Source organism: Gilbertella persicaria (genome assembly GCF_025201335.1).
Source record: "Gilbertella persicaria strain CBS 190.32 chromosome Unknown B0P05scaffold_29, whole genome shotgun sequence".
NCBI classification, from domain to species: Eukaryota; Fungi; Mucoromycota; class Mucoromycetes; order Mucorales; family Choanephoraceae; genus Gilbertella; species Gilbertella persicaria.
Window position 1 is genome coordinate 1 of NW_026251990.1, and position 64472 is coordinate 64472.

Sequence of the window (64472 nt, forward strand, 5' to 3'; positions counted from 1 at the left end):
ATCTAGTCCTTGGTCTTTATATCGTTCTATTTTTGAATTTAGAGACTATTTGTCGCTGATGAGTTACATGTATAGACTAAATAAAAAGGAGTTACCTGATCACATCGATTGCGCACAAATAGAACCGGAATGTGATGTTCTTGTGCTTTTACCGCAATATCCAAATCAATGGATTGTAATCTATGCCCAAATCAGTACAACTGGGTGATACATCGGATTTACTGCATTTATACCTTTCTGCCGTTACAATAATGAGAGAATCAAATGCTTGTAAATAATGATCTTGAAAATAAGTAGCTGTAGGATGTGTGGTTGTACCTGCACCGGGCATATCCCATAATATCATTTTTCGTAGTTCAGGGTGCCGATAACCTCGAGGCTCATCTATATAATTTTTGCCTGTTTCATGAATAGAGGCTGCATAGCGATCTGTATCAGGATAGCCTAATATCCCATTTACAACTGAACTCTATAAATGGTAATTCAGTAAACAAAAAAAAAGTTTTTATCTCAATTTTACCTTGCCTGTGCCTGCTGCTCCTACAACAGCAACATTATAAAAATTATCACAATCAAGCCCAATAGCCTTTCGAACGAGTTGTTTTGTTTCTTCAGACACTTCCGTAGATGTGTTGGGTCCCTCTGTAAAGATGTGTTGATAGGCTGACCAAAAAGCAACAAAAGGAGATATTGGCCCTATTGTTTGTTATGACTAAGTTGATTTATAGTTTGACCTTACATCCAACCACACCAAGAAGCCCCCCAATAGTGCTATCCACTACTTTGACACCTGTAAATTCATTTGCGCTAAACTTGTAGGCATTTAAAATAGGAAACGCAACAATCACCATAGGCACTGCTATAGTGGCCTTATAAAACCGATTTGAGAAATCGTCTTTATCATAAATAATATCAGATTTGTTTCCAAGTGTAATTGAAGCTGCTTGTCCCATCGCAAAGTAAGTAAAGAAAAAAGAAAAAAGAAAAAAAAAGGGATAAGTTTATTATTCAGAAAGGTCACATTGAACCATATGATAGACATATGAAAATTTAAATATCCTTTTTATCCTCTCTAATCGCCAATTTGTAAACAAGTTTTCCATCTCTTTCCTCGTCATCTTCATCTTCTTCTACATCATCAATACGGAAAATACGTCTTGACAATAGTTTCTGGTCATGGGGTGATGTAATAACGAGTTCTGGTATAGGCTGCTTTTGCGGTAAACTCGTCATGCCTTCTATCTTAAACACTTCACTGCTAATACTATTGGTTCGACTTCGGCTTCTGCTGTCTGATTCACTCACAGATCCACTTCGACTACGACCACTGATGTTGAAGTAAAACTTGTCTAAAAAGCCATCATCTTCTTCTGAACGAACCCAGTTGAAAATGTTCTTGTCATCAAGCCAGTTCATACGAGTTGCTTGTTGGAAAAATCCACTGGCAATCTTGGGGAGTTTGCTCGGTGCAGAAGTCCATGAAAGACTAGCATTGCTTGTTGTACGACTTGGTTCGGTGGTTCTAGAGATATAATTGGCTTATAGAGATTTAATATCTGTCATAAAGTATATGCTGCTTTACCATCAAAATCTGGGAATACTTTGGGTCCATATTCATTAATGAGTTCAGTAATATTGCTGGAAAGCTTTTCTCTGTTTTGACGGAGTGTTTCAGCAGCTTGAGGATCCAATAAAGCCAAAAAAGTAGGCTGGATAGATCTATAACGTCCTTTTTTAAACAAGATACTCAAACCATACTTACTTACTTGAAAATGTCTAGACCAATTTCACCAAACCGTAAACTAGCATAAGACGCAAAAGGTAACAATGCCCAAGTAGCCAAGGGTAACATCAATTTCCATTTAAACTCAAGATTTGTTTGTAACAAGACAACAAAGACAATCAAGCTATAAAAAGCATATAAAGTAGGTAAAAGGACTAATCCCACTAATAATTTCCATGTAGCCAATACATCCCGACCTGCAATTTTGACAGTCGATCCTTTCAAAGCAGCTAATACACAAATTTAGAAACAGAGACAATGTTCAGAGTTTTTTTTTTTTTTTTTTTTTTTTTTTTACCTTGTGCTTTTTTTTGACTAATTACTTTAGCCACAATGACGACTGGAAGATTCAGAATACCACCAGGAAATGCCCATAAACCCAAAATAATCAAGACAAACACACGCTTGATTAACAGCCATAACAGCCTTCCTTTGTCACGATTACTTAGTTTTGATACTTGGTGGTCTTTGATACCATGGTATTTTAAAAGTTGATTATAAGCCATCACTCTTTGTTGTAATTCAATCACTTTAGGATCATCTTTAAACAAATTATAGCCAATAAGAAATCGTCTGTTAAGATCCACTACTTGGGACAAATGCAGTTTTGTATGTGCAGGCTTATACAACCTTCTAGCAGCTTGAATCAACTAAGAAGGATATAAGTATGCAATAAAACAAGGTTAAGATGGTTACCATCAGTGTCTCATAACTACCCGCATTGATCGTCACTGTCTTGAGAGCATTGTAGATACTGTCCAACAAAGTAGAACAAGCCTCACGTTTCTCTGTACCGCCCGCTTTAAATTTCTCCACGAGTTCGGGAGATACTGAAATGGGATTGCCGAATTCAATCACTGCACGAGATCTAAACCGGTGAGCGTGAAAGTAATTCAGGCCTGTTGAGTGAGTACGAGATAACTTTTTAAGAGCATAGCTTACCACAAGGCACAATCTTGACATTGAGTCCTTCATATTTAGCCATGGCACCCAATGCCATCACAGTGACGCCAGCTACCATCGTATGAATGGACACGCTTAGGCTGGGTTATTGGACTTACCTTTTAATGGTAACATTTCGGCTCTATCATGGCTTCCACCTTCTGGAAAGATAGTAATACATCTTCCGTTATTAAGTTCATCATGAACAGATCTATAGACTGACTCCTGTTCTACGTGAGGCACGCATTTATAAGCAGTACCTTCAGACTGTGTCAATAGTTCTAGAGCCTTGAGTTCCTTGAATTCCTTTTTGATAATCAATTCTGTATCCGAAATAATCTGGACCACTTCTGATTGTCCACACCCTTTAGGTAATACAATCGAATCCCTGGGCTTGAGTTGTTTTAGGAACTGGGTATGTGTACCAATGATACGTAAGGGGTCTGTTTTTCTATTCAAAAGCTGAATACGACCTTCGCCTGCCTTTGCTAAATCTTGAGGGCGTATAACAGGAACTATGGAGAAATAAGTCATTGGTTTCTATGGTGGACATACTTTACTTGCACTGAGTAATCTTGCAAAAAACCCTATACCCCTTTGATGCATGGATATTTCTGCAATAAGAAATGATACTCTTCTTCCACATTCTCTCATAAGCACAATAGGGTCTACAAACTACATCATGTTTATATTATACGTATATGAAAATGGGACTTACTTGATTTGCGTGTGGAGCTACAACAAATATCACTGGTCCATCTTTGGGTATCTTATGCGCGCCTCTTGGCCTAACTTCTCGAAAGAAAATATTGATCATCAAATTAAACAGCCATAACGCAATGTCATAGGCCACTTGCTGTGCCAGTGTCTGCATCCCAAGTTCAATAAGAGAAAAGAGAGAGAAGAGAGAAAAGAAAACAACAGCTTTTTTCTATACTCAGTTTAAAACTTTAAAATCAAGGGGCGTGACACACGTGTGTCTATCATTGTTCTTGTTTGCCCCAAATGAAAATCCGTTTTTGTCCGTACGCAGGTGATGCATTTTATTTTGGGTTACACTATGTCTCTTTCTTGATATCCATTTCCTGTAAGACACGAAGCCATTCTGTACCTGCTTCTCTTCGCATGGCCTCGATTTTCTTTCGAAATGCCTCGCTAGATTTCTTGAGTTCTTCACTATTTGCAGTAGCAGCAGCTAAAGCAGCCGCTTTCTCTTCTGCGGCTGTTGCTTTCTTACTACGTCGTGACCGGACAGAAGCTGCTCTACGTGCACTCTTGGCTTCTTGTTGGACTGCTTCCTCTAAATCAGCCAGTCGATGTCTGTGCTTCTTGGATTCATCGTCTGAAAGATAGGCTTCAGGCACAGGTATCGTTTCCTCATCTTCTATAGGTCTTCCTAGTCGAATTTGGCGTTTGTTGCTTTTGGATTTTGTACGTGCCAGTTTCTTTTTTGTCTTGACGATAGGTACTTGTTCTGTTTCTGGTACAGCAGCAGTTGGCCATTTTGTAGGTGCAGTAGGTACCTGCATCTCATTTGGTATACTGACATGTCGACGTTCTGTAAAACTAGGCTTTGTGCCGTCCAATTCAATCTCGAGTTGGTTCTTGCTAAACTGGTTAAAGATATCGATACGGTAATCAGGCTAGAAATAAAGATAAGAACAAGATATGTATACATCTTCACTTGCCTTCATTTTAGTAAAAGGGTTTCCTTCAACCCAGATATCACGTATGTTGGGTAAAGCTGTCAATCTGCCTATCTCAGCACTATCCTCAATACGATTATCACGTACATCTAGCCTTTCTAATGCCCATAACCGATCTAAACCAGCCAACAAAGTCAATCGATTGCCTCTCAAGTCTAATTCTTGAATGTTTCCTAGCACTGTATTGATGCCTGTCGTAAATGAAATCATATTGTACGATAAGTTCAGACTAGACAGATTATAGAGTAAGGAGAGTGCAGCAGGAATATCGATCAACAGATTACTGGCCAAGTTCAGATGTGTGATGGATCTCAATAACCCGGCTGGCTCTTGTTCAAATGTGGTTAAGGCATTATCTTGCAAGGACAACATCTTGAGGTCAGGCCAGACCTGTGTGCCTACAATATCAACCACATTATCCACATTGCCTGCCTTCACTACCAAACTCGTCAGGGATTGTAATTCGGACCAGTTTTGAATACAGCATGGGCTGATCTGATTTAACTCTAAACATTTTAAATGCTTAAACGCATGCAGTGATAACTGAATTGAACCGTCTTGAGGAAATGGTGATTCGTAGCCTCGAATGGTGCGTTGTCCACTTTTTGTGACGCCGTGCTCTGTCAGGAGATGCATGTGTAATTTGAGAGCTGATACTCGCGACAGATACTTGTGAATATAGACAATGTCTTCATGTAAAGGACGATCCTGTGTTTGTTTGGCAGACCAGAATTGCCAGCCTGTGGTGAGCGAAAGTGTGGACATGACAGAGCCTACAGATGTCATGGAAGGTGCTTTGCCTGCTGTGGATGTGGTTTCTGTCTCCACAAGACCATGCTCTGGTACAGGCAGCTGGGTTTCTTCTAACCCTAAATATTCAAATTGAACCAGTAAAAAGTACAAGTGATGAATATCCAGTGTTAGACAAGAACGAGGTGGCATATACGATATGTTTGAAAGTGAGCTGGCGTCGGGTGAAGTGGCTGCTAACAAAGACATGTAAGGGACAGGTATACCGTACAAAGAGTTGGGTCGAGAGTGTGTGTCTGGTATGTCTGTTGTATTGGACCATAACGAAGAGACTGTCTTGAAGAAATTGGTTTCTTTAGGTGCTTCTTCTTTAATATGTGCTGGTTTGTTTGTAGTGGGAATAAAACGATGTTCGTTAGCTTCCAGATAATGTCTTAAAGTGCGAATAAACTGTTCTCCAGCAACAGAGCTAGTCATCTTGTTGAAAGAAAAAAGAGAGAAAAAAAGGAAAAAGGGAAAAAGGGTGAAAACAGCGTTTTACAAGTTATTTAAATAGGCGAAAATCGAATGAAATCATCATGTTATGCTGATAAAGAAGACGCGTACATATATGTACATACATTGTATATGTTTATTTATAAATGGGGGAAACTATTTACTCTTCATCGTCAGCAGCAGCCTTCTTTTCATCACCAGTGGCACGAGCTATAGAATAGTTTAGTTACACTGAAATGGTAATCTTATGATATACTTACTGTAGATGATTTGAGCATGGTGGCGAGAGATAGGCTTGATCAAACCTTGAGCTTCGAGTTCACGGATAGCAATACGAGCCAAAGAACCGTTCAACTTGAGACGGTCAACCAAGACAGATTGAGAAATGAGCTTGTAGGTAGGAACTTCCTTGAACAAACGTTCGTAGGTGGGCTTGTCGAGGATGACCAAGTTGTTGGCCTTATCCTTGACCTTCTTGGCAGACCACTTCTTCTTGGCCTTCTTTCCGCCAGAGGATGAGCTAGGCTTAGCAGCAACGTCTTTCTTAGCCTATAATGAGATGTACATGTTAGCTTTATGGTGATCTACAACTATTTCCATCCATTGCGTATTTCTATCCATCCATACTGCTTTTGTTGTCATTGATGTCCATCTCCCCCCTTTTTTCCTATCACGCACACCCCTTTTCTTCTGTCTTCTTCAATGGATTGATGCTACTTTACCATTTGGATTTATTGAGGAAGATTTAAAATAGGTCTTGAGGAAATCCCACTGATATACTCACTCACAGCCTAAATTCAACTACCGCATACCTCCCGCACCGAAAACCAAGTGACATCTTTTTTACTTATTTATTTTATGATGAAAATAAGTGAGGAGGAATACAAGTTGGCTAAAGAAGCCCATGTATCCAACTGTACAGGTGGTAATATACATGAGATAAGCACAGTTTGTGGCTCGCTTGTGGTAAGTGTACTTTCTAAAACAACCATTTGTTTGCCTCATATGCTTCAATTAGAGCTCTCACTTGTTGTGGGCAAGTCTTGTTCAAACAAACAGTGTTTCTCAAGATAAATTTTTACCTCAATTTGTTATTTACGTGCTACCTGTATTATTGAATATGACACTGGCATCTGATTATGCTTATGCTGTCACTATCGGCATGGCAACGGTTGCTATGGCTATCTTTTTGACAGGTCGCGTTACTGAAACCAAGGAAACCAAGCCAGCCAATGATAATTACAAACCCTTTTTGACTGTCTATCGTGCAGGCACCATGATATCGACGTGCATTGCTATTCTTGCTGTTGATTTTCAATTCTTCCCTCGTCGTTTTGCTAAAGTAGAAACATTTGGCACTTCATTGGTAACGAAAAGTTTATCCTTATGCAGCCACAGTGTGTTGATTTATAGATAAGATGGATGTGGGTGTAGGTTCTTTTGTGTTTTCTTCAGGCATTGTTGCTTCTCGAGCCTATCTTGATCCAGTTCAAAAGCGATTCACAACCACCATGCTTCAATCGATGCGCACTGCATTGCCCATTTTAGTATTAGGATTTGCTCGATTTTTCTTGACCAAAAGTGTGAATTATCAAGAACATAATTCAGAATATGGACTTCATTGGAACTTTTTTTTTACTTTGGGATTTTTACCTCCCTTTGTGACAGCATTCGCCTATACACAACAATTTGCTTTGTTTGGAGCCATGATAGCCGGTGTCTATCAATTCGTACTCTGTCAGGGATTACAGGAGTGGGTCTTAAATGCACCTCGTGTTGATCTATTAAGTGCAAACAAGGAAGGAATTTGCAGTTTTGCAGGATATTTGTCTATCTTTTTATTTGGTTTGCAGGTTGGAGTTTGGATCTTTTCTTCAAAACCAATGAAATTGATTCTCTTTAGTGGGATCATGTGGGGTGCATTGGCTGCTTGGACTTGGTTTTTTCCTGATTATTATGTGTCTCGTCGAATGGTAAACTATCCCCTCAAAGACAGACTGATAAACCCTATCTAGGCTAATTTACCTTATGTTGTATGGGTCATTGCATTTAATGTCTCCCTTTTAACCTTGCTTATCCTTGTTGATGACTATGCTAAACCAAGAGGACGTGGTCCACCCATGTTGGATGCTATGAATATGAATGGTCTATTCACATTCTTATTGGTAAATAAGAAACAGTCTCTATTCTTATATAAACTCATTACTTTGTATATAAATATAGGCTAATGTCTTGACAGGCACGATCAATTTAACTATGTACACACTTTATGCAAGTGATTTGATCTCTTTGGTTGTTAATGTAGTCTATATGTTTATTGTTTGTCTTATACCATGGATCTTTTGGCAACACTATCATTTAAGAATAAAATTCTGAATTTCAAATCGAATATGAAATTTTTTTCTCTTTCTTTCTTTTCTTTAAACAAGTTCCTTAAATATAGAAGAGAGAAATAATTCATATTAATAAGCAGATTCTCTTTCTTTTCTGCTATATTCTTTCTCTCTCTTCAATATCATTCTATAAGAAAACAAAAGAGAAAAGTATTGTAAGTACAGTAGACGCGTTTTTATGAACACAAGAGATTAACAATAAAAGCAATAGTATGAGTTTTCATAAAAACAATAATATATTTACAGACTCAGAGTCAGAAGAAGACTATTCTGATAACTATCATTTAAGCTTAAAAAGTAAAGCGACTGTTGCTCCAATGGCATCAGATCTTGATCAGACTCTGGAGCAAATAACCACAGACGACGAAAACATGTTATCTCTACAAAGTTCACCTTCACCTTATGCTTCTGAAGAGCAAGAAGAACCCATGGACGACGAAGAACAAGACAACTATTTAGACCCAGACTTATACTGCTTAAGACGTTCAGACCGACATAAAAAGACTGTAAATGTGTAACATATACACTGTTGTCTTCTATCTTTCTCACCTTTTTTTCTTTCTTCTAGACAGGAGTAGAATCAGAAGAAATGACATTTACAACAGATGAAGAGATACAAGACAATAGTTCAGATGATGATTATGGTAGTCCTAAGCAAACAAAAACAAGACGAAATACTCGTCCATCCAAAACTCAACGAGGTATGTTCTCGTATTTTCATGCATGTTATTAATGCCAATGACAGTGTCCTATGAAACTGAAGAAGAAGAAGAGAGTATGAGCTCTGAAGAAGATTGGGGATCCACAAAGAGAAAGACGAGAACAAAGCGTCTTAAACAGAAATCTCAACGTAAGTGTGTGTGTGTGTGTGTGTTTGTAGGTGGTATGTATGACTATAGGATCATTTATCTTGGGTTTAGGTGCTATTTCTCCAAGTGATTTCGCTCGTCATTCAACTCGTGCTCGTAAAGTGACAAACTACAACGAAGATAATGCTGAGCTTTGGGGCCTTTCAGAAGAAGAGATTGTCGAGACTTATACCCCTGTTCCCGCTGAAGAAGACGAAGGAGATGTGATTGAACAAGTGCTGGATCACCGAAGAAAAGAAGGCGATGGTAAGCATGCACCATGATCTATTTCTCTTTACTTATTTGGAGTAGAAGGAGGCCCCGATATACCAGAAAAAAACCTTGAATTTCTGATCAAATGGAAATCTTGGTCTCATCTACACGACACTTGGGATACATATGAATATCTTAAAACCTGTAAAAGCTTTCGTAAACTCGAAAACTACATCCGTAGCTATTTTGACGAACAAAACTTTCGGGCCAATATCGAGACCACGCGGGAAGAAATTGAACAACGCGATATCAAACTTTCGCGTCGTCGAGACGAAATTCAAGATTGGCGGACAGTCGATCGTGTTTTAGCCTCGCGTGGCCAACCACCTAACATTGAATACTTTGTTAAATGGAAACGACTTCACTACGATGAATGCACTTGGGAGAGCGCTGATTTAATTGCTGCTGATCATCAGCCAGAGATTGACGATTATCTCATTCGAGAACAGAACACCCATATTCCTCATCGGTCCACGACTTATCCTCGAGGCAATCGACCCGATTTTAGTGCGTTCAAGACACAGCCTTCGTTTATTTCTGGTGGCGAATTGCGTGACTATCAACTACATGGTGTCAATTGGATGTATTATTTATGGTGTCGAAATGAGAACGGTATTTTGGCAGATGAAATGGGATTAGGAAAGACAGTTCAGACCATTAGTTTCTTGAACACCTTGTTTCATCATAGTCGATTGTATGGGCCATTTTTGATTGTGGTACCCTTGTCCACGTCTGATAATTGGATGCAAGAATTTAAGCAGTGGGCACCTGAAATGAATGTGATTTGTTATCTAGGCAACAGAGCTTCGCGTGAAGTGATTCGAAACACTGAATTTTATCTCTCAGGCACAAAGCGACTCAAGTTTAATGCATTAATCACTACTTATGAAATTGTTTTGAAAGACAAGGATATTTTGGGCAACATTCGCTGGCAATATCTCGCTGTAGATGAAGCACATCGGCTCAAAAATGCTGATTCTCAGTTGTATGAAGCACTTTTTGTGTTCCAGACAACCAACCGTCTGTTGATCACAGGTACACCTTTACAGAACAATGTGACTGAACTATTAGCTCTTGTTCGGTTCTTGATGCCCAGCATTGATCTCAGTGCTTACAATTTTGATTTGGATGTGGAAGATATTAACCAAGAAGAAAAGATCAAAGCACTCCACAACAGGATTAAGCGTCTGATGCTGCGTCGATTGAAAAAAGATGTCGAAAAGTCACTTCCCAACAAATCAGAACGTATCTTGCGTGTGGAAATGAGCGAACTCCAAAAGACATACTACAAGCACATTTTGGCTAAAAACTTTGACTTATTGTCATCTGGTACAGAAAGCAAGAAGCAATGGCTTAATATTGCTATCGAACTAAAGAAAGCAAGTAACCATCCTTTCTTGTTTCCCGATGTTGAAACACCTTCTACCAGTCGCATCACACAACTCAAAGGTCTGATTGAAAACAGTGGTAAAATGGTTTTGTTGGATAAACTCTTGAGTCGCCTTAAAGAAAACGGTCACCGTGTATTGATTTTCTCTCAGTTGGTCATGATGCTTGATATTTTGTCGGATTACATGACATTGCGTGGACATCCTTTTCAACGTTTGGACGGCTCCATGAAGCCTGAAGACCGTAACAAGGCCATTGAGCACTTTAATGCACCGGAAAGTCCTGATTTCGTCTTTTTGTTATCGACACGCGCAGGTGGTATGGGTATCAACCTAGTGACAGCAGACACAGTGATTATTTTCGACAGTGATTGGAACCCACAAAACGACTTACAGGCCATGTCACGTGCCCATCGTATTGGTCAAACAAAATCAGTCAATGTCTATCGATTTGTGACGAAAGGCACGATGGAAGAAGACATTATTGAACGTGCTAAGCGAAAGATGGTGTTAGAATATTGCATTATCAAACAAATGGATACATCGGGTCATTCGTTTTTAGCAGAGCAACAGACACTCACTAACACAAAGAACCGAGATATTCCATTCAACCGTGCAGAAATGTCTGCTGTACTCAAGTTTGGTGCTAAAAACATGTTCCAATCCACAGAAAATACGCAGCCTGTGAATGACATTGATCTGGATGAAATCCTGGAGCGTGCAGAGACCACAGAGACATTAGAAGGTCAAGACAGTGCATTGGGCTCAGATGACTTTTTGGCTCAGTTCAAGATTACAGACTATGGAGGTACAGCAGAAGATCTTAGTTGGGATGATATCATTCCTCAATCTGAACGTGACAAATTGGAACAAGAGCAAGATAAGGAAGATCAGGCTGCCTTGTATGACCGTGCAGCTAAAAAGAACCGTGTCAAGTACAACATGGAAGAAGAGGAAGAAGAAGAAATAGACACCAAGAAACGAAAAAGAGCCAGCAATGGTACGTCGAGTCGTAAGCGACATCATAACGGAAAAGCAGATGAATTATCTGAACGTGATCGACGAGCCATTGTTCGTGCTGTACTCAAATATGGCGATCTTGAGGCACGTTACACTGAAGCCGTCAGTGATTTCGACTTAGAGCAGAAAGACAAGGAACTCATTCTATCCCTTTACAAGGATTTAATTGCTGAATGTAAAGCTCAAGTGCGTGAACAAGCTGAAGCCAATCATACTATTGAAAAAAACCAAGAACCTACAGAAGATCAATTATTGGCAGAACTTCGTCATACAAAACAAAAGGCCATCTTGTTTACATGGCATGATATTGCTAGTGTCAATGCTGGGCAGATCTTTCAACGCCATCATGATATGAAGGTGCTAGCTCGTCGTCTTAGTGCGGTACCTGATCGAACCAAATTCCGTATCTCGTTGGGTGCTAAGCGTGTTCAGGGTTGGTCGTGTGCTTGGGGTCCTAAAGAAGATGCTATGCTCCTTGTGGGTGTGCATCATCATGGATTTGGTTCATGGCCTGCTATTCAAGCAGATACACCACTTGGTCTTTCAGACAAGTTCTTTATTGGCAGTCAAGATGACGATAAAAAGACACCTAAAGCTATTCATCTAGTACGTCGTGCAGAACAAATGATGAAGATTTTAGCAGAAGAAGACAAGCTACGAAATGAACGATCCTCTAGTACAAAAAAGGGGCCTAAATTAAAGCAACAACAAAAGCAACAGCAACTACAACAACTACAGCAACAACAACAACAACAACTACAACTACAACAACAACAACAACAACAACAACAACAACAACAACTGCTGCAGCAACAACAGCAAGAGGAAGAAACGATCAAGAAACGTAAATCACGCACAACAGATTTGCCTCGACCATCTAAGCGTACTGAAAAAGAAAACAAAGTGCCAGACGATAGTTATGACGAAGATGCCGCTTATTCTTCTATGCGGCCCGTTAAACATGTCTTGTGTCGATTACGCGATGATGCTAATAAGGCAGACGGTACAGAAAAGGCGCAAATGATTAAAGAATGCATGCTTAAGATTGGTAAGCACATTGATCGTCAAGTCCATGACTATCCTCGCGATGAACATCTAAAGCGTCATTTGTGGATGTTTACTTGTCAATATTGGCCCGGCATGAAGCTTTCTTGGAAGAACCTGATTGATGTTTATGAGAAGATTGTCGCTGCTACTCAAAAAGAAGAAAAGAATAACAGCAGTAGAGAACACAGGCACCGACATCGATCTCCTGAACATCGTCGAAGAGACAGTACTTCTTCGTCAAGAAAAAGTAGTCATCATCACCACCACCATCATCATAGTAGTAGTGAGCATGACAGTAGACGTAGACGATCTTCTTCTTCTCATCGTGATGATCATCATAGAAAGTATGATAGATATGAAAGAAGCTCAAAAGATAGACGTCGATAAAGAGTGGAAGGAGAGGGGAAAAGTTCTTTATACCATCATTGTACAGTTACCCCCTCTTCTTTTTTTTATAGTCTTCTTTTTTTGTATAATAAACTCTTGTCTTTCTTGTTCTTTTATATTTGTCAAGTTTATTGGGAAAGTACTTTTTTTCGGGGCAAAGAGTGATTCATCTTAAACTTTTATGCAAAAGACATATCAAACTCTGCGTAAGGCCTTTTGATGTACTGTTGGAATCGATAATGTAATTTTTGATTTTGAATTTTGTCGCACAAGGCTACTGCTTACGAATTTCTTGAAGAAAAATAAATTGCAGAGAATTTTAGCTAAATAATGCGCTTCAATCCTATGCAGATTTTCTAAATACATTATAACATTGTTAATTATCAAGAAAATCTATTTTTTTCTATGGGCATTGGCAACATAAATCATACAAAAAGAGGTCAAAGTGTACGCATAAATTAATAAAATGCTTTATTTGCGAAGTGTAAGAAAGAAACATGTTACACAGTTCCAAAAATCTGTTTACTATAAACCAAAGATACAAAATATCAATTACGGTTTATAAAAGTTTTCTTTGTCAAACTCAAATCATTCAATTATATAACACCAAGGGAAAGAACAATTAGCAAAAAAGACAGCATGATCCTTGAGTATAATGAATTGAGGTTGTTTTGTTTGCTTTGATAAACCTTCTTTCTCAAAATTGATTGACAGGCTATCTTTCTCAAAAGAGAAAAAGACGTGTCTTTACCCTTTTAGTCTCGATTGAGTATGTTCGATCGATATCGTGTATTATGGCGCAAGCGGATAGACGCCTAAGCGACTCCTCGTTTCAGGGATTGAATGTTTTTGTCGGACAAAATCATGAATTAGCAAATAATCGATTTGCAATCGGCAATGTTTATTCAAACTATAATCTTGCCAAGTCGAAAAACTAATAAGTACATCACTGACCTTAAGATCAACTATTTGCATTATAGGAGTACGCCACCGTGTGATCCAGTAATACCATCCCAATAATAAAAAAGGGGATGAATAGGAGGCTATGTAAGAAAACTGTTTCAAGAAGAAAAAGAGGGAAATTTTCTAAAGTATATAAATAGCTTGTTTACCTTTTTTTCTTGTGTTCTTTCATTTTCTTATTTTATTTATCATTATGCAAGTTGAACAAAAGCCTGTGAAAAGACAAAGCCTGTATACTTGTATACGTTATGCTTCCAAATTGATAAAGATGCGTACTGACATTCGTAAGCATCGAACATTACCCAATGATTACTGCGACCTACTTTACACCAAAGATGAAAAGAGTTCACCTGCTTGTTTTTATCGCCCAGAACTTTCTTTACCTCCTAAAATCACGTTTCTCTCTGCTGGTCATGAAGAGTTTGACGAAAAACAGGAATTAAAGCAGGCTATCAATCAAGACTTGTTTGATGAAGAAGACGAAGACAAGGAATCAAGTGAAGTAGATTATGATAGTGAAGAAGCCGAAATTGATCGCTATTATACAGATGAATATGACTTGACATTACAAAAGCTTACAGGCAAAGTCGATAATGCTACAAAGAGAAATACAGCTGTTCGTATCAAAATGTCGCCAAATGCTTTAGCCGCTGCAAATGCTGCTCGTCAAAGAAGACAAAAAACAAAAACCGCTCATTAATTTACTGTACACCACTAGAACTATATTTTTTTCTCTTATACTTATGCATTTACTTATACATATACCATTGCTTAATAATTCATCATAATAAATATGACAACAGTTTTTTTTTTTTTGGCAATTCTCTTATCTGCTGTGGCGCTTTTGTGTCTCGAGTTACCTCAGTTGACTTGTCTTTAAATAGGACTTGCTCAGCCAAACATAAAAAAGAAAAATCTTGCTTTGCTCCTTAATCTCCTCCTACACTTTATTCCATGTGCCATTGGCGGCTTGTGCTAATAGAGTATATTGAGCATATGAATTCTTAGGCGTTTTAATTATTCAATTTATCCTATTTCTACAATCTCCTTACGGTCTTAAATAGTACATCTGTACTACCTACATTAAAGTCTTATTATACATATTTATATTACATGATTGAAATGGCATCATTTCTATGTCGTTGATGGTCCATTGAACTTCTTTGAGCAGACAAGGCTGTTGTCAAACTAATCACTTGATTTTCTTCATCACTATCTTCAAAATAAATATCAATACTTTCTTCATCACTCTCTTCTTCGTGTTGTTCTTGCTTCTTCTTTTCTTGTTGAAGTATCAAGTCTTTATATTTCTTGGTCTTGATAAACTTGGGGACTGAGTCTTCGGCCATCATGCGACATACATGATCATTGACCTTGGAAAATATAAAAAGTAATTTGCTTAAGCATTTTTCAGGTACCATGCCTCGAATGACCACAATACGCTTCTTGCTTGTACCTGAAACAACTTGAGGCGGTAATAATAAAAGACGAGTGGACGCCTTGGAGGACTTAGCAGAAGGAGCGACAGTGGTATGATTGGGCGTAGGGAAAGACATAGTAAAATGAGGGACATGGGACGGAGGTGTTTGATTGACAGTATAGAAATAGGTAGAGCAATAACGAATGATGTCTTGATTCAGTGTATGGTCAATATTTAAATCGGCTGTTGCTTGTGGTCCAAGGTAGTTTTCGTAAATTGCATAAGCGTCTGAAAGTTGGTCAATCACATTCTTGTTGCTGCTAGCTATCAGCTTATTGTGATCAACCCAGAAATTGATGTTCTCAACACAATAATTGGAACGTAAAAAGTCTCGGAAATACATACGCATTAATGGCGTTTCCAAGATTTGCATCAAACGTGTCCATTGTGAATTATCTTTAATGGGAGAAGTCTCAATCATGCTTGGTGGGCGTTCAGGAGGGGTTATACCAGCAGTAGCGGAATCATGGCGTATCATTTCAGCAGGTTTGGCTTCTGTAGACTCATAACTGACGTTACTGTTGGCTGATGGATTGCGTCTACGAGGTGCTTGCTTCATGATAACATGGCTATCGTTTGTTGTTACAGAATCAGCCGAGATGCTGCTTGTTTGCTCTTCGCCTGTAAAGGCTTTTGCTCCGAGAATCAAGCAACCACGCTCAGTGATATAATAGATTGCATTCCTTGCTGTCTTGAATGCCATGGCATCATCTTTACTATTTAGCACGCGATCTGATCGGTCCAAGACAAGTGCAATCCAGCCAAACAAGACAAATTGAGCAGCAACCATTTCAGCTTCTTCTCGGGAATTGACAGTCAAACGATCACACAACCATTCAACACAATGTGTGCCTACAATCGTGTGTTCATACTGGCCGGTAAAGCTACGTTTCTCAACACCAACAATTTCTTCCATAAACAGAGCATCTCTTGGTAAACTTGACATCATGGCTTTGAAGGCTATGGTCATATTTGGCCGAGCAAATGTGATTTGGTCATCGTTATCACTGAGGCGCTCTAAGGTAATCAAGCGGCCAGTGGATCCAGGAGACATGTAAGGTGCATTCAGGGCAGCAATGAGTGTGTTAGGCATCTCTACTTGAGTGGAATCAGTAAATTCTTCGAGTACATATTTGCCCTTTAATGTAGGAGACCAAAGACCTTTGTCTTTGATAGACCAATTGGTGGGATCAGTAGCACTCATGATGAGACGAGCAGCTAAGAATTGTTGTAGCAAGTGCTTTGCTGTACCATAGTCCATGCTGAATGTGGTTGTGGTCCGAGTCGCAATTTGACGTGAGGGATCTGCAGGATCGGGTTTTCGGTGAACATGAATGAATGTGAGCGAGGACATGACTTGAGCGGCTTCGGCTGTGGTGAATGTGTAAGGATAAGTACGAAACATGATTCGGTGATCCGTCAGTTCAATCTGAAGCAATACAGCAGCAAACATGTCATATAGATCCTGCTCCAATTAGCTTATTTACTTCCTTTTTGGGTTTCTTACTTTAGTATATGGTCTTCCTTTGCTTGTCACCCGCATCATGGAAGTGTAAGTAGAAAAACTTGTGTCTGTTTTTGGCATTGTTTAGTCAATAAGAAAATAAAAGAAAAGAATTGAATAAAACAAGACAATAAATAATAAAATGAAAATCAAGGAGAACATTGTCAACAATAACATGAAAAAAGATCACCTCATTTTTTCTCTCTTAACACACTGACATTGACAAACATAATTGTAATACAAAAAAACAAGTTTGATCTTTGCTTTTTTTTTTACAGTCATTTGACCTATCGTATGATTTAAAATTTTTTTTCCTAGTTTTATACACATATTAAAATGCCTTTAGGTGATGAACGAGAACACACGCTTCGAGAAGTAGCTGCCCTTGGAAATATTAAAGCTACACTTTATTTGGCTCACTCGGGAGTCAATGTGAATTCACAAAATGCCATGAACGGCTGGTATGTTTATTGTGGTATTTTCATTGTCTGATTCCATGTAGGACCGCTTTGCATTGGGCAGCCCATCGTGGTCATGTTCATGTGGCTACTGCTTTATTAAGAAGTGGTGCAGATCCTTCTATTAAGACACAAAAGGGACAAACAGCACTTGATTTATCTGCTCATCATCCACAAGTTACTGATGTGTTAAAATCTGCCATGGGTGATCAATCCATCTCAGTAGGTCCTGAACCTGCTTTACCTATTGTGCCTACCTACATGAAAAACCCTGATCTAGAAAAGACATGGCTGATGCCTGATGAATTCTCAGAAAACAAGATTGAAAATGTGATTAGAAAACAAACAGCTGCCAACGCTGTTCATCAGCCACCTACAAACACGTCTGAAAACAGGGAAGAAGGTAAAAAGATAAAAAAAAAAAAAACGACATGTCTGTATTAAAGCAATGTAAGGATAGAAAGAGAAGTTTTAGTGTATTTGTCTAAAAGAGAAGATGAGAATTTACTTGGATCTGTATTTTTGAAGAATGAATCTATTGAAAAAGCAGTAGAGATCATGAAAGAGGCAAGTGAATAAAAAAAAACGAATAACGTATTGATGCCTTTTTATAGGAATTGGATGTGCCTCAGACTTTCCAAGTAGCTCGACACAATGGCAAAGTGAGCGTTCCTATCAGCACGAAGCAAATGAACAAACAACTATTAGACATCTTTAGAGGAGAAGAAGATGTCTTGATTATTATCCCTCAATTATAGAAAGTAAATATCATCATCAATAGAATACAAACTCACTTTTTTCTATAGTTTAAATAAACTGTACATGTTAGATTATACATCAAATTGTCTTTGGTGGTTTCTTGCTTACAGAATCAAATTGTTCATTGTTACTTTGATTTTATTGCTCATAGAAACCTAGATCAAAAAACAAGCTCATTACTAATACCCTTTCACCGTAAGGAACTCGGTTTCCAGGGATAGAACAAATGTTGCTACATAACTTGTGAAATCGACCTGCGATTTTATAGACTCTTTATTTTATTTTATTCTTTATTTGTATGAGAGGGGGGTATTAGGATGATCCAGATGAAACAAGCGTAGGCCGCTGCATGTTTCTCATGACAAGATCCTCAATCTGATCTTGTTGTTGTTGAACTGTGTCTACAGCTGCAGCTGCAGCAACTTGGACACTATCTGTCCAATCGCGTAGCACTTTCTCTTGAGTGGGCTGATGATAAGGACGTAATAAAGAAGATCCGCTGGTACTTCGTTCTCTAGTAAGAGACGAACTACTGTTGGATCGAATGAAATTTGTAAATCGTTTGGTTACTGAAGTGGCTGAAGATGCACGGGGGCGGTTTCCCCTGATGTTGGTGGCCAAAGGGGGAGGCGTGAGTAATGACGAGGACGAAGATGGGGATGAGGCCATATTCGTGTTTTCTAAAGGAAGTGCAGGTAGATCAGGCTGACTTTTGAGTAAAGAGATAGGGAAATAGTCTGTGGTGGGTGGATACTCCGAAGCATTCGAATTGGATCTTCTTGAAGAAAAAGAAGGTTGCGAGATCAAAGGAGGAGCTGGAGGTGTGAGGAATACATTACTGCTACCCACACTGGTATTACTAGCATCGCTATGAGCACGATGTCGATGGACAACTTCATTCAATCCCTCCATGTCGACTGTGGTGCCCTGTGTCGTATGTTGTTGTTCAGAAAACATGCACAATAGTCGGTCTTCGTCTGTACTCCAATGGGCACGGCAAAGTGTGTATTCTAATGCCATAGGCTGCCTAAATCTTCGTTCAATGAACCGTACACGGGATACAAAACTGTCAAAAAAGGGTCCTTTGCAGTACGAACAAGTATCGGCACGAGCTAAATAATCTTTGATGTGTTCAGACAGTTGATGAGGGATAGAGAGTTGCGAGCGTACAGCAATGCGTGCACATGTTTCGAATAAAGAAGGTGGGTCGTGTTTGAGAGAATAGCTGTATTCTTCCTCAAAAGAACAATCTTCGGTCAAAAGTTTGCGAAGGTTGCTTAATGTAGCTATTTCTGCAGGTAACGATTTCAATGGGTTGTTGGAAACATTGAGAGAAATAAGGTTTGTGAGATGAGCAAATTCGCGAGGTAAACTGGTGAGCTTATTATCGTTTGCAATGATGATAACCAATTTTGGTAAGTTTCCAATGGAGCTTGGAAGTTGTACAAGCTTATTATAGCTCACATTTAATGCTTTTAGTTTAGTAAGAAAAGTAATTGTGTTCGGTATGTCTTCAATTGCATTGTTGGATATGTTCAAGACACGCAAGTTTTTGAGGTAACCTATTTCTCTAGGTAAACTCATCATTTGATTGTTGGATCTTGAGCACATGATAATTAGTACAATAAAGAAAATATAAATGAAGTTAATATCCTTACAGGTTTAATTTGGTTAAACTGCTAAGATAGCCAATACTTGGACCCAACTTCACAAGTGAACGATGGGATAAATCAACTGCCATAGATGAAGAGGGCCCAGTCAGTCGTCGAGGTCTTCTTCGAGAAGCAATGCTGCCACTTGGCGAGGTTGCTTCACCAATCGTTAGTCTCGACCAATTGTTTGTGTCATCTTCCTGGTTGTTTTCCAGCTGAATCAGCTCTTGTTCCATTTGATCATCTTCTTCTGTGTAATGAACCACATCTGGATAATATGTCTGATCAATGTATTCAAGATCTTCTGCCAAACCCTTTCGAACCAATGATAATCGTTTCTGCCTTTTACATTTCGCACACGATTCGTTAACAAGCGAAACCACCATTTCCTCGGTACGATTGACAGTATTTTCTTTGCTGCATTGATCGCAAATGGTCTGTAATTGATATAAATGAGGATTGTCTAGCACAAAATCTCGTTGTGCTTGGTCGAGTTCTTGCCGGTCTTCTTCTTTTGAGATATTCGGGATAGTTCGATTGACATAACCGAATGTAAGAGGGGCATGTTCTCGGCTTGTTTGCTGTCCCATTTGTTTACTATAAGAGAAACAAGAAGGAAAAGAAAAAAGAGGGTAAAAAGAGAGAGACAAGGGAAAAAAAGTTATTTTTAACCTTTTGGTGTTGAACAAATAGAAAAACAGAAAAGAAAAAGGAGTTTAAACAAGAAGGGCCTTTTCTTTTCTTAAAAAGATTTAAGTGGTACAAATTCAAAAGATGAAAAGGAATTCACTCCAAAAGAAGACTTCTCTTCTGATATACAAGCGTAGATTTACGCTAAATAATTAAACAGGCTATCATAAAGATTACATATATATGAAATAGGTGCTTGTCCATAACTGGAAAGGCCAGAAATTAAAATATGATGGGATGTAAAAAAAAAAAAAAAAAACTATTGTTTGCCAGACATATTTTGCTTACAAATAAGATAGGCTGTTTACACATAGATCAGTTGGAGATCTTTATAGTAGACTGTTTTAGTGAACATTGCATTTGTTGTCCTTTAAAGGGCCTGAAAGCTTAGCCACTGTTAGCCAGATTGAGCTATGCGTTAGCCAAAACGTTTTTTTTTATTGCCATCAAAACAACATACTGACAAGATTTATGTATATGAGTATTACTTATGTAACAGAGATACCAAGAAAATGGATGCTTCAAGGCTAAAGAAGAGAACATTCCATACAGATCTTTTTTTTTTTGGGGGAAACGGAGGTACTGTAGAGCCCATTTGTAAAAGCATGAATGCTTAATAACATCTATGGTACCTTTGAAGTCGATTTGAACCCAAAAAGGCAACTTGTAAAAAAAGGCCAAAGACCTCTCAAATCATAGGGTGCTATTCATGAAAATCTTTGTTTTGACAACTTTTGATCTTCTTTTTGTCTTACGGGTTACTCCTTTGACGCTTGCTGATTTCCGACAGTTAATGTCTTTGGTCATTCACTTTTTGCGCAAAAATATATTCCCTGTTATTCCTTGGAAAGTATGGAGTTTGTCAAAAGAAAAAGGTAGACTCGGTGTAATGGACATTCAAGTTCAAGCTTCGGCTCTGTATTTTTGGTGGCTGCATCCTTTGCTAGCTTATGATCAAGATGTTATTGATTCTCATCCTGTCTCGTATCTGCTTAGCTTCCATATTTGTAATGTCAATAGCTGTAACTATTTGCTAATGCTCGCCTTAATACTGTTACCGCTATGGTCCTGCCTTTGCAAGCTGTGCTTTACGTTCCTCCTTCTTCGTCTTTTGTGGTTCCCCTCCGTGTCAAAAAAATGATGGTAGTAGATGTCTTTCAATATGATACTCGCCTTTATTTTTTTCACTGGAAAGATACTCGTGGTCCTGCCTTACTTAACTGGAAGCGCACACCCACAACAGTGTTTAGAGGTCTTGATTCTGGGAGTTTGAAACTTCAGCCATTTTTAGTTCTGCTTGTAGTCCTGCTCCACTTGTAGACTTGACGGTCTCATTTGCGCCCTTGATCAACCAATTTCGGTTCCAAGATAATCAATTGCTCGGCAATATTAAGGCTTCGCTAAGACATTTCGTCAGTCAGTTCTCTCGTCTGTGATTCCTCCGTTGGCCTTGAGAACTATTACAGAGGTACAGTGGAAATTCTTTTGGTCCCTGCCATTTACCTCTATTCAACGTAATGTGACATACCGGTATATCTTGGGATGTATTCCTCATCGTCGATTCTTACATTTTATTATGCCTCGTGTGTTTGACTCTCCCTTCTGTCCGGTGTGCTTAACTACCACTGACTCTATTAGCCATATGCTCTTTCATTGTCCAACTAAAGAGAAGGTATAGCAGGAAATCATCTTTGAGTTTCTTTGGCCTACCACCTTAATATCTGATATCAAAGAGGCTCTTCTGTCCCTGGACTTCTCGTACATCTGGTACTGCCAATAGAAAGGAATCAAACCATACCGAATCCTCATAATAACTCTTTCACAAATTTGGCTTGCTTATATGAGACTTATCTTTGACAAGACCTCCATTATATCCACAGCAATATTGGCAAGCATCCGATCCAATGTTCGTCAGACCATTGAAGAGGATCAATGCCATTCATTCCCATAACCTCTACATTGTTTATTTTATTTTAAATTTTTTTTCTTTTATCGTATTTCTATTTAGTTATTATATTTTATATCAGTTCTTAGCATTATCTCAATTGCACCCGCCTCTTCACTTTGACCATTACTCTTAGTGTACGCGGTTCAATCAATAAACACAACTTAAAAAAAAATAAATAAAAAAAGGATCTTCTTTTTGACGCTACAAGACGAAAATTAAAGCTATCTACCAGCATGAATACTCAAAATGACCGCCAAAGACTTTAGTTTTTGAACAAAGTGTTTGCTTACCAATTGTACTACAAAAATGATATGATATGAGCATTCCTGCACATTTTCTCAATATTTTAGCAGTAAATCTAATATCTCCTTTACATCAACAGAATTATAAATTTAAGGTCTTTAACTTTTGTCACTAAACTAAAGCCAAATAGCTGCGTTTTTATGTAGTTCTAAGCAAAGGCTTGATTTTTGATCGACTTGAAGAAATCTGGTCGATCCGTTTTCAATCTCCGATATACTGCCTATTTGTGTATGCATGATACCTTAGTGCTATTCAAGACACACAAAGTCAAAGAGACTGTGTCTATGCACATTCAAGAAAGTCATTCAGAAGATAAATTCGAATCACCTAGAATAGAAACATTAGTGCATTTACTATTGAAATAAGGACTACATGAAATCGACTCGTATGCGGTAACCGAATTTCATGTGACATCACTTTATAAATGTCGCGTTATATGTTTTCAAACTTTTTTTTCTTTTTTTTTTTTTTTTTTTTTTTTCTTACAACGCTATGTCTGACAACAACAATAAAGAAGAGGACACATCAAAACAAGAGCAACAAAAAGACTTGAACTTTTCAATCCAAGATATTCTCGAAAATAACCATCAAAACGCGTTTTCTGTTGCTCAGCCTACTTTTCGTAACCAAAATACACATTCTGTTTCATACAATAACCTGCCTGCTGAGATCCAACACTTGTTTGATATGCCTTCCGCAGATAACAATTATCCCAGCAATCAATGGTCCGGTAGATCTTCGCCTCTTACTCGTGTACAGTCCAATCCAACACCACAGAGTTCACCTCAGACCTCCCCTATGACGACCCATTCATCACCTATTATGGCAACAGCACCTTCATCTTCTGTCCATTCTTCCCCATCACAACAGCCTATTCCAATTGCGCCACAACAGACACAGCAAGTACAACCAGCACAACCAGCCAGTGCAGGTAATGTATCTATAAAAAGATGAGGATGGGGGGTTTTTTTTTCTAATAGGATCCATAGCTGCCTCTATGACATTGTTAGACAATCTCACTGCTCAACTTTCTTCCGATCGGAAAGAACGATTCATTGAGCTCTTTAGACAACTACAAAGCAATTCAGTTACTGCTAATCAATTTTTGGCACAAGCAAAGCAATTGCTGGATCAGCAACAATATCAGCAATTAGAGAATCTCAAAAGTAAACCAGTTCAGCGCCCATCTCCTAATAGACCCTCGCCTCATATACCACACAAGACTATATCGAGTTCGCAATTACGCGCTGAAGATGCCCAGCGTGCTATGTCTGGTTTGATCAGAACACCCCAAGCTAAAAGAACAAGAGCATCTGATATACCCGCACAACCATTGCCTCCACTCTATAGATCCAATACAGCACCACAATCTCCACAATCAGTGCAACAGCAAATGAAGCAACATTTAATGCAACAACAACCAATGCAATCATTACCAGTACAACCGTCACCTCCTCCACAACCATCATCATCATCATCGACTTTACCAGCAACAACACCGGTAGCAACAGCACCGTCACCAGTACCAGTAACAGTACCAACAGCAGCACCAGTAACAGCACCACCTCCACCATCAGCACCAGCACCAGCAACTATAGAGGAAGTAGCAGAAGCAGAAACATTGACCCAAGATTTCATGAACACAGACATGTTGGCAGACATATTAACCAAAATAAGTAAGCTATGATATATTTTGGTCTTTGCATTCACACTGTTTATAGCTTCGACCAATCACCTTAAATTAAGCACTGATGTAGTTGCATTAATAGCACTTGCTACAGAAAAGCGTCTTCATCAACTCTTGGTCCATATGACAATGGCTTCAAAACATCGTGTTGATTCACAAACATTTACTCAACCACCTATGAATCCAGATGGCCATCATCCATTTAAAATCATGGATATTCAAGATATCAAAAAACAATTGTTAGCAATCGAACGTGTTGAGCGTGAAGAAGAACGAAAGCGTAAAGAAATTTTGATGGAAAGAGAACGAAAAGCTATGTTGGGTGATGAAGCTGAGGATGATGATCGACCTATGAAAAAGAAGAAAAAGAAAGATATGGGACCTGGTGTCACTGCAAGGTACATGAGTGATGATGTGCGCAACAAGACCACAAATGAAACTGCATTGATGATTGCAGGTGGTGTAATGAAGAGTTGGATGTTGACGGGTATGAACACATCTGTACCAAAAGAAAAGAAAGAGACTGTCACATCACCGCCCCAATTACCACCAGCACCACAACCTCCTCAACAACAGCAACAGCAACACCAACAGCAACACCAACAGCAACAACAACAACAACAACAACAACAACAACAACAACAACAACAACAACAACAACAACAACAACAGCAGCAACAGCAACAACATTTTGAAACAGATGAACAACCAAGAGGAAGAGGTAGACCAAGGAGACGTAAGTCAGGGAGTGGAGCTGAACTTGGCAAAAAGACAAAGCAGTTTACGAATAGACAACCACAATCTGAGGCAGGATTGTTTTTGCCTCCTTCGACCATCGGCCGTCCTCATCGATTAGAACAAGGTACACGTAAAGTCACGATGCGCGATGCTTTATTTGTATTGGAAGACGAATACGAAAATAAGACAAATTCTGTTCGACGTACTTTGTTAAAAGCCTATGCTCATTATTTGAAATAAAAAAGAAAGAAAAAAGCTACTCTAATTCTTTACGTATGGATTGAAGGAAATCCGTCACACTTGCTTCATCGACTGTTGGCTGAACTGTGGGTACTTTGTCTGGTGTCAATGGGTGCTTCTTGGCTTGTAAAGCAGCTTTTCGAGCACGAATCTTGGCTGCATTCTGTGTCATCATTTGCTTGCGTTTATTGGCAGCAGAGACAGTAGATTGACGTGCCTGTTCTGTTTCTTGCCTAAGTTTATTAAGTTTGTCCATTTGGGCCTGACGTTCTTGTTCATCTTTCGAAAACTGATAAAAACCAACACCTTTGGTTCTGATTTCTCGATCTGCTTCATAATGATTCAAGTTGGATCTATCTGCCTTTTCATAATCCAGTAAAGGTCGTAGTTTCTCTCTCTTTTCTTCTTCTTCTTTTTCAGGATTCATTGTCGAACCCACTTGACTTTGACGTACAATACGTGTACGTCCAAACTCGTCTTCAATCTCTACCCATGGATCGCTATCTTCTTGGCTATCGGTACGTCTCTTTTTGTTCTTTGTATGTTCTTTTTCTAGTTCGCGCTCTTGCATGTACTTTTTATCAAAGTCAATCAATGGCATCTTTTCTTCGTCTTCTTCATCAAACTCAATTTCGCCTGCTTGCATAGCTTCGTAATATCTAGCTTTTTTCTCTAGTTGTTCTCGACTGCGAACAAGAACATCGGTCTCGACAGCAGGTAATGCCAGTGTGTCATTCTTGCTGCGATCTTGAATGCCCTTGTTTTGTCTTGACCAAACAGTAGGTTTTTTGTCTGGTCGACGCGCTGTTACTTGTTTGCCTTGACTTGATCGTGTCTTTTCGAATTGATCCAAGTGTTGAGCCAGTTCGGCTTTGAGATCAATCGCTGAAGTTGCACTCACGTTCTTGATAGGATTACCCTTTTGCATGATAAATGGATGTAGAGAAAAAAAATGACTTTTGTTTTCAGTTCATCTAGAAAGCAATTTTATCTAAAATTACAAAGCTGATATTCTAATAATGATACACAAGGCGTTTACTGTAGTGAAGCATAATAAAAAAAAAACTTTATAGAATGTATTAAAATACATATCAGGTATTTATATTGCAAAAGATGTATGTTACAAAAAAGAACCGAAATCGAATTCTTGAATTTTTCTCAACATCCCAGTAGTAGACCTACCACTTTTTATGTATCAATGGATACGCCTTGATCATATCTGCAAATCATACACGTATGTTTCTGTGGTAACTTTTTTGTTTTATATACTTTACATCAAATTTATATCTTTGAGCCTCTTACTGACCACATCTTTGCCAAAACAAATTTCTTATGCATTATTGCCTTTCTTTCTTAGGGACTATTGTCGATTAGACATGTTTCCAGAGTACCGGATAGTATTATTTTCTACTTTAATTCATTGTATTTCAGTAACAACCTCGGATCTCTTATTCAAATCGCACTAACACACGTTGTCCGACAAAATCACATGACATTTTATCAACTGTAAGCATATATATGATTTTGTTTGTTACAACATGATACGTTTGTGGTGCTGGAGTGTGAAATACGGCTTAGTAGTTTAAGCAGTAGTTCTGAATAGATCAATGTATTTCCAGTTAGTATGTTGTTCTTTCAATTAAATTAAGTCGAATATTTTATATTCCAGTTTGTTGTTAACATATATGAATTCATATGCATAGATCAATAAATGATGATCATGGCAAAAGACCAGATCACATCTATGGCAATTGCAATGGATCTATAGTCACTGACATTCACTCATTCTACTAGAAGTACTACATCATCCTCATAGACAGAGACTATAAACCTATTGACTCTGTTATTATCAATGGCCCTCATAAAGTGACAGTTAGAGCTGACAAATACATTAGCATTTGTTGTGAACATATAGAATCTATATGCATATGATGACCTGACATTAAATAAGTCTTCATTTACATACTAAAAATATATCATAATCCATTTACATCAGAAATAGACATAAAAGAACCTCTTGTACTGAATAAGACAAAGTATCTTTTAATAGATCAAGACGTATAACCGAAGTCCATAATTTACATTATTTAATTAATTTAAAGTAGTCTATGATAATAGAGACTCAGTCATTTGCATGAACTCTACTACTACTTACTCCGACATCTCTTCATATATAAATACCTAGAGAATGAAGAGCTAGAAAATGACAGATATATATTTTGGGATAATAAAACCTATACAAGTTCTAATCGACTTCTTTGTTTTTATCTTCTCTCTTACATCACAACAACAACATATAGCAATTGTGTGATATAATCACTAATAAAATGGTCAAATCAATAAGTCGATTAGAACCAAAACGGCCCAAAAGAAGTCTTCTTTATTAAAGGTTATATTTTGTATTGTATTTATACTGTTTGTATGATAATTGATTATCCTTAATTTGGGACTGAGTGTGTATACACTAGCTAATCGGTTGAGTGGATTAAGGTACACAAGAACTGGGTACATGATCAGGGCACAGACCTCGTCTACCATTGGTATTGATGCAGATGTCAATTTGTGATTATGTGATGGTCTGATCTTTAACATGTTTAAACTAAGATAGAAGACATCCATCGAAGCTGCGGATAAAACTGTGATTGAAAGATATATTTATACATGATATTAATACTTGCTCTTTTAAGGCATAACTAGTGTAAGAAGGGATGAATAATGCTGTGTATACAACAAATTGAAAGATAACATTTTCTTGGAGAAATAAAAACCTATACAAGTTCTAACGGATTTTCTCTGTGTTCTTACCTTTTCTCTTATTTAATATCTACTCTCTCTTTATCTCACAACAGTTAGCATGATAAAACTACCATAAAAACTGCGAAAGAAAATAAAAAATGATTTAAGTAATTATGCACACATGACAAAGCATCTGAAGTCGCTTTGTCCGAGTGGTTAAGGAGTATGACTAGAAATCATATAGGCTCTGCCTGCGCAGGTTCAAATCCTGCAGGCGACGATATCTTTTGCCATTATTTCTTTTTATCGGAGCTTCAATCATGAAAAGTATGAAAATTTCAAGAGTATGTTATGGACAAGGATAGACTTTTTTTGTTTTAAGACATAGAATCGAGCAATTGAAGTGGTTGATTCAGTCTAAGGAAAGCCTGTATATAACTAGTATTAAATCTTAAATTGCTCGGTTATAAATGTTCTTTTGTAATGAAAGATATAAAATAAAACACTGAAAAGAAATGATAAAGTAAACATTATCATTCAGTTAATAAGAAAGGTTTGGTTATTAACCAAAAGCATAATTCAAGCTAAGAAACATTACCAGAATCTTTATTGATTGATGGTTTGTGTATTTGTCTATAAGTATAGTAACTAGTGATTTGGTGAAATCAATTTGAAATTTACTTTCATCATTAGAATTGTAAAGTAAAAAAGACTATTCAAAAACATCCAAGTCATTTGAATCAGAAGCGTTTTGTCCAAAGAAGGGCTTAAATAAAGAGCAAAATCTATACATCATGCTTTCAGGTACGATGTAAGATAGCTATAGTGCTAATAATGAAATAAGCTGTAGTAAGGTAAAAAGATTGCTTCAGTATGAATTTAGTAAAAATGGTAACCACACACTAATAAGAAACTTGAGAAATAAGGTTCGAATCATTAGCTATGAGTAGATAATCTCCTTTCTAGTAGTTAAACTTAAAGAAATCAATCGAGTCTTTACTACATAATCAAAGGAAAAAGTGATAGGCAAGCCGAATTGTTCGGTTACTGACTGTTTACTATTCGTAAAGACTAATAGATGAACTATACATCGGCTTATTTAAAAAAGAGGGGATAATTATGAATATGTATACATGGATAGAAGCGATAGAATATATAAATTATGTAAAGAGACAAAGGAAGGGAAAGGATTATAGTAGAGCATCAAAGATTAAAAAGGCAGATCCCACCAATGCTTGCTAGTTGTTGTAGCGGCTTCTGTTTTTTCTGGAGAAGTGATTGTTGCATCCGTAGTTTTTGTTGGCTCAGAGGTGGTAGTCGTCTTCGTTGTTGTTGTTGTTATTGTTGTCGTCGCTTCAACTGTTGTTATCTCTGTTTTTTCAGAAGTAGTATTTGTAACAGTTGCTGAGTTGTCAGTAGCTGTAGTCGTGACCTCAGTGACGCTTTCTGTAGTAGTCTTAGTAGATACATTAGAAGTTGTTGTTTGAGTCAAAGAAATTGACGATAATGGAACAGAAGAAGCAACACTACTTGTGGGCGATTTACCAGACAAAATATCCTTAAGCACCTGCTCAAATGTATTAGGATCAGTAATTGATGTAAGGTTGGAGGGAAGCTTCAATGAAGAAAGCGAATTGGGACTAATACCAATAGGAGGAAGACCATCGATTGAGATACTAAAGGGAACCTTGTCTTGATAATAAAACAAGTTTGTCGTATAGCCATCACCAACAACTACTGTCACATTTTGTTGCACGTCAAAGTACTTATTAGGGTCAAGCAGCAAACCTAGCATTTGACCAAGATGTTCAATGCCACCACTGACAATCTTAACGGGCCAATCATCGGTTGTTATGGAGCCACCTGCAGGAACGGTCGCAGCACTAGGAGGAGTGTAGTCAATAGTACCTACAGTAAATGGTGCAGCACCAGAGGAAGGTTTAAAGACAACAGAGGCTTGTACTCTTGTAATAGAGTAAGAAGTCTTCAAAGGATTTCTAAGAGTGATGGCAGAAGAAGCCTGGTTTAAAAGAATGAGGCCAATAATGCTTCCCTTGACAGCAATTTGTGAAATTAGATTGGCATTCATACCAGTCATTTCTGTCGCAAGCTTGACAGAAGATAGAGCAGGAACAAGCGGAGCAATCTTGGTGGATTCAGTAGAGCCTTGAATAGTTAAAGGGACTTTGGCGCCAGTCAAGTAGTCACTAAAGATCTTCTCAATAGCCTTGGTATTAGTAGACTTTTCTCCCAAATGCAATTCACCACTAAAAGTCTTTGTGCCCGGAGGAATAATAACAGCCTTGAGATAAGAGCGACCAATCACTGAATTGAACTCATTCATGACAATATCGAAATTGATATCGCCAGCTGTAATCGTGATGTTGGAAGGATTCGTGAGATCAAAACTAAAGTTAAGGATAGTATATCCAGAAGTGCCACCAACAACATAGGGTGTAGGAAGAGTGATTTTGCCACCAAAATTATTGAAACCTACAGATAGATATAAATATGTAACCTATTTTGATATTATCAATGAAAAAAAAAAAAAAAGCTTACCGTTCAACATAGTATCCACATTAAATTCAATGTTATTAAGACTAAGAGCACCGACAGCTGTTTCTGCTACTGCATTGGAAAATCCTTGTAGATCAAAGGTGACGCTGTTTGTCATTGTTAGCAATTGAACAAAACCAGTAAAGACTGTCTTGTCAATAACCTTAAATGGTACATTGTTGAACTGTGTTGTAACCAAGCCAGTAGAACTAGTAGTGGCCTTCTCATCAGGAATAGCGAGCGATGCAACCTCAGTACCATGATAGTTAGCAACCACCTTCATGTTAAGCTTGCTGACGCCAAGAGGGAAACCAAATGGGCTCTTCAGTTGAGCTTGAACATTATTAGAACTGGTAGGAGGGGCCCAAGCATCTTTGGTAAAATCGAGCTGCATGTCTTTCAAAGTAATGGCAGGAATCAGTTTGGGCTTTGTCTTTGGGCCAGGTAATACAACGTTTTCAATAGTCAATGTCTTGAAAGCAGTTGTAAGCCAGCCGACTTGACCATTAGGACCAGATCCGGAAACACCCTTGACATCAAGAATAGAATTGTTTGCGTCGAGATAGTTTTCAAACACTTCTGTAATAGCAGCAATGCCAGAAGAAGAATCTTGAGGAATTAAACGGCCTTTCATAGAAATACTAGCTGTTCCTTGAGGAGGAAAAATAGCTGCGCCGTTAGATGCAAGTGGGCCGAGATCAACACCTTTGTAGAACGATTCAAATGCAACACCAGAAAGATTAAAGCCGACTTGACTTGGGTTTTTGATGGTTGTTTGTGCTGTAAGAGTGATACCATCAGCAGGATCATTTGAGGGTAAATCAAATGAATTGATAGTCACTGCGTCTTTGAATCCTTGAGCACCAGCAAGAGTGACAAACTTCTCCATAGTAATCTTTGTGAAAGTGAAACCTAAAGCAGTGGCACTTACGTCTTTTGTAGTGATGTCCCACACAAAGTCCTTGTTATTGATCAAATAAGAAGAGAAAGTAGCCATGTCTTCTGTGTTGGCAATCGTGAATCTACCAGTGACATCAAAGGAGGCACCCACGTCTGCCTTGGCTTGAATGTCTGGCATAGATACAGTACCAAGTGTCTTTCCTTGCCATGAAACAGTAAGAGGTGATGGGAAACTAATAGTAGCATCCATAGGACCAGACTTAGTAATACTACCTTTCATTTGAACAGTGAAATCATTTTCAGTAGGTGCTGACAAAATAATACTTTCAAACCCAAGAACAGCTCCATCCACAATTTGTTGGACAATAGGCTGACCAACAATAGGAATCAAAGAAGTGATGGAATTGTCTGTTGCAATTGCAACGCTGGATTGAGAGAATGCCAAATCATCAGTGTATTGGCCAATTGTCAAACCAGAAGAGAGAGTCAAGTCAACCTTCAAAGCTTTCATAGCCTCCATGACATAAGAAGAGATATTAAAATCCTTAAAAAGACTTGAGTCCACTTGAACATTTTCTTGACCAGCAATATTAAAGCCTCCTAAACCAAGTAGCCCATCAAGAGCACGAGTATCCAAATTTGCTTGAACAGCCAATGTACGTAACAACAAAGCAATGGAAGCAGGTTCAATGTTCATCGTCATACTAAGCTGTTGAGACTGAGCTACTGATTTACCAGAAACAATAAATGGGTTACTGCTAATGTCTTGGTCGATATTTCCAACAGGCATACCGTTGTATGTAGCAGCAGCAGTGACTTTAGTGATAGATAAACCGGCACTGAATGGATTTGCAAGAAATACTTTAACACCCACAACGCCATTTTGTGTAGTTTCTGACAAAATAGACAAAGCACCACCTTGAATCAAAGCTGTCTTAAGGCCCGGAAGAGTTGAACTAAGGCTAACGGCGCTTAAAGGCTCAATAAGTGATTCGATTGTGGTTGATTTGCTGTATCCAGTGATGTCAACGCCATTATCTTGACCCATTACAAATGTACTTAGTAAATTTTGACCAACATCAGACGACTTCGGATTAAACATAGCAGACGCCATAACAGTGTTTTCGCCACGAGCCAGAGAGAGACCTTTTAATGTAACCAAACCAAGTTCTTCACCACTGGCACCCATAATAAAACTGACGTCTCCAGTAGAGATACTGAAATCAGAAGGGTTGGTCATGGAAACGTTGATAGATAACAAGAGATTATCAGAGGTCCCACCAATAACATCAATAGAATGGATGACAGTAGCGGTGCTGTTCAAGAATTGGAGGCCTCGAAGAGAAGTAGGAACGCTGAAGCTAATTCCGCCTAGAGTGATAGGACCAATAGGTGTATTTGTTTTGGTAGAAGCATTACCAGAAACCATAAAAGTATATTTGTCCGATGCTGTCAAAGCATATGTATATTTATCAAAGACACTTTCTTCTCCAGGAATACCAGCAATGACGTTGTTGTTTAATGCAAATTGAAGAGTACCAGACTTTTGATCACTAACAGCTGGAACCATGGGGACCTGAATGACTGCAAAATCAGTCGATACTGTTTTGGAGGAGTTGACAGCAAGAGAAATATTTTGAGTGACTTGAGTAATATTCAAGCTAAATCCAAATGGTATTTGAAAGTTTGCAACAACGTTGGGTGCAGTGACAATAGGAGCATATGGACTAGCAGCATCAAATTTCAAGTCTAATTTGCCCATATCAACAGCATTGATAATCCTGAGTGGCTTGGAAGCACTTAATGCAACATTCAGCTTCACTGTTTTGAAACCTTCAGATAGCCAAGTGATAGGACTCACACCATCAGGAGCAGCAGAAATGCCTGTAGCGGATGTGTTGGATAACTTGCCAGATACATAGTTAGAGAACAGTGTACCGACTTTCTGAAGCGAAGTAGAGTCATTTTGAGGAACCAGTGTCCCTTTTAATAAAATATTGTTGTCACCCTTTTGCAAGTTGATGTTTTCAGCTTTGACAGTACCGAGAGCAACACCATCGTAACCTATAGCAAGATTGACTGTGCCTAATTGAACACCAATAGGTGAAGGGCTATTCAAGACAGTGCCTAGTTCAACAAGAATACCACCGTGGGGGTCATCACCTGGAAGTTGGAATGAATTAATTCGAACATTAGGGAAACCATTCATGCCTTTTGTTTTCAGAAATAGTTAGTTTCAAAAGCCTAATTTTTTCTATCGAATTTGCATAACATACCGCTCAAAGTAATTTCCTTGTCAAGATTTACAGTCGCAGTTCTATAGAGAAGAAGTCAGATCTATGTAACTTTGAAGGTTTTTTTTTTTTTCTCAATTACCTTGTTAGGGCAGTAATATCTAGTTTTCCTCTGAGTGTCCATTTGAATGTTTCTACAGCCAACATGTCTTGTGCAAAAGAAGCAAAAGCAGTTTGATCTTTGATCAAGAAAGGAGTGATAGCATTTAAGGAGCCATGACCAGCAGCAATACTTGTGCCATTAAACAGATAGATGGAGCCTAACGTTTGATCCTTGTAGAGAACTTCAATGGGATTATGAAACTTGATATCAGCAGAAAATGGACCTGTGTCGCTTAAGCTGCTTTCTATATTCATATAAAAAGTTGAATTCATGTCATCACCATCTCTTTTACTATAAGTAAGACCATTGAGAGCATCTGGTTTGGTAAAAGTGATTTGAGCCGCATTGACATCAATCTTAGCTTTGTTCATCAAGGACTGAGCAATCATAGGGAAGAATACATATAAGGCTAAAATAACAACGACAATAATAACAATCACAGTGATAATAGAACAAATAATCCAATATTTCTTTCTTTTGTAGATTGGTCTTTTTCTCGGGGCTGTTGGTTTTTCAGAGTATTCTTCCATCAAGTCATGATTGTCAATACTTTTGTTTTCATTAGGATGGTATTCTCCATCATTACTTTGCTGATCTGAAACGACAGCATAGTCATGCGTATGATACGTATGATCAGCCATCAATGATTATTGATTAAAAAAAAAAAAAGAGTGGAGACAATTAGAGAAAAAAAAGGAATGTATCTTGAAGTATAAAAGAAGCTCTCTTTTTCTCACTTGTTCCGATGCTCTTTATAAGCAATATTTTTTTTTTGGATGATTCATGTCAACGGTAACATTTTGTTAAACACTGAATTATCTGAGCTATTCTTTTAGGGAATACAGAACACGATGGTGACTAGAAAGAGAAAATGAATTGAGGCATGTGAATTACCCACAGAATATTAATTTTAAATGACAAGCAGGACAGTGTGTACAATGAGAGAAATGCATTGTTCTGTGATGAGTAGATGAACTGCTATACCTGTTTATTCTAAAAAATATACATGCACCCAGCAAAAAAAAAAAAGCGTATGGGGAAGATGTTTATTACCCATTTACGAATGAACTTGTGAAATATATTGATTTTCGTTTTGGTTTAGCATAAATTTAGATTTATTTATAAATTGTATGTTACAATGAAAAAAGAGAGAGAGAGAAAGAGAAAGAATGTCGTTAAAGTACTCTGTACGTTATGACATGTCAACACAATCTCTGTGCGTCTGTGTTTCATGCTCTTTTGTTGGGTATTTTAAAGCATACTGCATAAAGAAAGCAAACCAATATATAAGAATAATGGCTTCTAGCAACCAAGTGATCTACTCTATTTGTTCATAAGAAAGCTCTACCAAAAAAGTGTTAGTAACTGTAGCACAGATTTTCACAAAGCACGACTCCGAAATGAACAGTGAGAAAAAAAACAAAGAACAAACAATCAGCTTTATTTTATATGTAAATCAAGCTATGTAATCATGAGAAAATTATAATATAAAAACGAAACAAAGTGACATATTTTCTCTATTTAATTATGTTGACAGATTAGTCACAACTGTAATAGTAACATCTCACAATAATCAGAAGATGCGGTGTCTAACTCATGTCAAGAGTTCTTGTACTTGTATGAATAGTACAATGTACTATTTCTCATACAAATTTGTTGTTTTCTATCTCTTAGTGTAGCCTGTCAATTTTCTATACGTTTTCTTTTTCAATTCTCTTTTAAGCAGACATATCTAAGGCAATAAAATCAAAACATTTGGTTGCTTTTTAGGCACCTGTGTTACATTTTATACATTTACAAATCAAGAATAAATTACACAAAGGGAGAAATTTTTCTGCATCTGTAATTAAATCCATGAATGCATGAAAACATTTAAAGAGACAAGGAAGCAATGGGCCATTCAGACAAGTACGAAAAAATAAGAAAAAGTAGAAACCTCCGGAAAAGCACAATTAAGACTTTCACTAATACATTTTTACAATAAAGCGCATATTTTTTCTTATCAGAACCTGTTTCAAAACTTCTTGTAAAACATCAAGTGCCACAATACTACGCTATCAACACAATCAAACAGATTTGCATTTATGTGTTCAAAGAATATTTATCTCTTTTCATTTAGCCATAGATCATCTTCATTCTTCTACTAAGCTATTTTTGCCTACTCAAATAAATATTAAAGCAATACAAAGCATAAAATCATGAGTCTTTACACGTACTTTTAAACAGACTTTTGTTTCAATTCAATTTTCCTAAAATGGGTAACACTCGTATATGTTACATCCTTATTACCTTGTACCTTGAATGATGTCGTAAAACTATACGCTAACCTATCAAAGTCATCGAGCGAGTGCTTTGTTTAACTCTGACAAAGCAGTATTATGTAATTTGCCTGTACGAAACCTTATCATCCTACTTTTTAGAGCATACCTTATTGTTTCTTTGTGATTTCAATACATTATGCAAACCTCAAGATGAAAAAAACTAAAATTGGACGTTGGCTTGTTTCCATCGTGATTTTTCATGAAAAAACTTAAAAAAGTTGCATTCACTCTTTTAAATTATAACAAACTCAAAAGTTTCAGTTCCCTACATTACAGAACTCTATTTGTATACAGTTCTCTACAATTGATACTAAATCAAAGGGGCTGAAATCATCTGATCTCAATTTCATTGTTCAGTAATAAACAGATTCAATCAGTGCATACAAAGAAGTTTGAGTACGCTGTTTCTTTCATTCTAGTTTTTATGTGCTTTTACATCATATTATACTCTTTTATTCAGTTGGATGAAGGGTAAGTCTGACGACATTTGATGTACTGGAATTGACTTTGGCATATAACTTCTAAAAGAGAAAGCATTAGTCTAATGATGTTTCTACCTAAAAACTAAGAAAGCCACATATTACATAAAAAACAACCAACACTTAAAAAGCTTGTAGTACGTAGTTGAACCACCTATCCATTGAAGCTATATCTCTAGTGTTTAGTGGATAGAGAGATAGAGTTGACTGGTAAGTTATGCTTTTTTATCCCTATGCTAATGTATCCATTTTGTAGCATTGAAGCAAATCTAATTTCAAATGCTCTGTATTGTCTAAAAGGCACATTGACCAAAAATTATAGAAAAGATCTATCAAGCGAGTCTTTGTACTTCTCAGTAAGTATCAGGAATAACAGTCTCATTCTAACATTTTTATTGGATGAAATAAATGGGTACAATGCATGATACTACCGGAGCTTTTCACAGGGCCTGTCAATTCGTTATTTTTTTTCTAAACATGCTATCTAGGTCTATTAGAAAAACTGTCCAATTATCAAAAAACGTAAAACACAACCGAGAAAGGCAAATAAACACTAATTCTGTTTAGTATCGATACTCTTCTACACTTGCCCTGAAAGAAGCTTTCGAGAATATTGATCGTCATAACCCATACGTCAACGCGTTTATTTCACTTCATAACCAACAGACACTCGAGGAAAAGGCCAAAGCAGCAGACCAAAGGCGATCTCAAGGTAAGAATTGAATCCAAGTCAAAAACAATACAATTCATTTTTTTTCTGTAGGCGAGTCTCGTAGTTTAATTGATGGCATGACAGTTGCTGTCAAAGACAATATCTGCACAAGTTTTTTGCCCACCACATGTGCCTCTAATATGCTAAAAGGTCATTCATACTAAAAGAGGCAATGTTGCTTATGCCCTTACATATAGATTTTACATCTCCTTATGATGCGACTGTTGTAGAATTGCTAGATAATGCAGGCGCCTTAATTGTAGGAAAGACAAATTTGGATGAATTTGGCATGGGGTGAGCATAAAAAGCCTTTTTTTATATGTCATGTTGATTTGCAATGTAGATCAGCCAATGTTCATAGTGCTTTTGGACCAGTTTTAAATCCAATGTATAAAGGCGAACAACGATCTGCTGGAGGTAGTTCAGGAGGAAGTGCTGCTAGTGTTGCAATGAAGATGTGTACAGCGTAAATAACATGATTCATGCAACACAACTCATTAACAATCATGCTATAGTGCTCTTGGATCAGATACGGGCGGATCAGTTAGAATGCCAGCATCCTATTGTGGACTAGTTGGGTTTAAACCTAGTTATGGCCGTTGTTCTCGACATGGTTTAATAGCTTATGCCAACTCATTAGATACAGTTGGCATCCTGACAAGAAATGTATCTGATTGTGCTAATGTATACGACATTATTTCTTGTTATGACCACCGAGATCCAACCTCCATACCAGAACGACTTAGAACAGAACTCGACTTTAACGATGCACAATTCTTATCAAGGTTTCAAGACAATTTAGAAGGATTAGTAGTGGGTGTTCCACAAGAATTCTATGTGGATTCTCTTTCACCACAAGTGATTGAAGTGTGGCGTAGTGGAATAAAACAACTCGAGAAATTGGGTGCTGAAATTGTTTCTGTCTCTATACCACACTTATCACTCGCCTTACCTGCCTACTATATTATCGCATTAGCAGAAGCAAGTTCAAACCTAGCAAGATATGATGGAATACGTTTTGGTAAATTATAATTAATTAATATTGTTCTAGGCCTTGTAATTTATTGCTTTTCTGTACAGGTCATCGGAGTCCTGATCGTGCAGATCAATTGTTATATCAGGACACACGCTCCAATGGTTTTGGGGATGAAGTGCAGAAGCGTATACTGCTAGGAACGCATGTTTTGACTGCTGGGTATATGTTTAAGAGAAAAAAAAAAGCCAAGAAGTCTAATTCTATTTCTAGAACATATGAAACCTTATTTCTACCAGCTCAAAGTGCCCGAAGCTTAATTCGAAATGAATTTAATAAGGTCTTTAGACATCAAAATCTGCTCCACAAGACAGATACTGGGCAAGTGGACATCTTATTGGCGCCTGGTGCAACATCAATAGCACCCGCATTAAACTCCAAAGAAGGTGTACAACAGTATATTGACGATGTGATGACTTTGCCGGCCAATTTAGTCGGTATTCCTGCACTTACAGTGCCTTTTAGCCAGTCCATTGGTCTTCAATTGTTAGGACAATACGGTTATGACAAATCTATTTTACGTGTAGCAGAACTGATGATGAATCATAATTAAATGGGGTTTCAATATACACGATTTCATTTTCCTCACCAAGAATTAATTATTATCTTGAGCCACGATTTTACTTATATTCCAGCCTCTCTCTCTCTCTCTGCTTTTGTGCTTGTGAAAAGGGGAATTTTTTCTTTCTTTCTTTCTTAACTTTCTTTTTCTTTTCTTTCTATATTCACAAATGGACTCTTACTATGATAACCCAGAAAACTTAACAGGGGAAGAGTGTGAAGATCCCCACTGTCATGGTTGCCAAAAGCCTATTGAAGATGGGTCAGTTGTTCAGTTTGGTGATGGCATTTGGCACTTTGAGTGGTAAAGTACAATAAAAAGAAAAAGAGACAGACTATAACCTATTTTCTATAGTTTCCGTTGTGCCAAGTGTCAAAAACTTGTTGAGTGTTATAGTAACCTGTTGTTGCTAAGAGACGGTAGTCCTATTTGTGAAGACTGTTCCTATAGTTGCAGTGCTTGTCACAAGACAATTAAAGACGAAGCTATCATGACAGGTAAGTAAATAATCATTTCATTGGAATTATGACTTACTTTTGATTGAATAGGCGACGAAGCGTATCATGCAGGCTGTTTCCGCTGTATTCAATGTAGCAAAAAGATCGATGACTTGGTCTTTACACAGACAAGCAAGGTAGGCCATTTGCTTAATTACTCAAATCAACTCATAAACAATGTAAGGGTATTTATTGTACCAAATGCCACGAGACAAGGAAACAACTTAAACTAAAAAGACGAGACGAACGAAACAATGTAAGGAATACAATTTACTCTATGCATTTATATTTAGACGAATCCATAGAGTAAGAACATCACTGCCGAAAATGGAAAATTAGCACCTAATGCTCCTGCTCGACCAACATTTTCTGGATTTCGAAGTTCTTCTACTACGTCCATTGTCAATGCTTATATTGAAGATACATTCAAACCACCCGTTGTTGAATCAAACGATATTTCTGCACTTAATGATATGTTAATGACTCAAAGAAACAGTGAAGAAACATATCGTACCTCAATGGATGGCAATATTGATATTGAAGGCTTGGACGATTCAGCTCAAGTGCGTGAAATTAAAAGAGAACTAAATGAGACAAAGAACCGCCTTAAAGAAGTAGCCGGAAAATTCAACAAGATCAAGGTAAATAAAAAAAGAGCATGAATAATAATCTCATTGATTCATGTTCTCTTTTTTTATTTGGCTAGACTATCAGTAGAAACGCACTTGATGAGTTTCATATGGTGAAAGACTTGTATGCTACAGAAGTACAGGCAAGACGTGATGCAGAAACACAAATTATCCGATTAAAGAGCGAACTCAGTTTTTACCAACAAGCTTCTATCTTTAATGGACACGATTTCATTCATTACAGCAAAGAAGAAATTGAAGAATTAAACACAACACGAACTGATTTAGAACAAATTTGTCATGATCTCAGAATGGAACGAGACAGCCTTATGAGTGAACTTGAGAAGCACTCCAAGAACATTGAAAAGTTATTCGCTAGTCAAAAGCCCCAAGACTTGCATTGGGAAAGACTTCAACATGCTTACCAGCAGCAGTTGGACTCAATGCAAAAAGATATGGCATTAGCAAAGACCAGTTATGCCAAATTAATCAAGGGCAGAGATGACATTATTTCTGATATGATTTTACTCAATTCCAAGAATGCGGAATTGACACAGCTCAATAATGACTTATCGCGCCGTGTCATGGAAAAAGAGCAAGAAGCCAAGGCTGTCTTTGCTGGCATGAGTTTCCTTACAACACCTGAAGACAACAAAACGACAGAAGCAGCACATATTAAACATAGACGCAACCTGTCTACTGGATCTATTGGGATCATCAATCACACCAATACCATACCAGACCTCAAGTCCCCTGAAACAGCCAAATTAGCACAACGTGATAGTTTTAACGGTTCAGCGGCGCCCAAATTATTCAAATTTAGAAGAAACAAGACTGGTTCCATCAAGCATAAGACGAACAACAAAAACGATGAGAAGATCATATCGATACCTTATGACTCCAAATCTCTCGAGCAGGCCTCAGAGAAGAAAGAGTCTGAACAAAGACATGCTGGAAAGCATTATTTTGTTCAACAAAAGTTCCTTAGACCTGGTAAATGTGAATCTTGCGGAGAGAAAATGTGGCGAGTGAATGAATTAAAGTGCGCAGGTAAGAAACAATGTTGTATTAATTATTCTGTGTTCATTTCTATTTTCATAGAATGTGGCATCTTTTGTCATTCCAAGTGCGCTTATAGTGTTCCACAAGCATGTTACAGAAAGTCAAGTTCTGACACTAAATCAGACAGTGATACAGCTCGACTCATGTTTGGTAATGATTTAGTCAAACAAGTACAGGCTGAAAAGGGCAAAATTCCTTTGATTGTTGAGAAATGTATCGAGTCTGTGGAAGCAAGAGGGATGGACTATGAAGGCATCTATCGTAAATCAGGTGGAGTGGGACAAATGAGACAAATTCAGCAAGCATTCGAGAAGGGTGAAATGCCTAATTTAAGCGACGAAGAGAAATGGAATGATATTTGTGCTGTCACTAGTGTTCTCAAGCAGTACTTTAGAGAGCTACCTAATCCTCTCTTTACTTATGAATTACACTCTAAATTTATGGATGCTATGAGTAAGATGTTGAATGGCTAATGACAATGTCATACTAATTATAAAATAGTGATTTCAGATAGCAAGAATCAATTGCAAACAATGACTCAATTGATTCAAACATTACCTATTGAAAACTTCAATACACTCAAGTATCTTATGGAGCATTTGGACAGGTAAAGTTGTTTCTGTTTTCTTTTTTCTTATGTTTTCTACATAGAGTTCAACAAAGAAACAAGGAAAACTTGATGACTTCTAAAAACTTGGCTGTTATTTTTGGTCCTACCCTTTTGCGTGACAAGGATGAAAACCGTGATTTACTGGAAATGAATCACAAGATTAATACGATTGAATACATCCTAAACCATATGAATACTGTCTTTGTGATTGAGACTATGATGGGCAATGCTAATACAGCCATTGGAGCATTGACAGGTTCAGCAAATGCAGATCATCGTCGTGTTCATTTACCTCCTTTTCAACGAGGTGAAGACTTGACTGCCTTGTTAAACAACTACCAGAGCAAAACAGAAGATAATGGAGCACAAAAACCATGTTCTGGAAACATGGACGATAGCATCATAACCTTGCCAGCAGTTCCGCCAAGACAAAATGCAGGCTACATATAGTTGTATATATCATTAGCTTCATTACACATATAGATATTATTGTAATCATCTTTCATTATATATATATATATAAATTATACATGCACCTTCAGGAAAAGGATTTGTGCAGTTGAAAAAGGTTGTGATTTGCATGTACGTAATTGCTACAATTTATTTATAGAAAGTGGTATCTATCGTGCTTCTTTTTGACCCAAAACATTGCCTTCACCACCACCTCTTTCTGTAGTTCCTTTGAGTCCAATTTCAGCAACAGATTCAAATGCCTTGTCTTTTGTAGAAGACTTATCAAGGCTCTCTTGGTCTTTGTTTTCACCTCTTTTGGCGCTCATCAATGACTCAATTGCTCTTTTGAATGCGACATCAAAATTGGTTGGTAAATGATCAAGCACAATGGACATGCGAATAATAAGTTCAGTTGACACTTTTTCAGGCGTTGTTCTTTCAATCACAATACGGGAATCATTGTTGGGTGTAGGATCCTATTAAAATTATCAATGGACAACAGTCAAATGTCAAACAATAAATATTACCAGCCAGAATTGATAAACTGTTCCTGCTACATAAAGCTACAATGAAACATGAATACTAGCATTTCAAGGTAATACTTACTCTTGGATTAGACATAGTTTCTAAGCATCGCTTACGACATTCAGATATTCTTTCAAAAGCCTTTTTCCATGCCTCGTTGTCTACCTCAGTCGACCAAATCAACTGTCCAAAACCTAAGTCTTTTGCAGCTTCAGCTCCTGCAATAATCAATTCTTTAACGTCCATCATAGATCCATAGCTCAATTTACTGACAAAATCATCGGCAAACACAATTGACTGAATTTGATCCTATTTCAGTGTCAACACAAGTTTTGCTGTCATGGTTCAACTTTACTTTGTATTTGTTTGCTAGGTTCAAACTTAATCCACATGCAGGTGCATAGCCAAAACTATGGATACTGAATTCTTTGTCTGTTCCTTTTCTGAACTCTTTGATATAGTCTTGTAACATGATGGTCAGAATGGCTGCAGTAGATGCACCCAGACTATGACCCACAATGTAAAGCGAAGTTGTTGAGTGCTTGTTTATATAGACAATCAGTTTAGGCGCTACGTTTCGAAAGAACCAGTTTGCTGAAGACTGTTTTGAAGTTAAATATATAGCGTTTCATTTGTTTCATCATACCTTCATTCCTTTATGCACTAATCCGCCTTTCCAGGGCTCATATTCACAAACAAGATCTGTCATTGTATCAAACGTACTCTTTGTTACAAGTAAGTTTACCGTTGATCATCGTTTTCTTACCATTGTTCCTCGGATACTCAAAACAATAGCGTTCAGTTTTCTATCTCTTGCGATATAGTAACTAGGCCGAAAAGCAGCCCCTGTTCTAAGCTCATAAGCCAACAAATCTTCTTTTGGGATCTGAAGGTGTTCGCAGATAGAGAGGGCATCTGATTGAGATCTGACTGCATCAGAAATATATCCATTGCCTTTACCAATAAAATTGAGTCCTTTCCAGCCATAAGATGCAATTGCATATCTCCACATATATGATGCCATTTCAACTTCTGACATATCTTCTACCAAATCCCAGGTACGTTCTCGAGGCAGGTCACTGTAAAACTTTTCCACAACATTGAATCCCGCTAAAATCTGAAGGTTCGAGAGTTCAAACCCTTGTCCCTATGTATATGGCGTTAACACAATAGTCTCTGAAATGCCACTTACGAAGGCAATAAGTAGCTTCCCAATTGCGCGAAACACTTGGTTTGTTTCCTTTGCCATTGTCCATGATCCAATTGTATCCAAGAGTGGAAATGATTTAAGTGTATCATCATCTGGTACGAGCAACTCTTTTCGAGACGTCTTGGTCTGGTTCTCTTTTGTATAGCCAAAAAAGGATGAAACAGTATCTAATATACCACCCGTATTTATATTTTCTGATGGTGGTAGATCGTCTATTTTGACTGTGCTACTACTGGCGCGTGACACAGAATACGTCAGAGGTCGCTTTATGTTTTCTGTTGTCAATTCTTCTTGCTCTTCTTCTGTACTATCATCTGGGTAATCTTGGTCTGTGTCAGTATAATTGCCATGCTGTTCTATTTTTCTAAATTGAATGTGTTCGTTGTCTCTCTGACTTTTTAAATGTCGGTTGAACTCTGCAATCATCTCTGAGTCCGAAGCATTCTGGTTCTGGTTTGTGTCTACATTGTCTAGTGAAGAGGAAGACAAAGCTCGCTTGTGTTGATCTATAAGCCAATTCATTTCTGAGAAATCCATCGCAGGCGATGAACGATCGACATCCGTTGGACTTAATTTAGTACTAGTCCGATAATGATATGCAATCTCAGCTTGAATCGCACCAACGCCTGATGTCATTTTTCGACTCACTTGAGATGTGGCACCTAAAGACAATCGTTTTTCAAACACTTCGTAATAGCTGGTAAATATATCGGGCATGCCTTCAAGGTTTCGTAGACGGATTTCGGCTCTTCCAATATGTTTGTCAAGAAAGAATGTATTACTGTCATAAAGGTCGAGTTGAATTGTGTCAAACAATTGGTTGTGGTAGGTGACTTTGAGTTCAAATCCTTCATTCCATGCACCTTCTGAATATTCAGATATAGAAGTTTTATGATATTGATCTATGTATTGCAATATCAATATGACAGTAGAGTGGCCTCTAGTTTTCTTTACCTCCTAAAGTGATAGTAATATAAGGTTTTTTTACAGGTACATTAAGAAAACAATTCTTTATGGTTATCTATTGAACTTATAAGTTTAGTTGCATATTATCAAATACATACTCTTAGCCTTCCTGGAGATAAAGGGGGCGTATTTTTTCTAACTAGTGTAGGTTGAGGAGGGATGGTGCTCATTGAAGCAGTGAAAAGGAAAAAGAAGTAAGTTTAATTGTCAGAGGTGGAACTTATTGTTTGGCAAACAATGCGCAACAAATACAGTCACGAATGACCAACCGCATCTCTTTTTAATGCAAGACTTTAGTTGGTCTTTTGAATACGAGCAACTACACTCTTCTTCAATAAGCAGTGGAACTTGGCTTTTGATTAACTGGAAGCTTATAAAAAAAAAGGTATTTGCATAGTCCTCTAACAAAAAAAAAAAAGACATATTGACGCAAACAAATGATATAAAAAGCAATGTGTTTCAAATTCATTAAATGTTACGTATAATGATTTTTTTAGAAGTCTATATGTATAGCATTTTCTTATTCAGTCTTCTTTAAGAATTTAATAAGGTGAGCCTTGTTCATGTATATTCAAAATGCACAAGTTAAAAAAAATAGTCTTTATTCTTTTTCTTCTTTTTTATAAAGTCCTTTGATCAATTTACGCAAAAAGTAAGCTTTGATTTTTCGTGATTAAATGTGCTACGGATGAGCTACATAATTTCAAAATAATAGGTGCCGGCATATGCAAATGGATGTCCTTCCTCAAAAAGGTTTGAGTAAGATGAGAAAAACTAAGAGCTACAATATCTCTACTGATGATGATAAAACTATAATATATAACGAAATTGTTTGTACCATGTTTGATTGAGATCATACAGATCAGTGCTGGCACAATGAAACTATCATAAGGGGGCCGAGTTGCTTGATAAAAAGAAGACAAAATGGTCTTCAAAGCAGAGAATATCTACTATAAGGCCTTCATTATTTGTCGTGACCGAAGCTGTTCATTTGAGCTTAAAAGTGCAACGTTTTATGGTATAACTTGCTCGTCTGTATTCTACGCATTGAACAATGTATAAATAAGTATCTATTTATTAAGCAATATCAACTGAAAAGGGTTTTTCTTGTATCCTTCACAGTGTATTACAAACTTTGATTGCAGATTTGAAGGCAATGCTCAAATTAAGTCGACATTTTCATCTTAATAAACTCGCTTTCTTTTCATCAGAAGTACTTGAAGATGGGCTTACTTGATTTCAGTTGGATCAATTTTTTTTTATTCAAGCTATGTTTTTTTTAGTTACACATCACAGAGGGGTGTAACGTGGACAGACTGAAAAAAAAAGGAGCGTATAAGTAATCATTGAACGATTTAGAAAGTGTTTACGAATAAAGAATGCTGGTGTACTGAGATCAAAGTCTGACTAATAATGTTCGAAATAATCCACTCAAGGTTAAAAGGTTGATTGTCCAATGCGAAACGCCAGTAAGCGGACCATATTTGCCATTGGCAGACAGATAGAACAGTAAGGAGACGCCTGTCAGATGGTAGAAAAGGAGGACAGGATTTGAGACAGAGTAGGTGGTAAGCCATATCAGCTGAAAAATACATCTGTGGATAGAAGCAGATGAGGACTTCAATCAAAATGGTTCATTTCCAAGGACAATAAGGAATGAGATTTTCAAAAGAGTCGAAGGTTGGATCAGACCTACATCGTGCCATTCTAAAGATTTCTGATTGAGTTTTGTTTTTTATTCATCTTCACGAAAAAAAAAAAAAACAAATTTCATCCAAGTGCTAAACCAATAATACCTTTCGATTCCTGGGCTCAAAAGAACATATTTTAAATGAAAAAAAAAACAGACTGATTTGATAATGTAGCTGTCAAGTAAGAAGGCGTCAAAGATTAGTGCATTTAAGCTGTGTTTTGAGTATTTTTGAGCATTTTTGCTCTACATGTCATACAAAATGATTATAAATTAGCTTCTAAAAACATTTATATGCTATGTTTAGTGCCAAAGAACATAGTGAAATAGAAAGGTAGGTATTGTATAATGCAAAGGCGAGGTAAATGGATATAGGACATGCAGAATGGCTGTGCGTTGGAAATTAAAATAAATCGATTCTAATTCATCCAGCCGCATGAAAAATCGAGTTTTCATGGTTCTTTCACCTAACAACCCAACCCACAACATGACATCCTCTAAAGGGCGTCGTAACAACGAAAATGCACCTAAAGCCTGGTTGCAAGTAGCGGCTAGAATTATTGTGTCTGCTAATCAGTCGTTATCATTGGCTTCTACTTCTTCATCTGCACGCACTTCTGGTTTTTCCCAGTCAAAGTATGCTAGTAACAACACCCTTTCTTCAGGCACCATTACGCCTTATATTTGTCGGTTTAGAAAAAGATAGCGTTTTGATTGATATCACTAATATTCGTTATATGAATGGCCTTAAACAGTTTTTTGGGTCACTCAATACAAATGAAAAGTGTTATTTCTTTGGCACTTTACTTGTTGAGCGCAAGTATTTGCAGAGATGCTTTATTGAAGCATGCTGGGATATCAACTCAGAAGTGTACAATAAATTGGTCAACTCCGGTTTGCAGATGGAAGATAATACGGCTATCAAAGGCTACCGCAGCTTGCCTCAAAACGCCAAAATTGCTCGAGTTAAGGTTGAGCAAATGAAAAAGCGTTTTTCCATTTTGGTGAAATCCTGGATCTGGCATTTCATATGGACGGTGCTGTATTTTTTGGCCAGGGATATATCGTTGTTGATCTGAACAATCCTCACAAGACTGAGCCTGAGCAACTTGGTCGAGTAGTGGATTGGTCTGAATTTGATCGAGAACTTCTGTTTACGTGGGATGAAATGCCCCAATTTTGTCGTTTTTGCCAGAAATCCGACCATTGTAGAGCAGACTGCGTGAAACTCATCAATACTCGTCGTTGTTATAACTGTAATGAGCGTGATCATATCAGCCATGATTATCCTTGTCGTAATCATAGATCAGGTCACCCTCCTAACAAGCGTATTGGAATCACAAAAGACAAGACTAGTAGAACAGGCCCCAATCCACCTAATGAGAAACTGTTACAAAGTGTGAAGCCTAAGCAAACCGTCTCTCCTGCCGCATTGACTACCGCTTCTCTTAATCAAATAGCAACAGAGGCTACTCAAACTCTCTTCAATGGCACTCCATTAGTCGAACCTGAATTGATAGACCATGAAATGAAAGAGCAAGGGGTAGTGAAGTAGAAATCATTGAATCAGACGGAGAGGATGATGAATATCTCCCAAATATTCTAAGCAATAATCCTACCCAAGAGTCATAGGATTTAGAAAAGCTTATGCAGGATTGTAAAAAGATTAAATTTAACCATTAAGATGAGACAAAGAGTGGTACCTAATTTTCAATAAGTTAATCCATGCTCAAAGACTCTATGCGAATTGCCACACTTAATTGTCATGGCCTCACCAAAACTACAGATCCTTACAACAGTCCTTGTTCATCCGTTTTCTATGTTCAACTAAATATGACATTCTAAGCTTACAAGAAACACACGCATCTACACTTGAAATACAGAAACAGCTCAATCTCAAGTTCCAGATTAAATCCAGCCTTTGGACAGAACATTGTGGCATTATTTCCTTAAAATCTCATTACCAAATCACAGCACATCCCACCATCAATTCTATGGATGGCTGCTTTCTCTTAGCGTCCATCGCTCATGCCACTGAAACCTCCGCTCCTTTTATGTACATCCTCAATATCTATGCTCCTGCTCAGCGTAATAGTCGTTCCTCATTCTTTCGCACGTTATTCACCAATCATTCCTTAATATCACATTCACAGTCGATGTTCTTGCCTATCATTATTGCTGGCGATTTCAACTATGACATTTATTGTAAATTCAATATTGATCCGTGCTGAAATAATCTACTATTTACTTCATTTCAAGGTTGCTTTCAAAGTGATCCTCTTCCCACATTTGTTAGTACTACTGGTAGTCGCACACATATTGATTGTATATTTTGCATCCAATCTTATGCTAAAAATGTAATTTCTATGACTCAAAGTTTCGTCAACTACAGTTGGACTGACCATGCCTTGCTTTCCATCAACTATCAACTGGTACACACCCCATCTGGACGTGGCCCTTGGAAAGGTAGCCCTAACCTTGCCCAACTATCCACATACAGAAGCGGTTTGACAGCACACATTGAACAATACATGGAAAATACCAACCTTTTAGATCCTGATTGCTCCTCAGTACAATTTCTCTGAGATGATTTGAAAAAACAAGTAAAAATTTTACTCGATCCTTCCAAATTGAGCGTAACAACTGGCAATCCAAATCTCTGAAAAAGCCTCAATCCAAACGCAACATAATCTTACGAGATCATAAAAATACATCCATTTTATCATTTCTTTTGCCGAAGGTTGAAAAAATGATTACTATTTTGCAGGATGAATGTGCCGAAATAGAACATCTCAAAGCAGGGAAATTCTGGAGAGAAGATAGATCAATTCAGCAGACAATACCGAAGCTTCTTGATCCCAATTCTAGTGTTAGAAAATAATTTCAAGCAGTAAATCAAAACCATCGTCAACTGGAACCATTTTTTTGTCAATGCCTTGTTCGTACTTCATTAGACCTATACAAACCTGTGCATGTTCCTGCAATACAGCGGTCTCTTGTTTTCTCTTTCTTTGTGCGTACGCTAAAACTGCCATTTGACAACGCAAATCTTGTTGCTCTCAAAAATGATGACCATACTTTCCGTAAGGTCATTACACTATCTTCCTTGTCTGATTTTGTTGCCCGGCAAGAGGTTTCTTCTGCGGCTTGGAAGTACTTTTGGCGCACGCCAATTACAACCGTGCAAAGAAACGCGATGTATCGATTTCTGGCACAAGATTCCCACTCGCTTGCTTCTATCCAAGGTTTTTCCTGCTCGCTTTCCCGCTGCTGCCTGCATTTTGTGTAGTGATCAGGAAACGGTGTATCATTTCTTCTTTCACTGCCCCAAAAAATTTCTGTTCTGGGATACCTTGATCAGAGAGTTTTTGTGGCCAGGCACCTCTCTGGATCTAGTTTCAGATGCACTTGCATCCTTCAATTTTTCTCGGATTCGGTCTCAAACCAACTGTCCTCTTTTAGTATCCATGGTAACCTTGATCGGTGTCTCTGAGATCTGGGAGGCCCATTGGGCTCATATCATGCAGAATCATCAGTTCCACTACCTCTCTGTCCTTCATAGCACTCGATATCAAATTAAGCGAATAGCCGCTGAGAATGACCTTTCACCTTGAGATGCTTCTCCTCGCAACAGCTGCTCCTTTTTTCCCTTGATTTCTTTGTACTTTCAAAATTGTAGTACCCTTTTTGTTTCTATCAACCCTCTTATAATAAATAATTGTTGAGCACCTCTTTTAGTGGGTCCCTCTCAAGACCACTAATACGTGCGGCAAATAAAATCATTAAAAAAAGTCGAGTCTTTGCTGAGAACTACATGAAGACGCACTTATTGGGCTTTGGTACAGTGACAAAAGTTGTATAGCTTTGATTATTAAATCTATCAATATAAAGAAATTATTTAACTTACTGCTAAAATAATGAGCAAATAGACAAAAATGATCACAAGGTTTTTTGTTTCTATCATACCACTTTGATAGTACATTTGGCAATTAAACATATTGATCAAAAACTACAGCCTTTGGCGGTCATTTTGAGTACTTGATTTGTCAATAGCTCTATTTTTCATCTTGTAGCGTCAAAAAGAAAATCCAAAGTTGTCAAATGAGTCATTTTCATGACTAGTACTCTTTGGTCAAAGGCTATTTTTGGTCAATTTTTACAAGTCGTTTTTTTTGGTCGAAATCAACGTCAAAAGTTCCTCATAAATTAGCATTTATGTGTGCATAAACAGGTTTCAAGCTCCCTTCATTTGCTTAAGAAAAAGACAAAATTCTGTATGTATGGTTGCTTGGTTCCATATTATACGCTGATCTGAAATAAAAATTAGCCAAGTTTTTTGTCATTCAAACTTAGGTATCATGATTCAAAAGCCATTTAGTGTAAGTAACGATATATATATTATTTATGTATTTCATATTCTGCTTAATTTCTAGAATTTAATTTTTTCCACAATAAAGTGTACTAAATGGCTTATGCAAACAAAGCAGTTATTTTGATTCCTCGTCGATCAGAGTATAGAATACTGTATTTCCCAAACATAAGACAGTAAAAGAGACGTATTACTATGCCAATTCATCACACACGTACTTTGAAGAGAGTTTTATTAAAGTATCTTACAGAAACAATATGTATAAATAAAGGTATATTATTAACTGATAATAATAAATGAGGAAGGGGGGGGAGGGGGTTATAAGCAAGAACAAAAACTTCCAAGGCATCTGGATAAAAATCCTCTTTTTTGATCCTCTAATAAATCACCTTGCTGTTGTTGCTGTTGTTGTAACAATGTATGTGTTGAATCCATAGTACGGTAGTTAGCCATGGCGGCATCACTCAGCATTGCCTGAGCAGAACGATAAGGTTGTTGGCCATTCGCGTATCGTTTGTTAGATAGTCGACGTTGTTGCTTTTGCTGTCTTGATGGGCGATCACTTGAGACTGCATTATTTAGTGCTGTAACAGCATTCTGGCGATATCCACTTCGGTGAGTGTTGAATCGATGCTATATATATATATATATATATATATAGAGAGAGAGAGAGAGAGAGAATAGATAAGTAATTGCAACATAGACTTGGCTTGATTTACCTCCCATCCTTTGCCATCATTCAACAACATCCAGTCATAAACACCATCGTCTGTTTCACCTAGTGCGTTTAAGACCTTGTCAAACAGATCTTTCAAGTATTCGTAATTTGGAGTTTCTTCAAAATCAAGTCGACGAGCATATTGCAAGTAAAGACCAAACTCCTCTATATATATATATATACAAATAAATAAAAATGAGTTCCCTTTTTGTGTGTCTAGGAACACATTACCAGGGAAGCCTTCACATAAATCTTTAATATCCGTCGTCTGTTTCCTTTCACCAATTCTCTCATATTTCTGCTTATTGGTAGCAGCCTTAAGTCCTTGCCAAGGTAAGAAACCTCTCAAGAAGTACATAAAGACATGACCTAGGGACTCTAAATCATCACGTCTGGATTGTTCTAAAGAAATATGAGCAACGCTATCATGAATCTTGGTTGCTTTACCGCGTCCTAAATGTGTATTGATACTCATATAACGAGCAGTACCAGACAGACTTTTTCTTTCACGGTAAGGAATATGTTGCTTTGTCTTTGGATCACGGTATAGTTTGGCCATACCAAAATCAATAAGGTAAATGGTATTCGCATGCTTTGTATTAGGTCGACCAATAAGAAAATTATCGGGCTTGATGTCACGGTAAATCAGATTACGTTCATGAATCGATTGAACACGGGTAATCTACAAACAAATAAGTAGACATTATCAAATCATCTGTATACCATTTGTTTTGCAAGCATAGCTACTGTCTTTATACTAAATTTGCGAGAACACATATCAAACAAGTCTTCTAGACTAGGTCCTAGGATATCAATCACCAGAATACTATGTAGACCTTCTTGACCAAAATAATATGCACTTGGAATACCACCTAACCCATTTAGCATTAAGTTAAAAAAAAAAACCAAAACAAACACGCTTTTCTATTACTTATGCCAGCCAACACTTTATATGTTCGATATTCATCTCTCAGTTGAGGTGCGTCTGATTTTCGAGACTCAAATTTGATAGCCACTTGTTGGTTATTCATCAGGTTGATACCTATAAAAAACAGATAAGTAAAGTCAAAAGGATAATTCAAACTTACCTTCATAAATAATACCAAAACTTCCTTCACCTATTTTTCTTCCAACTTTATAGTGAACACCCACTACGTTAGAAGAAGAAACAGAACTTGAAGAGTTGGTGCGTGCTGGGCGGTGGTGGCCTGCCATTTTTTTTTTTTTTTTTGAAGAAAGAAAGAGATATGAGAAAAGAAAAAAAGAGCTCTTTTGTCTCGTCCTATCAACGATTATCTTATGCGGTCATTTAAAAACCTTAGTTGTTTTGATTGTGTTTTTTTTTTCTTTTTAGGCATATGTTCTCCGTTTAAATATCAGTTTTATTTTGTTCTATTGTTATTTTTTGTAGAATTGAAATCAGCCTTGACTGGCTCCTTTCGATTGTTTTGAGCCTTGTATTTCATTTCTGCCATGATAGCAATATGACTACAAAACTGCGTTAATTTGATTTAGCATGAAGCATACTTACTCTGAGGGAAAGTGTGCATTAGGAAACCCAACCACTTTGGATAGATAATCACTATCAATAGGGCCTAAAAGAGAAATGATATCTAATGTGTTCATTGTATACCAAGCATAATCTAAAACACCTTTAAATCCAGGCGTATAGTTTGTAAAGGGCAATTCACCTATATGGCTGTATGAACTCTTGAGTGAAAGAGGATGTGATAATCCTTCAGTGGTATATGTGCCATACGAATGATCACCAAAATCATCATGATCCTGTTGGATATTGCCTTTACTAAAGAACTCATATACGCCTGATTCAGGAACCGAGTTGAAATCACCACAGATTAAGGTGGGTAACTGGGCAACAGAGGCATAGGTAGGTCCAGTGCCTTTGACGGGAGATAAATGTTTGGAACCGAGTTTTTGCATTTCGTCCATCAAGACACCGACCTGGACTAGTTTGACATCAGCATCAGAAGGATCCCAATGAATGTGTGTGTTGGCCACAAGGATACGTTGAAGTGTGTTCTTGTCTTGAAAGACAGTCAATGTAGCTACATTGTCCTTGTTCATCACACGGTTATAAATATCAACTGTTTGCTTAAAATCAGGTCGTTGTAGTGCTTTTTGATTGTATTCAACCAATTCATGATCTATCAATTGGAACCTATAGATGATAGGGTTAACACACCAGAAGCTGAGTGGATTCTATACCTAGTCGATTTATAAAAAGTAGCACAACCATCAACAACACGGCGTTCTTTTTCTGACATGGTCTTTGCGCGAGTCTTTGCAATAAAGACACTTTCATAATCACCCATCTTTTTGAAATGATCTTTAAAGTAATCCTCATAAGAACCCATTTCCATTTCCTATGCTCGCTTGTCAGTAGTGATAAACTGATAAATGTTCAGTTTTTACCTGAAGACAGATGATATCTGCATTATAACCCAAAACTTCTGCTACAAGTAATTCTTTTCGATAATCCCAGTTTAATGCCCATGATGGCGTGTAACCATACGCTTGAGGTGTTGCATATTTCTGACAAAGTGTGTTGTAGCACAACACAGTGAACTTGTCTATAAGGGAAGGAGGAGAGGATGAGAGAAACGTCAATAGATGACTATGGACTATACCTGGATCTTCCATAGTATCGCCTTCTACCAATAACCATTCTCGGTGAGGAGGTGGCATACCCACTATATTCAAAATCTAGGTTAAGCCATTTACAATCTCCCTAAAACTCTATTTATACCTGGTGCATTTTCGCGAAGAGACATGATCAATGCCTGTGTACCATCTTTGATCAAGATATTCTTGAGATCTGCCTGAAGTGGATTTCCTTCTAATCCGAGTGTCTCCAACTGGTACAAGTTACCAAGCTCTGTAGGCAAAGAGACCAAATGATTATCAAACAAAAGCAATTCTCTTAGGTTACAAAGGAGACCTAGTTCAGGAGGCAACATACTGAGTTTGTTACCAGAGACATCGAGAATTTTAAGGTTGGTGAGTTGAGACAAAGAAGGCATCAAGTAGGTCAGATTGTTATGGTTGATATAGAGTGCCGTCAAGAAATGGTAGCTACAGATAGTAGGTGCAATGTTCTTGAGTCCCATACCACCCATATCAAGAGAAGTCCATACATGTTCTGATTCCTCCTTTTTTCGATAGCCACCGCGACTTTGGTTATTGAATGACTTATTGGGATCATTGGGGTCTGTGATAGTCACAGTGGAGGCAACAGGTGTATTGCGTGCCATGGCTGCTGCTGCACGCGCGTGGTGGTGAGGAGAGGAGGACTGTCGAGAAATTTGAGCGTACGTGAGTTGACGAGCTAAATGGGGTGTAGCGTTAGGAGAAACCGACACGTCAGTAGGTGTGTGTGTACCCATCAAGTTTGGATTCTGCTGTTGCTGTTGCTGTTGCTGTTGCTGCTGCTGTTGTTGTTGTTGTTGTTGTTGTTGTTGTTGTTGTTGTTGCTGCTGCTGTTGTTGTTGTTGTTGTTGTTGTTGTTGTTGCTGTTGTAAATTAAGAGAATAACGACTTCCAAATGATCCGTTATTAGCTGAAGCAGTAGTAGTAGTATTATTATACAATGGCATAATGTAATTGCCTACAGATGGAGAAGATGCTGGTGACGTATTATAAGGCGAATTATTAGAACTGTACATGGGATGCAAAGCATGATTATATAAACTAGTACTATTTATTGCACCATTTTCTTTATCTTTATCAAACGACATATTGTTACAACAGAAAGAAGAAAGTCATCCCAAAAAATAGTAAAAAAAAATAAAGCGGACTTTACCATTTAATACGACTGAAAATGGTAGGAGGGGTATTGGCATCAGGTTCGTATTCTCGGGCTTTGGCTTTAATGCCTTCCATGATATCCTTAAGCGCTGATTTATCGAGATCATCACGCTTTGACAAGATATTCTCAACAAATGCTAAGGGTACATCAGGATACGCTTGTCTGAGGTTGTAATAGTCCACAAAGATCATACGTCGATTGGATTCCAATAACTTATGGACCTTTTCAATCACATCAAAGCGTTCTTCCATTTCTTTGACAGACGTGTACTCCACAAAGAACTGGAAAGACAGACGCACATCATTCTCGACTTTTTCAAGACAAGCAGGCATATGGAACTTGGCTGATTTGTGTCGCATGGCTTCGAGATACAGCATCAAAAACCGATCCAGCATATCACGAATCAATTTCTCAAAAATAAACGCATTCAAATGACCAAAATCATTGCAGTAATCGCGCAGTGTTTCAATCACAGAGGGAATCAAAGGCTGAGCATACCAGCGTGTCGTAAACAAATCACTAAAGACGGGTTTGATATCACCAAACGTGACTTCTAAAAGGGCTTCTCTTGCACTCGCAGCAATCTGGAGATAGCCATCAATCGCAGTCGACAGTTTATCTTCCACTTGCGTCTTGTAATTGGCATCTACAATGGGAGGTACACGCATCAAGATATCATTGGCAAAATCGGAGCATTTGATTTGATCGTTGGCTAAGGCCATTACGTATTCCACAAATCCTTCAGGTGCATCTTCAGGTTGCTCGAGTTGTTTTTGGAGTTCTGTTTGTAGCAATCGCTTCCAGAAACTCTGTGCGTCTTTCATGACTTTATGGCATTCATGAATCACAAGATAAAGCAGTTTGCCTTGATTGGCATCGGCTGCCACATCAATTTGCTGGTTGATGATCTGGAATAGATCCACAGCCCCTGAAAGACCAAATTGACCATCTTGAGCCATTTCAGGCGGCTCTTTTCGGTTCACAAACTTTTGGGATTCAGATTGCATCAAATTCGATGTCCATTCGACTAATTTGCGTCGAACAAGTTTAAGGTATTCGTCAACCAAGGATTGTTCCTGTCCATCAAGTAATTGGGGTTCAAGCAGTTCTTCCGTCACGCCCAATCGTGTGCTCATGGTAGTATAATAGTCTCGTACAAACCGCAGTAGACGCAACATGGTGCCTGCATCTAAATCTTGCTGTACCATTTGATTCAAGAGATCATAGGTATGTCGATGATACTCAAGTACAAAATACGGGAATATCTTGTATTTCTTGGGGAATTTCGGTACAATTTCATCATAGACTAATTCGAGTTCATCAAAGATAAATTCAGTGGCATCTAATGCACTTGACCAATCTTCTTGTTCTTTATAGGGCAGAAACACTTGTTCAAAACGGTCTTGTAAGGACTGATGAAGCTGTTCAAAGAACTCGACACGATAGGATTTGATTGTACGTGGATTACCTTCTGCAAGACGCCATTTCTTGTGTCCCTGTAAGTCCTGGTGATTGAATTGGGCTTGTTTGGCTGCTAATGCTTTTTCGTCTGCTGCTTCTTCACATTCGATGATCTTGATGAGTTTAATAATGGTAGCACCACAGTCATGGTCAATCAAATCAACCAAATGGCGTGTCAATAACCATAAATGTTGCGTGAAATCATCCGAAAGTACATCAACACGTCTAAAATAGGTCTTTAAGGTAATGACTGCATCGTGAGGTGAATCTCTTGCTTGGTGCATGGTCTTGTCGCGAAATTCTTCCAGCTTAAAGAGATGATAATGTACATGCAATAAAGCATCATGAGGATGAAAAATATCATGGCGCATAGGTGCAAATGCCTCTTCCAAGTCATCTAGCTGTTGATACAATGCTTGAAATGCTTTCACTTTGGCTTGAGTCGCTACAAAATGTTGATGGACTTGCGAAATCTAGAATAGAATCAGTCCTATGCTCGAATATGAAGATCTAAGCTACCATATTGATACGAGGAAAGTCTTTTATCATAGACTGTGCATCATAGCATAGTTTATCAATATTACGCATATTGTCCTTGACACGGTTTATGTTTCGACTCGAGATGGTCAGTGTCTCTAAACCTTCTTGGACATGATCAAGTTGAGATTGAACACCTGTATTTAACTGAGCATCAATTGAAGCTTTTTCTTTGGCTAGTTTTCTGGTAAGTGGAGCTAGCTTTGTGTTTAGATCATCTGGATGTTTAAGTAATTCAGCTAATTTGTTGATAGCAAGTTCTTTGGCGTCGTCTTCCATGAATAAAAAAAGGGGGGATATGATATTCAAAGCCCGATTTCTGCATAGTAAAATAAAATATAATAAAAAAATAAAATAAACCACAGACACTGTACTACTTGTAATAGAGTCACGAAACACATAGTCAAATGTTAATTAAACCGAATTTAGTGAAGTAGAATGAATGTCAGTGCATTTTGTTTGATACAAATCAACAAGAATGTTCAAGCTGTAGTACAATCAAGAGAATTGAAGCTTATATGAATGAATAGATCAACACTCTATATACTCTTGAGACACAAAAACCAAAAAAAAAAAAAAAAAAACTAGTTCCTGTGATCCTTCCCAATCTATACAAGCAAGTCATGTTACCCCTACTGAGTTTCAACAAGGAATGACGTTTTGTTTCTTTTTTTTTTCTTTTCTTTTTTTTTTTATTACAACTGTCTATGATATAGTCAATCAAGAGAAGACAATGAGTATAAAAGAGTAAAAGTAAAACAAAGGAAAAAAAGTTTGCTTTCTTTTCTTGTTCTCTGTTTGGCTTGTGTCTATATGTTTTCCAAGACCGACTGCGTATCGGGATGCATCCCTCATTTGCGTGGTGCAAGAAAAAAAAAGCGACTTAACTTCTGACTTTTTTTTTTGGTATTTTAATGATCCTGTTTTTTTTCCCCCTTTCTCTCTCTCTCTCTCTCTTTCTCGCTTATTCTAAAAATGAATTCTTTACGCATCATGCAAGATACTTATGCTCATGATCAAATCTATCATCCTTATGATAAAGAAGAAGAATTAAAGGTGAAGCATCAACATACAAAAACGGAATCCTTGATGTCACCTCCTTTGACACCTACAGAAGTCCATCAACCGCATCCTGTTGGCTTATCACCACCTACGGTTGCTATGAATCAGCCTCTTAGTTGGAATTATAGACCCAAGAATAGAAAGCAATTCATTCAATCCTATTCTCGCATGGTGCCTTACCTTAGAAAAGACAATTGCATGAATCCTGGCAATGAAAAAATGTTTGCATTAAATGTCTACCGGGATCTATTCATCAAGAACAAATCACTCGTAGTAAAAGAAAAAAGCTGTACTAGGTCGGACGAAACTGTCGTGCCACATACTAAAAAGAGAACGTTGGCTATCATGTCCGCTCACCATGAATTCATGCCTCCAACAAAAAGAAAACGCGTTTCGTCTGTCTTGCCTTCTGGTAAAGATGCTGCATTGGCATTCGATTCAATTGATATTGATAGCCATGACCAAGATTTTTATCCTCAAGGCTGGGTACCACTTGGTGAAGCCCTTGATCAAGTTCCCGTAAAGGTCTCTTGGAAAGGTAAACTTTAACCCTAAACTCACTTTCTTTCTAAATTGTAATTGATTAGGCGCACCTCTTCCAATTCATCAACAACCTTATTACCATGCTTTACATCATGTAGAAGCCACAATGGCTTCCGTGTTGCGTCTTTCTCCTGTACAATACCTTCGTTGTAAACGTACACTTATCTTGGCTGCCCGTACCTTAAAAATTCAACAAATTCCATTCACAAAATCCGTTGCACAAAAGTTGTGTCGAGTGGATGTCAATAAGACCAGCGCTCTTTGGACTGCGTTTGGTCAATTAGGCTGGTTTGATGGTGACGATAACTACCTTGCTTAATTGTTTTATTTATTCTCTCTTTATTTTGTATTACAACCTTTTAATAATATGATTGTATATTCATACCCCATTCCCTTTCTCTCTTTTTATATATATATTTACATATGTTCTACATACTCTCTTTTTTTTTTTACATACATACACAAAAAAAACCTTTTCTTTTTGTTTTTTTTTAAAAAAATATCTAAAAATTACATATAAATAAACAAATATACCTTTAATTAATTAGAATTCTTTCATATATTATATGAAACAAACTTATACACTTTCTGCTGTGTACGAGTGGGACAGAATTTAAGGTTCAAGTGAGAAAAAATCGTACGAGTCAGCCACATTAAAAAAGGTACGGAGCGGAGATCTTGTCAGAAGCCTTTTTTTTTTCTTAGGTGTCAAATTTTGGGATATGTCCCATGAGGCTGGATTGAAATCATCAATAGATACATTGAGTTTAGCGCTTTTATTTTATTAAAAAACAGCCCAATGCCAAGATATAGAAATAGTAACCCATAAAAACCCATGGTAAGATAGACAGTTTGTTTATCGATACGCATGCATATGATCCATACGTGCTCTTTTAAGATCAAGAGCCATTCTAGCTGAAATTAAAAGATGGTATCACCGTAAGCAAAGAAAATGCTATGCTTATTAGGTAATAAAGGGAATCCACATTTTCCTTTTTATTAACCAATCCTAATGGATCAATTGAACCATTCATAAAGACTATTTTGTTATGATATAAATTGTAAATAACATACGACTAAAAATGAAAAAGTAATAAACCTTTTTCTTTTTATGAATTCAGGCACCAAAAAAAAAAAAAGAAAGTGTATTTTAGGACGGGCATTCAACCTATTTCGTTTGATTAGCAGTGACATTCTACCAACTTCGATAACACAGACAACTTGTTATCATTTTTATGGATCTGCTGATAAAAAAAAAATCAACCCATTGCCCTGTCAATGCAAATGATACCTTGATGTCATTTTTTTCATTTGAATCTGCAAACCATATGGACCAATGTGATCTAAATAGGACTTTGTTATGTTGAATGGTGCCATTGCATTGAGTGAATTGGATCAAAGGTAGTATATTTTGTCACAGCATGTATGAAATAGGCAAACTAATATACCAAATATAATCCTATATTTCTTACTAAATTATCGTGCATCCAATTAAAAAAAAAAGGAAGGGAGGAGCCTCGAGCGATGAATAGAGAAAAATCAACGAGGAATTACAAAAAATATGGACATCTTTATGTTCATATTTGGAATAGTAGATTTCCTTTTTGTACAATGTGTTTTTTTCATGAGCAGCTTGTTCTTCTTGAATGACCACCATCCAAGAGCATTGTATGCATGATACATCTTGAAACGGCCTTTGAATTCTTTTTTTGGTCTGGTTAGCAACTTTATTCAAACATTTGATACAATGCCCTTTGACTCTATGAGCTGTATCACATACATCATGTGAAGCCCAAAAAAAAGGTCATGTATCAACAAACCTGACAATGACGACGTTTACGTTTGTTTGTGACTCCTTCTACTAAGCTTTTCTTGTCCGTAAAGAAGGAAGCAAAGTTTAAAGGTTGTACAAGTGTTGTCAAGATTGTTTGCGTGGTTTATGTCCTAAACGACATAGGTTTCATCAAATAAGCCTTTCTTAATCCTATGGCTAACTATAGACTTGTTCCTAAAACAACAGGACTTTTTTTTTCAAGTAGTGAAATAAACATCCGAGTTTGTATGACTTGAATGTTCGTGCCGAAAAGTATATAAACCACATTCATTTTATGCGCAAGTTGTGACTCTCTTTTTTGTGTCTTTCTACTTTGACCTTTTTGTTATGCAAGATCATGTCTCGAATAAACGCATGATATGGTTCAATTGAAGAATAGGTTATTTTTTATTCTTTTTGATAAAAGTAAAACGGGAGAGAGAGAAAAAAACTACCAAGAAAAAAGTATTTTACCTAAAAAAGTGTGACCGAAGCAAACCCTACAATCTGACCGAAAAAATATATTTTAAATGAGCGAATGGTTTCGAAAAGAGAGAAATAATTGTTTAGTTTCTTTTTTTTTTCTTTTCTTTTTTCATAACTTATTTAATATGTCTTCTTGGTGTAAGTACAAATTATACAAATGTCTCAAACTCAACGATGTATCTTTTTTTTTAGTTTCTCAAATTACAAGCACTGTCTCCAACGTCACCGGTTTAGGTACTACTGTAGAAGGTATCAAGACTGTTGCTGATACTATCAAGGATGGCCAAGCTTATACTGCACTTGACGAACATGATCTTGACTGGACTTTGGCTTCAGGTTCCTCTACTGAAAACCAAGTATTTTATGTCACTACGAAAAAAGGTGCTTTTGCTTTTGTACAATTGATTCATTCTAATATTGGGTAAGTTTATATTTTTTAAAAAAAAACTGGGGATTCATTAACGTCAACGTTTAAAGTCTTTGGAATCCCACTATTTCATTTACCTTTCGATTCTATGACCCTGAATCAAATACGAATGTGTTCAAGAACATCAATATGAGCAAGTTTGAACTTTCAGCTGATAAACGTTCTGTCAAGACAGACTACTTTAGTATCCAATTAGACCCTGCTCAGAAGACTTACAAAGTCAACATCACGCATCCTGAATTGGTCGTGTCTCTTGACTTTGATCGTGTCGATAAAGGTTTCAAGGTGGGCGAAGGTAAGACATACTTGGGAGGAGACAAGGCTTCAGCTGCCGGTTTCGTGTCACACAAGTTCTGGCCTCGCGCTGCTGCCAAGGGTACGTTTATTGTGAACCAAAAGATCCATGAAGTTGAGGGTGAAGGTATGTTTATTCATGCTATTCAAGGCATGCAGCCTCAATTGATTGCTTCCAACTGGAACTTTGTCAATTTCCATTCCGATAAAGCCTCGATTGGTATGATGCAGTTCCAAACCACCAAGCAATACGGTTCGGTCAATATCAACCAAGGCTCACTTGTCTTGAACAATGAGCTTGTGTGTGTCTCTATTGATAATTCAGTTAAGCTACTTGATTTGATCAAGGATCAAGATACAGAATATGATATTCCCCAGCGTATACAATTGACATGGAAGGGAAAAACAATCAAAAAAGAAAATGAAGAGCCTAAGGATGTCACAATTGAAATGACAGTCGAAGTCAAGAATTTGATTGACAAGATTGATGTCTTGGCAGAAATTCCTTATGTAATTCGAAAGCTTGTTCAATCTTTAATTGTGAAGCCTTATATCTATCAATGGCTCGATAAGGCCACTGCTGAAATTACCATTGGTGATGAAAAGATTTCCACTGAAGGTCAATGCTTCCAAGAACTTGTATTTGTATCTGGATTTTAATCTCTTTTTCTATATATGCAACACGCGCTTTTTTTTTGTCTACTTTTATTTACCTGTTTTTAATAAAATATATACATATATATATATACATCAATGCTTTTCTTTTATTTTCCATTTGGGGAAATCAAACAAACATTGCTTTTGTTTCAAACTCCCCAGTTTTGTCTATTTGCTCCTTCCTTTTTCTCTTTCTCTCTTTTTTTTATTATTATTATTATTATGGCTGACCCTTTTCGTGATAACCCAACAAGCGAGTCTTGGGCTGATATGGTGGAAGAAGACGAAGCTCTAACATACCAAGACCAAGTGGATCAACACGATCCAGATGACAACGACATCTTAGCAACCACACACAAGGTGATACCAGAGACTAAGGAAACATCACAAGACGTTGCTAAGGACACGCCTCAGAATTTAATTAAAGAAACGCCTCACGAATCGACCAAAGACATTGCCAAGGAGACACCCACAGGTGCTCAAGCCAGTCGTTGGGCCACCGCGGGTCCATCCAAAAGTGCTATGAGCAGCCGTTGGGCTGCTCTGAATGTCGATCGAACTGAACCCCCTCGTGCTTCGAGATATGGGCGTTGGCAAGATCCGTATAAGCCTACAAGAGGTCGATTGAATCGTAGTGCATTTGAAGAGGATGCAGAGGATCATTCAGGGTATGATCGACGTCGTGGTGGATTCGATAACAAGGATAATTTTAGCAAAGCAAATCGGTACAGAGAGTATTATGAGCTGAATGGGAATCATGGCGTGCCAGAGACGGAAGAAGCAAAGAAAGTAATTGCTGCTTGGAATGAATATAAGCCTGTAGATGATACAGAATCAAAAGAACAAGATCCAAGAGAAGAAGAATATAAAGAATATAAAGAAGCTAAAGTAAAACTGGAGAAGCCTGAAGAAGAAAATCTACAAGAAAAACCGAAAGAAGAAAAGAAACAAGGTAAAAAAAAAAAAAAGATAATCAAATTTTTCATGCAAAAAAGAAACAACAGTTTTTACTAATTGTGTTTATTTTTAGATCAAATATCATCCGATAAGAAAGAAGAGCCTTTAGAGCAAAAAGTAAACAAAACCCTGATCACTTCTGGGTTTTCCTGGGCTGATGATATGCCCGATCAATCTGATGATTCAGATAATGAAGAAGAAGATCTTCTTAGACTCTCTGGTAAATCATCCGTACCAGCTAATCAACAATTTTTCTCCCGTAGTCAACAGACCGGGGAAGAAGAAAAGGGTTTGTTAGTAGCGGTGGACGAAAAGACAGATAAAGAATCATCACCCATTACGGATGAGACTAAAGATGAGGAAGAGCCTACGCGATTTGTTTCTGACAAAGTATCTGATAACGAAGTGAAAGAGACAGAAGTTACTAAGAAAGAGCCAACAAAAACTGCTGATAATCAATGGGAAACTCCTAAAGACGATAAAGAATCTACCCCATCTATTGATACTGAAAAAGCCAGTAAGGAAGTCGA

The 64472-nt window shown here is 37.5% G+C and overlaps 22 protein-coding genes and 1 non-coding gene across 23 annotated transcripts in view; 12 read left to right on the forward strand and 11 right to left on the reverse strand.

Annotated features, from left to right (window-relative positions):
* On the reverse strand, positions 1-1040 carry B0P05DRAFT_548273 (interferon-inducible GTPase-domain-containing protein). Its single transcript, XM_051579012.1, has 3 exons — positions 740-1040; positions 521-696; positions 1-469 (listed from the first exon to the last, which is right to left on the reverse strand). The coding sequence occupies exons 1-3, from the start codon at positions 951-953 to the stop codon at positions 149-151; spliced, it is 711 nt and encodes a 236-aa protein (XP_051433124.1). The 5' UTR covers positions 954-1040; the 3' UTR covers positions 1-148.
* Positions 917-5658, reverse strand: B0P05DRAFT_493982 (uncharacterized protein; the record flags this gene model as incomplete). The annotated part of the gene is made up of 11 exons (XM_051575355.1): positions 917-1538; positions 1583-1719; positions 1767-2013; positions 2082-2433; positions 2480-2682; positions 2726-2797; positions 2845-3240; positions 3286-3400; positions 3444-3649; positions 3837-4368; positions 4402-5658. 11 exons carry the CDS (start codon positions 5656-5658, stop codon positions 1051-1053), a joined length of 4005 nt encoding a protein of 1334 aa, XP_051433125.1. The 3' UTR covers positions 917-1050.
* Positions 5659-5836: 178 nt separating this feature from the next.
* B0P05DRAFT_572943 (ribosomal protein S25) lies at positions 5837-6318 on the reverse strand (the record flags this gene model as incomplete). The annotated part of the gene is made up of 3 exons (XM_051581467.1): positions 5837-5886; positions 5937-6225; positions 6304-6318. 3 exons carry the CDS (start codon positions 6316-6318, stop codon positions 5837-5839), a joined length of 354 nt encoding a protein of 117 aa, XP_051433126.1.
* Positions 6319-6529: 211 nt separating this feature from the next.
* On the forward strand, positions 6530-8065 carry B0P05DRAFT_548281 (GWT1-domain-containing protein). Its single transcript, XM_051579013.1, has 5 exons — positions 6530-6642; positions 6695-7042; positions 7095-7649; positions 7692-7841; positions 7900-8065. The coding sequence occupies exons 1-5, from the start codon at positions 6535-6537 to the stop codon at positions 8050-8052; spliced, it is 1314 nt and encodes a 437-aa protein (XP_051433127.1). The 5' UTR covers positions 6530-6534; the 3' UTR covers positions 8053-8065.
* Positions 8066-8094: 29 nt separating this feature from the next.
* On the forward strand, positions 8095-13147 carry B0P05DRAFT_638827 (SNF2 family N-terminal domain-containing protein). The gene is made up of 6 exons (XM_051583694.1): positions 8095-8224; positions 8275-8575; positions 8638-8770; positions 8815-8919; positions 8990-9184; positions 9230-13147. The coding sequence occupies exons 2-6, from the start codon at positions 8282-8284 to the stop codon at positions 13030-13032; spliced, it is 4530 nt and encodes a 1509-aa protein (XP_051433128.1). The 5' UTR covers positions 8095-8224; positions 8275-8281; the 3' UTR covers positions 13033-13147.
* A 1025-nt stretch (positions 13148-14172) lies between these two features.
* On the forward strand, positions 14173-14798 carry B0P05DRAFT_548292 (uncharacterized protein). Its single transcript, XM_051579014.1, has one exon. The coding sequence runs from the start codon at positions 14189-14191 to the stop codon at positions 14693-14695; it is 507 nt and encodes a 168-aa protein (XP_051433129.1). The 5' UTR covers positions 14173-14188; the 3' UTR covers positions 14696-14798.
* On the reverse strand, positions 14799-17139 carry B0P05DRAFT_548293 (uncharacterized protein). Its single transcript, XM_051579015.1, has 2 exons — positions 16983-17139; positions 14799-16940 (listed from the first exon to the last, which is right to left on the reverse strand). Exons 1-2 carry the CDS (start codon positions 17058-17060, stop codon positions 15105-15107), a joined length of 1914 nt encoding a protein of 637 aa, XP_051433130.1. The 5' UTR covers positions 17061-17139; the 3' UTR covers positions 14799-15104.
* A 176-nt stretch (positions 17140-17315) lies between these two features.
* B0P05DRAFT_580197 (ankyrin repeat-containing domain protein) lies at positions 17316-18016 on the forward strand (the record flags this gene model as incomplete). Its single annotated transcript, XM_051581995.1, has 3 exons — positions 17316-17440; positions 17482-17840; positions 17898-18016. The coding sequence occupies 3 exons, from the start codon at positions 17316-17318 to the stop codon at positions 18014-18016; spliced, it is 603 nt and encodes a 200-aa protein (XP_051433131.1).
* Positions 18017-18508: 492 nt separating this feature from the next.
* On the reverse strand, positions 18509-20438 carry B0P05DRAFT_572949 (uncharacterized protein; the record flags this gene model as incomplete). The annotated part of the gene is made up of 2 exons (XM_051581468.1): positions 18509-19796; positions 19855-20438. 2 exons carry the CDS (start codon positions 20436-20438, stop codon positions 18509-18511), a joined length of 1872 nt encoding a protein of 623 aa, XP_051433132.1.
* A 2843-nt stretch (positions 20439-23281) lies between these two features.
* Positions 23282-24529, forward strand: B0P05DRAFT_572950 (uncharacterized protein; the record flags this gene model as incomplete). The annotated part of the gene is made up of 4 exons (XM_051581469.1): positions 23282-23720; positions 23800-24235; positions 24448-24465; positions 24511-24529. The coding sequence occupies 4 exons, from the start codon at positions 23282-23284 to the stop codon at positions 24527-24529; spliced, it is 912 nt and encodes a 303-aa protein (XP_051433133.1).
* Positions 24530-24605: 76 nt separating this feature from the next.
* Positions 24606-25267, forward strand: B0P05DRAFT_572951 (uncharacterized protein; the record flags this gene model as incomplete). The annotated part of the gene is made up of 2 exons (XM_051581470.1): positions 24606-25212; positions 25248-25267. The coding sequence occupies 2 exons, from the start codon at positions 24606-24608 to the stop codon at positions 25265-25267; spliced, it is 627 nt and encodes a 208-aa protein (XP_051433134.1).
* Positions 25268-25470: 203 nt separating this feature from the next.
* On the reverse strand, positions 25471-26382 carry B0P05DRAFT_572952 (uncharacterized protein; the record flags this gene model as incomplete). The annotated part of the gene is made up of 1 exon (XM_051581471.1): positions 25471-26382. One exon carries the CDS (start codon positions 26380-26382, stop codon positions 25471-25473), a length of 912 nt encoding a protein of 303 aa, XP_051433135.1.
* A 2006-nt stretch (positions 26383-28388) lies between these two features.
* B0P05DRAFT_t62 lies at positions 28389-28470 on the forward strand. Its single transcript has one exon. It is a non-coding gene; the product is annotated as a tRNA-Ser (tRNA).
* A 930-nt stretch (positions 28471-29400) lies between these two features.
* On the reverse strand, positions 29401-34684 carry B0P05DRAFT_473345 (uncharacterized protein; the record flags this gene model as incomplete). Its single annotated transcript, XM_051574731.1, has 4 exons — positions 29401-30683; positions 30750-33857; positions 33923-33963; positions 34023-34684. 4 exons carry the CDS (start codon positions 34682-34684, stop codon positions 29401-29403), a joined length of 5094 nt encoding a protein of 1697 aa, XP_051433136.1.
* Positions 34685-37320: 2636 nt separating this feature from the next.
* On the forward strand, positions 37321-39141 carry B0P05DRAFT_588684 (amidase signature domain-containing protein; the record flags this gene model as incomplete). Its single annotated transcript, XM_051582679.1, has 8 exons — positions 37321-37365; positions 37411-37555; positions 37607-37705; positions 37753-37849; positions 37899-38021; positions 38071-38576; positions 38636-38750; positions 38802-39141. 8 exons carry the CDS (start codon positions 37321-37323, stop codon positions 39139-39141), a joined length of 1470 nt encoding a protein of 489 aa, XP_051433137.1.
* Positions 39142-39319: 178 nt separating this feature from the next.
* B0P05DRAFT_572955 (uncharacterized protein) lies at positions 39320-42398 on the forward strand (the record flags this gene model as incomplete). Its single annotated transcript, XM_051581472.1, has 9 exons — positions 39320-39453; positions 39505-39647; positions 39699-39784; positions 39832-39903; positions 39953-40288; positions 40354-41326; positions 41378-41791; positions 41840-41945; positions 41990-42398. The coding sequence occupies 9 exons, from the start codon at positions 39320-39322 to the stop codon at positions 42396-42398; spliced, it is 2673 nt and encodes an 890-aa protein (XP_051433138.1).
* Positions 42399-42524: 126 nt separating this feature from the next.
* B0P05DRAFT_548350 (uncharacterized protein) lies at positions 42525-45508 on the reverse strand. Its single transcript, XM_051579016.1, has 7 exons — positions 45201-45508; positions 45091-45157; positions 44119-45038; positions 43693-44073; positions 43573-43650; positions 43282-43527; positions 42525-43235 (listed from the first exon to the last, which is right to left on the reverse strand). The coding sequence occupies exons 1-7, from the start codon at positions 45270-45272 to the stop codon at positions 42984-42986; spliced, it is 2016 nt and encodes a 671-aa protein (XP_051433139.1). The 5' UTR covers positions 45273-45508; the 3' UTR covers positions 42525-42983.
* Positions 45509-51358: 5850 nt separating this feature from the next.
* Positions 51359-53110, reverse strand: B0P05DRAFT_548358 (kinase-like domain-containing protein). The gene is made up of 7 exons (XM_051579017.1): positions 52968-53110; positions 52811-52921; positions 52603-52751; positions 52327-52561; positions 52111-52281; positions 51881-52044; positions 51359-51794 (listed from the first exon to the last, which is right to left on the reverse strand). The coding sequence occupies exons 1-7, from the start codon at positions 53092-53094 to the stop codon at positions 51480-51482; spliced, it is 1272 nt and encodes a 423-aa protein (XP_051433140.1). The 5' UTR covers positions 53095-53110; the 3' UTR covers positions 51359-51479.
* Positions 53111-53232: 122 nt separating this feature from the next.
* B0P05DRAFT_548367 (Endonuclease/exonuclease/phosphatase) lies at positions 53233-55659 on the reverse strand. Its single transcript, XM_051579018.1, has 7 exons — positions 55413-55659; positions 54647-55373; positions 54528-54590; positions 54313-54470; positions 54106-54263; positions 53411-54058; positions 53233-53367 (listed from the first exon to the last, which is right to left on the reverse strand). The coding sequence occupies exons 1-7, from the start codon at positions 55632-55634 to the stop codon at positions 53262-53264; spliced, it is 2082 nt and encodes a 693-aa protein (XP_051433141.1). The 5' UTR covers positions 55635-55659; the 3' UTR covers positions 53233-53261.
* Positions 55660-58255, reverse strand: B0P05DRAFT_548370 (exocyst complex component Sec6-domain-containing protein). The gene is made up of 2 exons (XM_051579019.1): positions 57686-58255; positions 55660-57639 (listed from the first exon to the last, which is right to left on the reverse strand). The coding sequence occupies exons 1-2, from the start codon at positions 57980-57982 to the stop codon at positions 55696-55698; spliced, it is 2241 nt and encodes a 746-aa protein (XP_051433142.1). The 5' UTR covers positions 57983-58255; the 3' UTR covers positions 55660-55695.
* A 157-nt stretch (positions 58256-58412) lies between these two features.
* Positions 58413-59858, forward strand: B0P05DRAFT_548372 (uncharacterized protein). Its single transcript, XM_051579020.1, has 2 exons — positions 58413-59303; positions 59353-59858. Exons 1-2 carry the CDS (start codon positions 58679-58681, stop codon positions 59625-59627), a joined length of 900 nt encoding a protein of 299 aa, XP_051433143.1. The 5' UTR covers positions 58413-58678; the 3' UTR covers positions 59628-59858.
* Positions 59859-61722: 1864 nt separating this feature from the next.
* B0P05DRAFT_548376 (oxidative stress survival, Svf1-like protein) lies at positions 61723-63255 on the forward strand. The gene has a single exon (XM_051579021.1). It carries the CDS (start codon positions 62164-62166, stop codon positions 62986-62988), a length of 825 nt encoding a protein of 274 aa, XP_051433144.1. The 5' UTR covers positions 61723-62163; the 3' UTR covers positions 62989-63255.
* The window catches only part of B0P05DRAFT_588692 (uncharacterized protein), a gene marked incomplete at both ends in the record, with an annotated part of 2823 nt that continues 1558 nt past the window's right edge, over positions 63208-64472 (forward strand). Inside the window, 2 exons of the mRNA XM_051582680.1 lie at positions 63208-63937; positions 64016-64472. The exon at positions 64016-64472 is cut by the window's right edge and continues 1558 nt beyond it. Coding sequence (XP_051433145.1) covers positions 63208-63937; positions 64016-64472 — 1187 coding nt within the window. The remainder of the gene's footprint in view (positions 63938-64015) is intronic.

What these genes read in the sequence shown, in the direction of transcription:
- B0P05DRAFT_548273 (XM_051579012.1), bottom strand. Translation starts at nt 953, where the DNA reads ATGGGACAAGCAGCTTCAATTACACTTGGAAACAAATCTGATATTATT. An exon ending in GCTTCTTGGTGTGGTTGGAT is followed by an intron (nt 697 to 739) that starts GTAAGGTCAAAC and finishes AACAAACAATAG; the next exon opens with GGCCAATATCTCCTTTTGTT. An exon ending in GAGCAGCAGGCACAGGCAAG is followed by an intron (nt 470 to 520) that starts GTAAAATTGAGA and finishes TACCATTTATAG; the next exon opens with AGTTCAGTTGTAAATGGGAT.
- B0P05DRAFT_548281 (XM_051579013.1), top strand. Translation starts at nt 6,535, where the DNA reads ATGATGAAAATAAGTGAGGAGGAATACAAGTTGGCTAAAGAAGCCCAT. An exon ending in CAGTTTGTGGCTCGCTTGTG is followed by an intron (nt 6,643 to 6,694) that starts GTAAGTGTACTT and finishes TGCTTCAATTAG; the next exon opens with AGCTCTCACTTGTTGTGGGC. An exon ending in GTCTATTCACATTCTTATTG is followed by an intron (nt 7,842 to 7,899) that starts GTAAATAAGAAA and finishes ATATAAATATAG; the next exon opens with GCTAATGTCTTGACAGGCAC.
- B0P05DRAFT_638827 (XM_051583694.1), top strand. Translation starts at nt 8,282, where the DNA reads ATGAGTTTTCATAAAAACAATAATATATTTACAGACTCAGAGTCAGAA. An exon ending in CAGACCGACATAAAAAGACT is followed by an intron (nt 8,576 to 8,637) that starts GTAAATGTGTAA and finishes TCTTTCTTCTAG; the next exon opens with ACAGGAGTAGAATCAGAAGA. An exon ending in CCGAAGAAAAGAAGGCGATG is followed by an intron (nt 9,185 to 9,229) that starts GTAAGCATGCAC and finishes TATTTGGAGTAG; the next exon opens with AAGGAGGCCCCGATATACCA.
- B0P05DRAFT_548292 (XM_051579014.1), top strand. Translation starts at nt 14,189, where the DNA reads ATGCAAGTTGAACAAAAGCCTGTGAAAAGACAAAGCCTGTATACTTGT.
- B0P05DRAFT_548293 (XM_051579015.1), bottom strand. Translation starts at nt 17,060, where the DNA reads ATGCCAAAAACAGACACAAGTTTTTCTACTTACACTTCCATGATGCGG. An exon ending in AAGGAAGACCATATACTAAA is followed by an intron (nt 16,941 to 16,982) that starts GTAAGAAACCCA and finishes TAATTGGAGCAG; the next exon opens with GATCTATATGACATGTTTGC.
- B0P05DRAFT_548350 (XM_051579016.1), bottom strand. Translation starts at nt 45,272, where the DNA reads ATGAGCACCATCCCTCCTCAACCTACACTAGTTAGAAAAAATACGCCC. An exon ending in TATTACTATCACTTTAGGAG is followed by an intron (nt 45,039 to 45,090) that starts GTAAAGAAAACT and finishes TGCAATACATAG; the next exon opens with ATCAATATCATAAAACTTCT. An exon ending in TGAGTATCCGAGGAACAATG is followed by an intron (nt 43,651 to 43,692) that starts GTAAGAAAACGA and finishes CTTGTAACAAAG; the next exon opens with AGTACGTTTGATACAATGAC.
- B0P05DRAFT_548358 (XM_051579017.1), bottom strand. Translation starts at nt 53,094, where the DNA reads ATGGCAGGCCACCACCGCCCAGCACGCACCAACTCTTCAAGTTCTGTT. An exon ending in TAAAGTGTTGGCTGGCATAA is followed by an intron (nt 52,752 to 52,810) that starts GTAATAGAAAAG and finishes TAAATGGGTTAG; the next exon opens with GTGGTATTCCAAGTGCATAT. An exon ending in ATGATGGCAAAGGATGGGAG is followed by an intron (nt 51,795 to 51,880) that starts GTAAATCAAGCC and finishes ATATATATATAG; the next exon opens with CATCGATTCAACACTCACCG.
- B0P05DRAFT_548367 (XM_051579018.1), bottom strand. Translation starts at nt 55,634, where the DNA reads ATGTCGTTTGATAAAGATAAAGAAAATGGTGCAATAAATAGTACTAGT. An exon ending in ACTTTTTATAAATCGACTAG is followed by an intron (nt 54,059 to 54,105) that starts GTATAGAATCCA and finishes TATCATCTATAG; the next exon opens with GTTCCAATTGATAGATCATG. An exon ending in AATGCACACTTTCCCTCAGA is followed by an intron (nt 53,368 to 53,410) that starts GTAAGTATGCTT and finishes GCAGTTTTGTAG; the next exon opens with TCATATTGCTATCATGGCAG.
- B0P05DRAFT_548370 (XM_051579019.1), bottom strand. Translation starts at nt 57,982, where the DNA reads ATGGAAGACGACGCCAAAGAACTTGCTATCAACAAATTAGCTGAATTA. An exon ending in ACTTTCCTCGTATCAATATG is followed by an intron (nt 57,640 to 57,685) that starts GTAGCTTAGATC and finishes ATTCTATTCTAG; the next exon opens with ATTTCGCAAGTCCATCAACA.
- B0P05DRAFT_548372 (XM_051579020.1), top strand. Translation starts at nt 58,679, where the DNA reads ATGAATTCTTTACGCATCATGCAAGATACTTATGCTCATGATCAAATC. An exon ending in CGTAAAGGTCTCTTGGAAAG is followed by an intron (nt 59,304 to 59,352) that starts GTAAACTTTAAC and finishes GTAATTGATTAG; the next exon opens with GCGCACCTCTTCCAATTCAT.
- B0P05DRAFT_548376 (XM_051579021.1), top strand. Translation starts at nt 62,164, where the DNA reads ATGAGCAAGTTTGAACTTTCAGCTGATAAACGTTCTGTCAAGACAGAC.